The following is a 72,089-nucleotide window of genomic DNA, read 5'->3' on the forward strand; positions in this document are numbered from 1 at the left end:
GTTCTTCCATGTCCATGCAGTGGTCGTACTTCATACACAGGCATTGTCTCATCTTTCTGTGCAATGACTTCATGAACCGTGTCTTGCCAATACGAGTGCAGCTTGCCTGGTCTTCCGGGAGGGGTCACATTCCTGATGAGCACATGGTCCCCTGGTTGAAGTGGGGTACCCGTGGACCTCTTATTGTACCGCTCCTTCCCCCTTGCTGTGGCCCTGGTAGCGTTACGGGTAGCGATGTCATATTCTTCCTTCATCTGCTCCTGAAAGTGAGCCCGGAGCATTCGGCGCAAGCTAGGCAAAGTGAGCCCACCTTGACCTGCAAGGTAACTCCGAAGAGCTGTACCTGGAGTTACTGCCGGGATCATCGCCTCCACAAGTTCCTCGTCAGAGTAGCCTTTGTTGGTCCCCGCCATTATTTGATGAGCCAGACTGGAGAAGCTTAGTCTGTCCTTCTGTCCTGGCTCTCCTGTTTGGCCGGAGATCCAGAAATCTTTCTGGGGCAGCTGCATGAATTGTATCGTTGTTCAGCTCCCTTTGAAGGGAGCAGTACAGGCTTCTCGTTAATCTCCTCTACGCTTGGAGGTGATGGTACGGTCTTCTCCTCGAGAATGGGGGTTGACGTCTGGGCATCACCAAGGAGAGCAATGACCTTGGTGAGGACAGAAAGTCCTCCCTCATCTCTTCTCGCCAACCCTTCGGTTACCAGGTGCGAGGTTAGCTTCAACATGAGAGTAAGCCTGCTCCCTCTTCGATGTCCTTGACACCTGCAACCTTTAACTCCTCACAAGCCTTGCAGAGACCAGCTTCTCCAGCATCTGTTGCCAATTTGCTGGCCTCCTGGTATGCCTCGTTGAGTGTCGCAGCCATGGTAATTCCTCAGCACAACAGCTACTGGACTCCATGTACTGTTCTCGTTGCCTTCCTAAATCACAGTGTTGCCACTCACTAGGACCTCGGCCAAGCCAGTAAATCAAGCACACGTTGTCTCAGTCATAGGAGAGTCGTTGACACTGGATAAGCGAAGTTCATCCTATCTTGTTAACAGTATTAATGTCGCTTGTCCCTTTGTGGTCGCCAGTTTGTAACACCCATTCTGTGGTAAAAGGGGGGGGGGGATACATATTGCTCAATTTGTAAGCTGTAAGCAGTCAAGATGGATGCAGGGATGAAAGTGTGCTCAAAACCACATCCATCTGAGTGATTCCATTTTTCTCTGAATTTGAGGCAGTTTGGTCAGCTCCAACAACTTACGGCTTCCTGTCCTCCTTCACTCCGACCACAGCGTCGACAGAGAATACTGTGCATCTTTCAAGTCTCTTCAGTAGTACCCCCTTGTCAAACATCATCTCGCTCACTGTCTTCATGATCTGCTTTAAACGGCCAACCTGGATCTTAGCCAAGTCTCTCTCAGTCAAGGGTTTTCCCAGTGTCCCCGGTCTCCACGAGGTGTAGTCTTGTCCGCCGTGTCGGTGCCCTTCTGCCCCCGGCTTGCAGGAACATGACTTGGTTATTGTCTTTCCGGACTCTCCTCCCAGATCTTTTCTCCCTCATGATAAATCACTCACGAGGCTTCTTCTCCCATCTTTACCCGATGAATTTAGAGAAGGTCCGGGACAGGAAGCTCTTCTACAGGTTGATTTATCTGTATCAGCCGAATCTGCGGCTCCTTGGTGTCTCCCTTAGGCTCAGATGCTGGGCCTTCTGATTCCGACTCAGAACTTTACTGGCATCTGGCGGCCCCATCATGGTCATCATTCCCCGAGGTTTCCTGCATGCTGGTGGAGCCACGGGTACGGGGATGGACTGTTCCACCTCCTGTCGTGTCCCCTGTGAGAACTCTACTTCGATCTCTGCAGAAGGGCCAAGAATTTCAGGGATTGAAATGGCACTGCTTACATGCGTCGAGGAGGAGAATGCGACCTATGTTGGTTTCCAGGTTCTTCAATGCGGCTGTTGTTTGCAGCTGTGGTGTTTGCAGGAGTAGTCCTGTCTGCTTCTCCCCCTCTAGGTAAATACTCTCGTTAGCCCCTGTGCTGCCGCCTGTAATGGACCAAGAGGTTGTCCCTCCTGGAACTCCCTCCCACACCGCTTGCAGTCATGCTTTCGCTGATTCCGGTGTTCGTTCTCTATATGCCTGGTTAGGCTTCGATGATGGTTGAAGTAGTGGTAGCAGGTGTAGCACTTGTAGCCTTATCAGGTGATCAGGACATGTTAGGAGTGTGTTGTAGAAAGATAACAAATAAAGCAATTTCTACATTAGCTGTACTGTCAATATAACACTTGGTGTTACAGGTATCTAGCAACTTCGTTCATTATTTACATTACGTCGAATATGCATTCACTGCAATTCCTCGGCACTCCGTCAGACATTCATGTTTTGATTCACTATATTGCTGAGGCGTATTTTGCCTTCTTGGTGGATTGCATCGGAGTGGATTACTGGAAGAAACCAGGGTATTAGATTCGTCTTTGCCAGTCTGCGAATTGATAGGGGTATATTCTGGTAGAACGTTTGTAGCTTCATTGGGGACCTCATGAGGTGGTGCCTGGAGGACATGACAATCCGGCTCCTGCAAAGGAGCATCACTACCTCCACCAACCTCGATCCATGACTGCAATGGCTCACCAAGGTAGGGTCTCAGTCAGTCCATGTGAACAACCTTTTTTGCTGTTGTTTTTCTCCTGTACTTGACAGGTACAAGTATATCCAACAATTTTCCTACAACTAGAAAGGAACCTTGCCATCTCCATTGTTGTGATGTGTAACACTAGGATAGAGTAGTTAAGTCTATCAGTCTGATCTTGAAATCATGAATGTGTAGGCATAGCAGGCATTCGATTTTGAAGGCACTGCTGGCACTGCAGGCTCTACTGTTTCTTCTTAACAGGTGCTGCTCTTTCCTTCGGGTGCATACCTCTGCCTCTCAAACGCCACCTTTAACCGCATGATGAAGGAATTTCTCCACCGTCCTGACGTGTACCAATACAGAACTTGATTACTTAAAGGATGTGTACAGTTCTGGTCGAGGTGAGGATTTAGCTTTTAACGTTTTGCGAGATATTCAGAAACCACCCTATGAGATGTCAGAGAGCATGCAATTGTAAAGGGTATCAAAAGTTTATTTGATGAAAATCGGTTTTGAAATGGCTGAGATATCCAAAAACAAGGTAAAACAAAGAGATCCTAATAAAAAGCGTGGCTTGTTGCCTTTTATTATTATCACTTTTTTTTTATATCTCAGCCATTTGAAAACTAATTTTCATGAAATAAACATTGAATCCTTCTTAAAATTACATGCTCTTTTATATTTCATAAGAGGTTTCTCATTATCTCACTTGGGAATGTTCAAAACATGAATCCCCACCTCAACCAGTACTGTACAGTCCCTTTAAATACATCTGAAAGAGAGCAAATGAATGGAGTAATTAAGTCTACCAGACAGATGAACGTGCAGGCATAGCATTCCCTCTTCTTTCTGAAAAAGATAGGTCATGTGCTCTTTCATTATGCTAGAAAAATGAAAATATGTTGATTTTTTTTTAATTTTTTTATGTTGTTGTCCATAATGACATTATGAAGTGTAGTATTCTCCTTATCCATTGACTGCACCAGAACTTAAAAGAAAAATCATGTAACTTTTGAATTGACTTTCAAATTTTTCTCCAAATTTCATAGTGTGTTCTACTAATATTGCTGCTTTCACTCAATCCACATTCATATTTGGGCTTCAGTTTCCTTTAAGAGTGGTGGGAGGGGAGAGGGGAGGTGGGTCATAGTTTGCAGATCTGTCAGTAGAGATGCAGTAGATTTCACCCATTGTACAGGTTAGTTTAGAGGGAGAGGAGCATGTAAGCTGAGACAATGCACACAGACTTAACATTCCCTTGTGCGAAGCTGGTTGCAGTTGTTAAATTGTGTCAGTATTATTTATGATAATTTCATAATAATTGACAAGAGTGACAAAGGTATGTTTATGCTATTGCATATAGATAGCTGTGTCATTCTCCATGTATGCCATATGTATGCCATCTATGACATGTACATGTATTAACAATAAAAGCACATATATGAATAAGATTCCCCCCTGTTACAGCCATGAAAATGGACAGTTGTTATACACTGAGACATATATTTATATTTATTTATGATCCTATGATATTTTCCACATTTTACTTACAATTAACGGGAGGTTGTAAAGTTGCGTAATTTAAGCATTTTTAATGGCTCTTCAGCAGTGCTCTTTAATGTTATAAGAATAGGCACGCATGCTGTGGAACACAAAGCCCAGAAGTGTGATCTTCGTTTCTGAAAAATGTAGATTTAAGAAAAAAACAACAACAGGATTTTCAAGAAATTACATGAGAAATAACAATCTATGGATGTACAAATTGTTATTACAAAATTATATTGAGCACTGCAGTATTTCTGCAGATCTTGGCAAGGACATTTCTTTGTGAATAAGCTTAGCGGTATGTGCAAGCTTTAAAGTAGACACATACACAGGGAAACCCTGTTTTACGGAGGTCGTCAGGACTGCTGATACTACCTCACTACAACTGGTACCCTGTTGCAAACAAACTAAAATAGAGACCAGGTACAGTCAAGGAAAATTGGGAGCTGCCAAAGCCACCTCATTAAAAGTGGTACCTCATTGTAAGAGAGCTTGTTCTAACATGTTTTCCCTGTGAAACAAAACAATTCAGCAATGTTATGAAATAAAAGCTTATGTTGCTCTTCACTGCCTTTTTATCTTTGTGCCTTTTCTGGAGATTTATTGCTTTTGCAAACATCCGTCGGCAAATGCCCATATCCAACTTCTTTGTTGCCATTAATGTGTATGTCTGTATGTGTGTGCGTGTATTTGGAAAGGAGAGTTCTTATATTACACAACACATGAATTCTATTAAAGGTACATACACATAATATTGCAATGGCACTGGTAGTCTAGATTCAGGACTCTTTGTATCTGTATTCAAGCTGCTGAACCTGTAGGAGTCCAGACTGTTTGCTCTCTGCTTATGACTTTCCCTCAGAAATTGAGGAAGCGTACTTGTGACTTACAAGTGTGTGATCTTTTGACCTCTGTTGTCAGATGAGGGCAATTTTTGTGGGCCCTTTTTTTTTTTATAGTTCCTCCTTTTCTTGGGATCATGCCATCACTTAATTTGATGCATAAAGGTTAACAGCTTGAGTAAAGATATAAAAAGAGTCCAGAATCGAGACTATGGCACATGCTGAAATACTCTAAAGCCATCACTCCCATTCATGGTTTTATATTTTTACTCAACAGAACAATTCAGGCTAGAAAGATGCCTAAAGAATGACCACATATGGCATAAATAATCATTTAAGTACAGTTCGTGTGCTCTTCTTCAAGAACCTTACCCAAATCAATATCCTCTGTTACTGTAAAAGTGGTTTCTTTCGCGGTGGTTTTATTTTCGTGCTTTGAGGTTGAACTGCGAATTTAACATCACGCGAAAATGTTTTGTAAAGTCGCGCGAAACTAACCACGCAAGGAAATGTTTTGAACTCGCCGCTTGTTACAACGCTGTTGTGCACATGCACACACGAAGATTGCGCGCATTGAGTGTATTGATGGTCAACACACACACAGCAATACCGTGCAATGTAGATACAAGCATGTTAAGTACTCGAGAGACGGGATTTCAGGTAAGCCTGCATTTAATTTTAATTTCTATTTACATGTAATAAATAAAAGAATAATTGGATTATAGTTTGGGTTTTCATGTGCAAAATAAAACAGTTTTTGCCGACCGCGAATTTAAACACACGCGAAAAAGTCGGCACCGATGGAAACCGCGAAAGTATCTGTACGCGAAAGAAACCACTTTTACAGTACTTAAAGGGGATGACTAGTAACCGATCAGTGGGAATCAGTGGGAATGCTGAGGGATGATTGTTCCAATCCTTGTGGGATTCATTTAAGAGTACATTATATATCTACTGTTGTGTGAAAATTATTTGCTTCGGAACGGTCTCATATTCACGTAATGTGCAGATTAATGCCCCGTCACTGACCAGGGACGCTAACCTGGAAACATTAAACTGCACATTACGTGAATATGAGACCATTCTGAAGCAAATAATTTTCACACAACAATAGATATATAATGTACTCTTAAATGAATCCCACAAGGATTGGAACAATCATCCTCCAGCATTCCCACTGATTCCCACTGATCAGTTACTAGCCATCCCCTTTAAATCTTAGCATAGGATGCATAGAGTCAACAGTGCAGATGGATTGGACTTGTCCGAACTTGAATGTATGTGTTGTGTTTCCTGATTTTTCACAATTTTTCTTTTTTTCTGCTACAAGACTCAATCACTGAAGCACACACACATTCATTCACATTGAAGGCATTTCTTGACACTAACAAAGGTTTCTATCCGAGTGACGATCATAATGGCAATCTGACAATCTATAAAACAAACAAGAAATTGTGCAAATCCCATTCATCAAGTTAAACTTGTCTACGTGCTCCAATAAAATCATGTTATTTCTGGGCCCCACTTCATAAAAGATGCTAGGAAAGCAACTCCTGCTGGAATGGCAACTTCCCATAGCAATAGCCAATCAGGAAGGTGGATTATTATCATTACCATGACAATTACCATTCTAGCAAGAGTTGCTATCATATCAACTTTTTATGAAATGGGGCCCAGAACTAGTTGTCAGAGACCTGCTGGTTTTGAGGTTGCCGACGCTGGTATGTGGCAACACAGCTGCAAAAACCAACAGGCTGTATTCAAAGCATTTTAGATGTTGGGGTAGCTGCATTTATGCATTAATAAACATATTCATGCACAAAGTCTATCGATGGCACAAATAATCATATTCTCATACACTAATCAAGATTTTCTAAGATATACAATCAGGCGTGCTTCACAACATGAAGTCACAGTCAATAGAAAAGACACTTTCCACAATGTACAGTACATAATTTGAAAGGCAAAAATTTATTCAATTAATTCTTATTTATTCAACTTCTCTTTCAAAATAATGTGTGATGGCATATGTACATATTTGGCAAATACAATGTATGAAAAAAATACAGAATCTATGAATTTTTTTTTTCTTTCAATCTTCCTAACACTGTATTTTTCAAACTGTCTCTTACAATTTTTTTTTCTTTTTTTTGCTGGTTTTACAAAGGTACTTGTACAGAACCACGCAAACTACATGTAAACTGTACACAATTAATATGATTCAATTGAATCCAGAATCAAGTCTTCACTTTCCCATGGCCAGAGATGATTTGAATATAACAGAAAAAACACACACACACACATACAAGTAACAAAATTTACAAAAGGTCAGAAAGGGAACACAGACAGAGAAGATGAAAAGATAAACACAAAGGGGTATATACAATTGATTTTGATGGCACCGACTGCTTTTACTACGGCAATACAATTGCAAGGGCCAATGAGATGTGAGCATTTTAAATAGATACACTGGGGTACGAGGGGAACAAACTGAATGCCTCTACACGAATAGCTTAAGATATGTTTTAGTTTTTACCACTGTATCGTCTATTATACTTATTACATGGTCTTCTCTGCAATGCACTGAAAATTAAACAATATGTACATCTTCAATGTGAAATTTGCATACCATCTATTACAGACATCTCTACATGTCCCTGAATGACATGATTTAATGAAGTTACCAAAACATACCCAATTGTGTGACAAGAGTTCAAAATGGTTTAATGTCTTCTAAATTTTGCAAAAGAGCTGCTTCCAAACTTTGCCTTCTCTCCGACAATTAAAAAAACAAACCAACACAAACAACTACATACGTTGTACTAGTACTTGTGATCTCTGAGTAAGTAACAGTACAACATTGAGATATTACTATGTACACTCATAGTTACTGTTTCAACACAGAATGGAAATTCTTTCATGTGCCAGAGAAGAGTTTTAAGGTTTCTTCAAATGTTGGACAGGGCACCAACCATATTAGCAATAAATATGAAGAACATGAATGCTTTGTACATAGTGGGACTATTCCCTTTAATTGATGGTCAGTCACATTAGATTGATAATGATTGTATGCTGAATGCTTGCATGCACACACATTTAAATCTTCACACACAATTTTTCCTCAGCTTTGGGGCAACCTGTGTCCACTACACAAATCCTACTTCTCTGATTATGGGTCAAAAAGAAAGGTTGAGATGGATGGATTAAAGGCATATGCACATGTACTGAATTTCATCAGGACTACCCCATTGACAGACAAGAAAATAGCACTCAAGGTCATAAGAGTTTCAAGTACTTTTAAACAGTTTTAATGGTCAGCAAATACATTTGCTAATATTAGAAAAACACATGTTTCTAGTACAGAGATATTTTCCTTTTTTCCCCCTTTTTTTCTGTGGTTAAAACTTCACGCTTCATGCACAACTTGGGGCAAACCTTGCAAGTGTCAAAGTTGTCATACGTATTCTCTGTGAAAGAAATAATTATGCACAGAATCTGAATGCTGTAACCTGGGCGACTGAAAAAGCACAAAAGATCAAAGGGAACCAAGTGAGCCCTGCCGTGCATTTTATACATGTATATACACCCAGACAATAGAATATGCAAAATACTGTATACGATTCCATCACAAAGTTACCTCGAACCTGAAACAAATGAAGCTGATTCCATATCTTGGGACGTCAGCAAAGAGAGACAAAAAAAAAAAATCTCGATAAAATAGACCAAGGTCAGATGTCCATAGAAGAATCTACCAAGCAAGTTGCAATCATTAGCAAGCTGTCTTTCATGCTATTGATTAAGTCAATACATGTCCATTCCCAGCTACACGTTCATGCCTTCTATATTTAGTCAAACACAATAGGTCAATCAGATGTCCATAGAAGAATCTACCTAGCAAGTTGCAATCATAAGCAAGCTGTCTTTCATGCTATTGATTTAAGTCAATACATGCCCATTCCCAGCTTCACGTTCATGCCTTCTATATTCAGTCAAACACAACAGGTCAATCAAGTGTCACTCGTATGAGCTAAAAATAACTTAAATCCACATTTTCCACTGCTCCTTTTACATGGCAAAGTATCAGTATCCAGTTTCTTTTGACAAAACATGGTTTAACAAATCTATTTCATGAGTACTCATCTTCATCAGAATTACACCCTGATAGACTGGAAGATGTAAAAAAAACAAACAAACACAAACCAAACAAACATAATAAGGTCAACAGTGATTAAAGCAATACAACTCGGACATTAAGAGAGTGTTGAGAATTTGTGGATAATATGCCCCCGCTTTTTCTTCCATTCAACCAACCGATGTAATGGTAAAATGATCATCTAATATCAACACATTGACGTTGGACACAGAGAGTGAAATCTTTGGAGGAAGATAGAAGAAAAGCATAACAATTTTTGTTTTCTCCCTGAGAGAAAATTTCCTGCAGCATTTCTGTGATAATCAGACTGAAAATGTGGAAATCACGTAATTCTTTCTGTTTCTTCTCCACCAACATCAATAACTACCAAAACCCCATTTGCTATGACAAGACATAGTATCCGGAAGTGCAAGTTCATGTGACATTGATCCCCAAAAGTACACATTATAGTTGCTCCTTTGGTAGCAAAAATATAAAAAATAATCAAGAAATAATGGACAATTACAGAATCAATCATCACCACTTCTCAATGCGTAAACAGTTACACCTCAAGCACTAAAGCTAAGCATATGGAGCACCACTTATTGCATTGACAAGAATTCATCAAGTTCATTTTAATAAACGATTATGGCAAGTTGAGTGAGTATCATCTACTGTTGGAAGATGGGCATCACATTGCAGGCTTATTTCATCTACATGTTTATTACATGTTCAGTAAGTACATTCTCAGTATCAGTGGATTGAAACTCTAAAAATGACACTTAAAAAAACCAATAACAATAACAGGGAATGTTATGACCATGTCATTATGACAATTACTTATTTGCACAAATACCAATGGCAGAAACTTGTTTTATTTTTAAGCATAGCATCCATGACTAAGAGCTACATTCATCCACCCACCCAAAAAAAAAGGAAATAAAAAGAAAAAAAAATTGCTGCTTGCTACCAAAATAAATAATTAAGTGTATGAAAACAAATTATTAAGTAGAGCATTACAACATTGGCAATATCAGGCCATAAAAGGAATTATATTACCACTGAGAACTTTACGTACCTGTACATGCTGCATTCAGATACAGTAGCCAAAAAAAAAAAAAAAAAATTCTTACAAGTACTTCTGTCCTGTTACAAAGGTTCTGTGGGAAAGTTTGTTATGGGCACTACTCAGAAAGAAAATAAATATGCTGGTCACTGGAATTCTAAACTCAAGCAACAGCTACTAAAAAAAAAAAAATAAAAAAAACATGTTTGGCTATATTCCTGTTTAGTTCTGGAGACCTCGCATTCACTGAAGAAATGTCCAAACTCGGTTTGGAGAAAACTCAACTTGCTTCCCTACCAACTGACATTTATAACACTGTGAAATACATTTCTCCTGGTTTAAATCAGGAGTCTTATGGCTTCACTCGCTTGGAAACCCTCAAAACTACTTGAGGGAAATAACAACCCGCCATGCAAAACACAATCAGATGTTAGACCTGTGGTTTTAGCACATGAGGATGTAGCACTTTAATGCTTTCTTTATGTGTTGTCAGAAGGCACAAGGTCATAACCACTACGGATGGTGCAGCCTAGACATGAGAGTTTGCTATCCCTCCTCACACGTAAAAACAAACGGTGCATAAACCTGTACTGACGCATTTATTCTGCTCACCGGCCTGCTGAAAGAAGCTAGACCCTTTTAGCACGTTCCATGTCTGCAAGTTTAAAAAGCTTGCATAGTACTTCAGGAAACGGTCACACACATTTCAAGCACATGCAGTAGGATACGTTTCTTTTATTTGAAGTAGACCCTTTCTATTCATCAGGATTAATATCTCTTCCTCCGACGAAAGTCCTGCAAGTTCTTCCATCCAATATCGGTCCCATCCCAGGATTTTGTGCAAAATTAATTCCTTCTGCACAAACGGATGTGGCGATGTGGTGGCTATCGCTGCGTCATACCAGTGATTGCTCGCTTGCCCAATTTGTAGACAAGGTACGCTACAAGGCAGACGGCTGCTCCTTGTGCAAAGTGCCCCAGTGTGGTGACTGAGGCATAGAGAACAGTATCCTGGGAATAGAGAATGAGAGAAGATCGTATCACACTGTTCACATGACACAGAAATATTCTCGTAACTTTGTTGCTTACCTTTTATTTCTTGAATGGACTATTGATGGCCATTCCACAGAAGGGTATCTTTTTTGACACATGCAAATGTATTGGTTCACATGACACAGAAATCTAATATCTTAACTTTGTTGTGTAACTTTTATTTCTTGAATAGACTATTGATGGTCACTTCACAAAAAGTTATTTTTTTTCTTGACACATGCAAATGTTGGCTAATAGAATTTTGTGAAGATCTCATTGATTGAGCACTGAAAGATTAATCCTATTATACCATACAATGACATGGGTTTGACCATGTGGGATTACATATGACATTTTAATTCTTTTCACCTAATATTTTCGACTGAAGTTTATTTCCACAAACATAATCCAGAATGTCATTGTTGAAAGCTCTCAAATACTACTAAGTTAATCTTGAGTAATTTTCATCTTTCTTTCTGGGGTCTTTCTTCCCAATATGTACCAAAACTTAGAGGGGACAGATCCAATATTAGACAGCCAATGACTACAGCCCTCCCCTAGACTCACCCAGCCTCCATTGTCGGCCACCCAGTTGCAGACGTGGCGGCGGATGAACTGCAGGGCCCAGACCATGAATCGATGGAAGTACTCCACACTCTTCTGCCCCAGGGCGAAGATGGCCACGTCGCTGCAGAAGAAAAAGAGGACCACCACTCTTTCTCGCGTCACCTGGCCCTGGAAGAAGAGCTCGGAGAGCATATCCCAGAACATGGCTGCTGTGATGTTGTCGTCATCAATGGTCTGTGAAAGAATCGGTCACAAAATAGTTGGATAATTTAGTTTATCAAATATCTGAAACCCATCAACTTTACAATCTCTCATATCAGCAGAAGGTTAAAAAAAAATATCACAACTCCACAAGTTTGTCAAAGTCCGTCATTACATTAAAAAAAAAAAAAAAATGTAATGTAAATGGTTAAATCTCCAAATGCTTGAATGCCAAGACTTTTTTCTGTGTCAATATCACTACTCAGGTTCAATCCTTACCCTATAAATGACGTTACTAGAACCTTGCCGAATGTTTATCTCAAAATCTATATGTGCACAAATGATTTAGCAATAAATACATGTACTTTCCTTCCTTTTTTTTTTCAAACACATTTACAATTTCTATCACAAGATTTTATTTCTGTGTGTGTACATGTATTTCCATTTGTACCAAAAAAAGGAAATCTATTTTTGAGAAATGAGATTGTCATCTCAACTAACAGAAATACATGATGGTGACAAACATCTCTTTTTAAAACAATAGAACAATCTCATAGCTTACTCTAATTCCCTTGGTTCTTTATCTGAAGAAACTAGCACAGTTCTCTTAGTTTGGCTTTGATCTACAATGTAACTTCATACGCCTAAATCTCGGGAGGTTTCTATTATTGTGAATTTCGCGAGTCAGGTGCTATTCACTAATTTAAAGACACACAAATAAATTGACTCTGATTCTGACATGAATGTGATGTGCATACAGTTTTCCATTCATTACTGTACTTCACGATCGCGAATTTAATCACTCGCGTAATTGTTGGGAAGTCCTGATTCGTGAAAACTTAGACTCACTAAATATATGGCGTATACACTGAATACAGTATTCACTCTCAGTAAAGTCAATTTGAGCATTGAGCAACATTTCCCTACGACTCCACGAATATCACTCCCAGCAATGAGATAGATGTGTGCATGTACCTCGGATGCCTTCTCCCGTACTCTCTGCCTCTCTGGAGACCTGGCGAACTGGTCAGCAAGCTTCCGGAGGTCCCGCCCCTTTCGCGCCCACTTGGGATTCTGGTACTTGAGGAGGGATGGGGTAGCGCTGCCATTGCTTGCCACTGATGACCTGGTGGTCGTGTGATGGTCAGTAAACTTGAATTCAGAAACTGTGACCATTGGGGTCTCCTGTTTTGATTGTATGGTGGCACTGCAAATATACAGGGAAGAACAAAACAAGGGGAAATATGAGTGTCACTTAATTGTTTTTCATTGTCTAAATGTTCACAAATATCAAATATCAAGGTGGATGCATAAATACATTGTATGTTTGTTGAAAAAAGACAGAACATGCAAGTGTCATCATGAGAATCAGCATCTAGATTTCCTTGTTACAACAGAATTTCAGTCTATCAAAAATCAGTATATCATCACAATTTTGGGGAAAAAATGCCCAATCTTATTTGAACTTCACAAAGAAGAAGAAATCATCTTGCTGAATATCTCATACTCAACAAAGTACAAGATTTAATCAAAGGGTCAACTAAAGTGTCACTAAATTTTTTGTCAACCTATTGTATACATGTAAATAGAGCAATAAAATAGTTAAATATAGAAAACAGGAAAGCAGTAAAACAGAAACCAGATTACGGCATCACTAAACGCATGAACTTACCACAGGTAACTCAACCATCCTTTCACTCTTAATATACACCAAAAGCAGAGAAGCATTTTGAACTATCCAGTTTAATCAACTGCGATAATCTCAAAAATAAGAAATTTTCACTGTAACAAATCACGACCAAATTCTTGTCCTTAAAAAAGAAATTATCTCCAAAGAGTTTGTGGATCAGGTAATAGCTCGCTGATGAAGGTACACTACGTATCACAGAGTTAATGACTCGTGCTGAGTAATCAGCCTTGACAGAGAACCTAACACTTTGCTGTCTCGATGAAGACTGAGTGCTAAAATTACATCAGTGCTTATTATTCATGCAGAGACCAAGATGATGACAGAGCATGGAGTAAACAAGCCAGGGGAGGGGAGTCCCCATCCATGATTCATCAGCATGTCACAACACACTCTCACTGGCTCCTCCCACATGTTGTATTGATCTATTCATCCCAAAGGGCATTCCAGGACTGAATACTGTCAGTATTGTACCTTGTATACCATTTTAAACTCCTTCCTTGCATTGTAAAAGAGAGAGAGAGAATCTTTGGATCACAAAAGGGAGGTGGGAAGAGATCACCTCCCTGATCACAACAATAAGACATAACAATCAAGACCAGCTCAAGTTCAGTGGTTCTGATGCGCTGTAAACTTGGAACAAAGCCAAAGATTTTTTGGTGTGTTTCCTACAATTCTCTTTATTGTAATTCAGTTTCCTCATTAAAGATTCATCATGCCAATTCAAGCTGCAACATGTCTGGGAAGGGGCTTTTATGAGGTGCTTGCAATAACTTTGCATGTAACAGACACTATTACTGTATGTGTCAGTGATTCTTCATCTATTTTTCATCTTCTATTTTGGGCATCTCTGCCATAATAGAAGGCAAATCATCCCATTTATGTCGCACCCAGCACCTTTGGCTGTCTGCCAACATATTAAAGCAACAAAAAGGATGCAAACAGAGAGATGGATATTTTGTTTTCCTGTTTTGCAGGGTAAAATTAATAGCTGACATGCACTTGGTGGGAATTCTGTTACTCACAAAAGCTTGTACATGTACAATGTACATGAGTCCAACAAACCTTGCATCACTAGCTCACTGACTTCATTTTTGTGATTGTTTATACACTGTAGTTAGTCTAGATTCTAAATTACACCACCCCTTTTTAATAATTTCCACACATATGAAATAAAACACTATGCATGTACCTTCTTTAAATACAATTCAGAGGAAGAATGAGCAAGCAATACAGCAGTATCTGGCCAAACTGACATTACAAACTGTATGGTACTGATGAACAAGCAATTATGAAAAAAAAAATACACACACACCAAATAACGACACATAAAATGGTGGGGTATACATGCAGATAGCACATTACCGCTGTCTTTGTCCAAGAAAGTACAATGTGTAGGTACAACCAGTGTGTATACATTTATCAACTTACAAGTGCAGAAACATCACACATACAAGCTACATTGTACATGCAATCTTTCTCAAATTACCTCACTGAAGTAGTACAATAGTGCATCCGTATGGTCAAGAGCTATCACAGCAAACACCGTGACCCTGGTATCTGCCCACATCCTTTCCTATCTGTATTTCTATCACTATCAACAGGCTCTTCCCTCAACCCTGGATAACCATGCTAACTACTGTTCTGGAGACCTGATTGGGCCATTTTGGATCTGTGCCAGTTCAGTTTATTTTTGGAAGGATGATTAAATGATTTGTCATAAACTGATGCACAAATACATTTCTCATTCACTTGTCATGAATGGCATGATATACACAAAATTCAGTAAATACTGGCAAGTCTTGTTTGCCTATGTCGAAATTCAGAAATGACTTGATCTGAATAAACTGAGCTGTCACTTGCTGTCACAGTACATTGTACTTTCATTGATAAGCCAGTGTAACAAGAGTGAGTGTTGAATCCTCACCACCCTCTCTGTCAAAAGACGTATTCAAATTTCCAAATGCTAAGTTCTTATTTTGTTTTGTTTTATTCATTTTTTTTTCAAGTTTCATGTTGCTGTATGGGATCAAAATACCACAGCATAGGACAGGTGTAGAAATGCCGCAAAAAGAGTTTCCCTATAGGCCTATGTATTTACAAAAGACCAAAAATGATCAATGTTAATTACAAGTTACACGTAAAATGTGAAATACAATATGTACAAAAATAAAGTTTCATACCCGGTACTGCTACATTGTACAGTATGTGGAGACACAGTATACATGTACATGTATGTGTGTACATGAACAGTTGTGTATAACACCTGTACATAAGATGAATTTATGTACTGTATACAGTTGTATGATTGTAAACAGGGGCCAAAACAGACTACAAGGATTGTACGTGTAGGTTAAATGGCTTCTGTTATGACTGGAGAATAAGCACTTTGAAGAGGAAATTGTTGGGGAAAAAAAAAAGACTACTGTTGTACGGCACAATGTATGATTATAAAGCGGCTGCACATTGATTGAAACCTGATACAAAATGCATCCATTTCCCTGCACTCGTGGAGCTAGGAAATCATGACAGCATGACTGTTTTCCACTTTCACACAAGCTGACAGTTTCAATTGCAAAACAGCAAGACAATACCTCAAATTGGTGTACATTGCACAGAAACATAGGCCTACTCGTAAGGACAATAACATAGGTACCACGGTATGTAGGTATTACAACAGCTTGTACAGTACTTCAAGCACAGTACAAAAGTTCCTGAGCACATACATGTACAAACACAGAATATGATTTTCTAAGGACCTTACGGGAAAAAAAAAATCACTATCAGAACATGACAAGCCAGAACATGTCTTGTACATCACATTTGAAAACATCCAGAGCCATCTCCCTTGTACAGCTTGTATCTCTAACGGCTGGAGCTATATGAGACATTCACAATTATGTCGTATGCCAAAATCAGGTTCACCATCAGGAAAAGCTGACACACTCTGCACAAGACAGTAATGTTAGTCAAGTGTCAACATGTTTGGGTTTGAGAATGATGAGGAAAAGACGATTATCCCTTGACACACTCACACATGTACATTTGTACACAGAAACACACACACAAAAAAAGTGTGCAATCAAAGTGTGTAACCAGAGCTTAACAAAGCAATTTTTAAGCCTTGTACAAGGTACAATGCATTTTATCAGTTTTGTTGTCTTGCTTTTATGGGTAAAATAACAGCTGATTCACATATTCGGAAAGATTTCTTCTTATAATTTTTAGATTATGCTCTCAGTCTTGGTGGTTGTTTGTCTTACAAAATATAACTACAAATGCACACTGAACATGTCTGTTTACCATATCAAGATAAATAAGACAGCATAAAATTCCCAACAAGATCACAATATCAAATCATCAGTCTTCATCACTAACATAATCTTCTCCAGCTAAACATACAGCTTCATCTCCGATCAAGGTACTATGGCAGTTACTGTACATCTTGTAAATGAACTGTGACTGAACTGCAGCTTGAGATGACATGTGTTGATCACATTATTAGCAACTGCTGATTGTATACAATTGTACACTCTTATGCCAAAACAACATAACTACAGTTACTACAGAGCTATAAAAGAAAATCAACACAAACAAGCAATTCTCAAAATAGAACATTTGAATATCACAAAAAGCCATAATAAAAAAAAAAAAAATAGATCTGTCGTCTTTGGGAAACGATATATATATGGTATAAGTTTGACATTGATAGGCAATGCACTTTCTGAGCTAACCTCTGCACAACTTTTGAGGAGAAAGAAATAAAGAAGACTAAAGAAAGAATCCGTGCAGAAACAAAAGGTGATCCGAGAGGATACTCGGATCACCTAAATACAGTGACGGAACAAAAACCAACAAAAGAGAGAGAGAAAAAAAGAGGATAGAGGCCACCGCAGACAGAAAACATAGGGAGAAATATATTTAGGAACAATTAAAAATAATGCCTCCGCCGGTGACACTTCATGGCAAAGGCATACCAAAAAAAAAAAAAAAAAAAAAAAAATGCCTGTCACATGATGGTAAACAGTTTTCTGTGTTTTGTTTTGTTTTTGTTTTTTCTGTTTGCTTGTCTTGATGGCCTTGCACGTCTGACAATAGCATCATGTTTGACTAACAACCCACACACGATCCGGGCAGACGTTGAGCCAAGGGTGCCAAGATACAGTATGGTAGATGCATACTAGAGAATGGTACTCCTCTGTGATTGCACAACAAGTTTACACAAAGGTTATATCCCCATTTTGATACCTGGATTGATCAATTAAAGTTACACCCATTCATACAATGGCATCATGACACAATCAGAGTTTGTCTGGGTTTTTTTTTTTCCTTGTAATTCACTGTGTTCATGGATGTTGAATCTTTCTATTATCAACTTGTTACAAAGGAGTGCTGTGAAAAGAAGGCTAAAATTGAATAAGATTTCATTAAATTGTACATTAACTATAATTCAGTAGAGTATTTCATGTGGGTAGTGTGTTATGGTTGTCCTAATGACACAAGGGAAATGTGGTTATAAGTTCATGCCCTGTGTACTGTCAAGATGGAGATGCTGGAAACAGACCAAGATACACCTGGATTGCTCAATTAACAAAGGTCTGGTATTGCACCACCATCCCTAGAACACATACAAACAATGGGAGTGTACCAGGCTCTCTGATTGGTAACAAAGAGTAGGAAACCCATAACAAATGATGTCATATGTTAATCATGTACAATGTCAACAAAAGATGTGGGGGGTACTGTGAGACCATGATGATCCTGTGCTGTTTCAAGGAGGGGGCCACACCCATTTGTATACCAACAAAGGAAAATGGATTTTTTTTTTGTTGTTCTGCACATCACTGGTTTGTGTTTAGAATGACCAAGATGACTCATCACACCCAGTTGCTCATTTAACTGTCCCCTGTTTAATGTCACTGTTGTTGTGATGCAAGATCAAGCGAATAGCCTGGCTTCCAGACCCATCTGTTGAGACTTCATCAAAACCACAAGTGCTGCAAAGGACTGTCTAAAAATAGAGGATCTTTTAAAAAGCTGCAGAAAAAGTCCCAAAAATATCATCTCTGCATTTGACCCTAAAATAGTATGGGGTCAGAGTACAGGTTGTCATTTAGTTGCAAAAGGAGTGCTTCACACTCCTAGTGTGTTTGTCCCTCATCAGAAGAACTTAAATTCATCAGAAACTTCCACAATTACATGATGTACAATGTACATACACGAAAAAAAAAAAAAGGAAGAATGTATCAGGGGTGAGGCATAGTAACTTTAGGTACAGGTATTCATTAAAACTGTAATGAATCATTCCTTTGTATGATTCACATCCAGTGTTAATATTTGATTACCAGCCAACACATCAACATGTAATGTGCATTTGAAATTGAAAAGGGGAAATTTCTCTGTAATTGATTTTTCACTCCAGTTTCAGCACAACTTGGCCTCTTTTTTTTCTAATGAAATTTGCACATGAGCTACAATCGTGTATTTCTGCATGTGTTTCATATTTGCCCCCAAACCGTCACCCTTGTGCTAGATCAGTGCAGCGTGAATATGCATTGCAGGAAGTTTGTACTGTAACTCAAAGTACAATACACAGTTACTTTTGTTAAAACGCACTGTATAAACAATGTGTATGGAGGCTGGAGCAAGTTTGTACAAGGCTTTCAAACATAATCTCAATTGTGCATAATTTGTGAGGGATCGCAACTAATAACCCAATTGCAGCCATATTCGCTACCTGGTACCATGTCATAACTATATGACAGATTGTATCTGTAATATCAAAGCTATGATTATTCCTCTAATTCTGACTTTGTTTGGGGTATTTTTCTGAGAATAGTAAGCAAATAACCAACGTTGGTGAAGGTGATGGGACAAACTATCACTTCCGAGGCGATCTGGATGTAGCTATCTTTCCGAAGCGCAGCTGAGGAAAGATAGCTGAGGAAGTGATAGTTTGTCTCATTGGCTGAAACTAAAAGTTGATTACCGGTATTTGCTTTATATTCCACATCTAGGGTCCTAGAAATTTCCATTCTATTCCACATCTGAAACCGTTTTAGCTGTCTTTAGGTATCCTTACAGTCTGTAGGGCTTAGGCTACGTGTGCTCGTAGATGACAAAACAATGAATTTGCTGCACGCACCGCGCGGCACCGAAGTGAAAGTGCGTTGCACTGTGTACTATCAAGTGACCTAGGTCACATGATAGTCCACAGTGCAACGCACTTTTATTTCGCGCATACTCATCTTGCGTTAGGACTGTGTGGACTGTGTGGAGATCAGCGAAACAAAAGGGACTATCAACATAGAGTGTAACGAACTTTTCTTCTCAGGTGATCTGATGGGCAAAACTACTCTTCATCACGTGATGAGCTCTGGACCAATCCTATTGCAACATTCTTAGTATGTGGAATATAATATGGTAATAATACCAGTGACACCACAATTTATAAAGTGCACAATCTATGTACAATGTAGGCCTACATATACAATGTACTCTTCTGCACTGTGAGAGTTCCTGAGAGTGTTAAATAAAATTGATAAATATTTATAATGTACATGAAAAGATGTGTAGTATGTATTGATTTAAATAGTACAGATGGGGATTTTGTGGATTTTAATGGTACAGGTAGTTTATTTCATAGAAGTTTGGCAGCTGCGCAAGCAAATGCCAAGTCTCCTGTTATTTTTCTTTATACAGTGCACTCCCGTTATAACGAACACGGTTACAATTGTATGTCCCAATGAAATTCCGGTTACAACGCAGTAAAAATTTAGGCCGCAACATCTATTTTGTGTATTTTTCTAGTTTATTTGTTCTGTTATAACGAAATTTTGATATGACGAAAGAAAACTGCTGGTCCCGTAGGACTTCGTTATAATGGGAGTCCACTGTATTTATAGCTTTTCGGGATTTCAAAGATGGACACAAATCATGTACAAGATTTGTACAAGATGGTTTACGGTAGGACTTACCACTCTTTCTATTCACATTCTATCAAGAGTTTGTTTTTGATATGAGCATCACAAAGTCAGAAGGAAATCCTATGGAAACAAATCATGAAAAACATTGTGATGACATAACAGTGACCAAGTTTTGGACTGACATATTTGGGAATAAAGTCATATTGTATGTCAACATACATGTCTAGTTCACTGTACGATACTTAGGCCCTAATGTATTTGTGACTATACATCTTGAGGATTAATGACAAACATGATGAAATACATACATGTACAGATGGTGTAAATTCCAAGCAGAATGACATTTACACAACATGTACGTATGTATCCCTGCACACTGGCTCGTATTCAAAATCAACTGTTTTGTTTACCTTGTAACGGCATATTCCACGTTGGTGGTCTCTTGGATGCCCTGTCGTGAGAGCTCTTCCTCCACGAAGCAGTTGAACAAGTTGACGCCCTCCTCCTCCACCTCTTCCCTATCTGCCCCATCAATGGCATCCACTCCTCGTGGGGCTGGTTTCATCCGCAGAGGGGACAACAGCTGCGAGGACTTTCTCCTCTGGGCCAAACTCTCCTTGAACTCCTTGGATGTTGGCGACATCTCCGGTATCTGCTCCTCAGCGGGGCATTCCGGTGCAAGTCCCTCGGCCGGCACAGAAATGGAGGCCGGCTTGGTGCCATTCATTGTTGACATTGTCAAGTCCTCTCGCACCTAATGTTCCAGTCGTTGCATATGACAACAGTGACTAAATAGTACAAATCTGCCTCTGAAGGCTATGGCTTTGCTTCTCTCTTCTCCCTTGATTAACTTCAGTCTGTCGCTGACGACACAATCAAAAGCTGCAGCTTCACTCCTCTTGCTTTCAATCTATATACCTGCTGCTCCAAGTTCACAATCTTATGTGGCTTGAACCTGAAATACATGTAAGCAAAGAGGAATTGATGTCATTACAGATCAGATAGAAATATTTCTGATTAGTCAGTCAAGGTTTACATGCAGTCATTTCAGCACACAAGGCTAGGGAGGGGCACATGAAAGTCATCCCTTACTTTCACCTGCTGTAGGTGAGTCAACCTGATTTGGTCACGGCACCAGTGATGCAATTATGAAAAATCCTCACATTCTTGCCCCATGTCACCCAATCAATTCTCTTGTGTGCACAGAGACAAGTAGTCACCAAGCTGGTAGTCTTCACCTTAAGGCTTTCAGCACCCCCCCCCCCCAATTCATTTTCATAATCAAAGTAATGAATAAAACATTTCAATAATTGCTTTGTATCATATGCAAGTGAAAACATTTTTATCCAAAAATAGCATTGAGAAATTGTTTCAGTATTTTTCTACCTACATGTATGTATTCAAAGTTTACAGACATTTTATACGCACTGTATTTAACACTGTCCACTGAAGCACAGCATGCGGTCTATGTCCACAGACTACCAATGTTTCATTGGGGCAAAGGGCAGGTGTTTACGGATATCAACCCAGTCAGAGTTGTAATCGAGAGACGATTCACGATTGAGCGAATGCCCACAATGGTGCAAACTCAATTTACTTGAAATCATGGCAATGCAGAAAAGATTATTCTTGTAAGAATGCATCATGTACATTGTATAGATTATTATACATTGTACATGTACACTGTACCATGGATTTATTTTATACACATGTTCAAGTCATAACGAGATTTTGCAGTGCACACTCCATTTAGACCCGAGTCCTTTTTACATTTTGCATTTTCCCATACATTGCTTATCTACTAGTTCTGTAAAACGAGGAATGTTCGTGTGCATTTTAATTTTACGAGAGCCAAGTTTGGCAAAATTAAAATGCACATACAATGTGAAGTTCTTGTCTACACTTTATGCATTGAATGTTAGAGGCAACTCATGAAAATTTCAGGCCGCGAAAAAGGCTGTCAGCTCCAATTATGCGAAAATTTCATGCCACAAAAATATTGTGTTTTACAGTATACTACATTGTACAATCAACATCATACATTGACAAAGTTGCCAACCTCTGCAGATCAAAAACGTACTTCCAACTTGAGTATGATACAAAGGTATAGGTTGGTATTTGCAGACAAAGAAATGATAAATAAATTCTAAAATTCTTGTTAGAATGTAGGCCTACATTATACAATTTCTTTTTCGAAAGGGTCAATCTCACTGGAGGAGACGTCACCGTGATGGCAGTTAATACAGTGACTGGAAAGACGATAGACTGTACAATTGGCTTGCACCCTCACCAGTACCAAAGAGGGCGACTCCAGAGCGACGTCTGAGACGTCTCCAAATAACAATATGTGAAAAGGTGACAACTTATTTGCATGGAAGTCACAGGGACGTTGCCGCAAAAGTCCTCTCAGTCGTGGAGATTCATGTCTTCATGACGTCTCCACGTAATCATATAAATTTAGGTCGCCATGCCATGGGTCACTGCAAGTCTCAGGGACATCTCCGAGACATCACAGACAAAAATTAGTCTTGTGACTTGTCCACAGCAAAGACATCTCCGAGACCAGCTGGAGACTGGAAAAAGTCTCCAAAAATTGAACATGTCAGATTATCTTGCCACTCCCCAGAAACTAGATTAGCGAGTTTAACAAGTTATATTAATTCTAAGCTAGTTGCCACCAGGTCACTATTTATAGTCTTCAAGTCAACGAGATATAATGTACCCACTATACTCAGCATGCTAGTTAATGTAGCACTTTATTAACTAGACAAATTACTGTAAAACATGATATATTCGCGGCATGAAATTTTCGCGAACTGCCACTGGCATTCTATACATATAGTGTAGACAAGAACTTTCGCGTGCATTTTAATTTCGCGAATCTTGGCGCTCGCGAAATTCACGAAATTAAAATGCACGCGAAAATTCCTCGTTTTACAGTAATATAGATCTATCACGACTTATGGCCTACATGTATAAATCTGATAGCAAAATTGTTAAGTCACAGATATGACGATCATCTTAACAGTCACTAGAATAATAGTGGTACTACTTGGTACTTGCTACTCACAGTATCCCTATTACTGGACAGAACTGGTAATTCGCGACACGTACATCTCTGCTTATTTAATGACATTCAATACGAGTAGGACTTTGTAGACTAGCCTATAATACTCAGCATTGGGCCAAAATTGCCAAAAATGCGACACCAGAACGTGAGACCTTAAGAAAAAGATGCTGATTTATCACGAGATTTTATTGCATGAATTGTTCGAAATGTTTACATTAGACTGTAATACAAAATTAGACCATAATACAAATTTTGAACCTCATATACTGTTTTTCTCTTTATCTGCTTGATACGAATGTGTACGGTGAATCGTGGGTATATCGCAGTGATTCTGGTGCATTCAGTGAAAGATGTTGATTATTCTTATTATGGAAATCATGTCTGGAATTATGATTGCAATTTTGCACCCCTCTGAAAAAAAAAAAAATTTGTAGAGGTGTTAACTTAAAGTATATTTTCCCAAAATCGGAGTGAATAATTCACATAATACCACAAAACTGGCAATTTTCAGGACTTTGTAAACTAGCAAAAACTCAGAGTATGCAGACCTCCGCCAAGCCAACAACTCATTTCCACCCATACACTCATGAAATTTCCCAATATAGTCCGAGAAACTTTTTGTTACATAATCAGCCTTGCCGAAGCAGAGCATGCGCTATATTGCACTTTTGCATAAATTAACCCCTAGTACAGTAGTATACTAAATTATGTGCATCTGTGTGGAACTCCCATGTTCATTTTCAACCTTATACATGCCAAAGATAAAAAAATCCTTCAAATATACAAATTCCTGGATCACTACCAAAATTTAATCATCTGTTTTTTGTGTCATTGACTTTTCTGCATGTTTCATTCAAATCTGTTTCCATTCTTTTGAGTTATTTTGCAAACAGACGAACCAACGGCAACACCGATGATCACGATTAACCTACTCCTTCCTTGGCGGAGAAAATATCAATATTAATATAAATAATAAGTATCAATCATAGTGTAGCACTTGTTACTTTTGCTGAAAATTTCATCCTCTCACTCTCTAACTTCAGTCTAAGCTCTCATACACTCAGTCAGGAATTCGGAGAAACAAAAAATAAGCATCTGGTATCGCAGTAATACGATGCACTCTCCTAGTCCTACTGTACTGGTGGCGGGTTATTTCATAAATTCTTAGTCGGTAGGCCTACCGGTAGTAAAAAAAGAAAAAAAAAAGAATCCCAAGCCAAGCCAAGGAGAGTTTAAAGGGTGTGTACAGTTCTGGTCGAGGTGAGGATTTAGCATTTAACGTTTTGTGAGAAATTCAGAAACCACTCTCTGGGATGTCAAAGAGCATGCAATTCTAAGGGGTATCAAAAGTTTATTTGATGAGAATCGGTTTTGAAATGGCCGAGATATCAAAAAACAAGGTGAAACAAAGAGATCCTAAGGCGCGGCCTCTCACCTTTCATAAGGCTTTATCATTATCACTTTTTTGGATATCTCCGCCATTTCAAAACCGATTTTCATCAAATAAACGTTGAATCCTTCTTAAAATAATATGCTCTTTCATATTTCATAAGAGGTTTCTCATCAATTAACGTTACTAATTGTCGTTAAAAATGTTCAAAACATGAATCCCCATCTCAACCAGTATGGTTGGGTGTTCATAATACCGGCCACCTAACGTTTTTCTATCAATAGAAACGTGAAAAATCTCACAATTTGCCTGAAATTTTACTCATGTGTGGAGAAAATACTCCGGATTCACAAGCGCGCACTGAAAATGCGATCTGAGGTACGCGCTCTAGATGGCGGCTTCGAACGCGTGGGGTGTCATTTTTTCCGCACTCAGTTGCCCTGTTCATTTCAACCGACCACCCTGACAATACGTATATAAAGGGCACTTAAATGCGTTTTTTCGACAGGCCGCTGTTTTTTTCTAGCCGTCATTTTTTCCCCAATAATATTTGAATACATTTTGAATCCTTCGATATTACTTTTGAAGGACTGTTTGATGAATTTGAATCGATTTTCATTAGGAAACTTTTCATCGTAATTGAATAGATGAGTTGGTTTGTTTTTTCACATTCATTTCTCGTTTCTGCTTCAACTCGTACAGTCGTAGCGGGCGACAAAATATTATGTCATGTGTATGTGTAACGTGTGTGCACGATCGTACAAGCGGCGGTGACAATTTTGCGGTCAAAATCGTCAAATTTATTACGGAAGGATACTCTAACGTTACATCTAACAATGAGTCAGCAAAGGTAGGCCACTGCCGGCCTAGTTATAAGTCAAATCTTATTCGATTTAGCTAAATTTCGTTAATTTAGAGGGAATACTTATTTGTTTTCGCCTCATTTTACTCGGTAGCGTAGCCCAGTGAAGAATTGAACACCGTTGCGCGTAGTCCCATGCGTACATTTTCTTTCTGTACGCGCAATGCCATTATAGTACGCGGTCGGTCGATATGGACCCGGTCGGTGTGTTGAACACGTACCTACCAAGTACCATACTGTACAGTCCCTTGCCTGCCTTGGCTTTAATCTTAGAATTTCTAGAACCCCTAGTCTTTGAGTAGTGACCTTGTCTTACTTCCACAGATGCCAAATTGTAGTCAGCAGGTGATCAGGAAGTGTTATGTACCAAACTACCATGTTCACTGTCACTTATGTTCAACAGATTGCTTTATACTCACACACCGCTAAATACCGCAGCTGTAGACAACTCATGAACTGGTGCGGACTACACATGTTGATGTACATAGTAATAGGGCCTAGAAAACCTACGCGTGTTGACTGTTGAGTAGTATTCCAATGCCTGAAATCCTTTCGAGCCAGCCTGTGCCAAAACAAATCTGTTGCAGTTCAACAAGATTGCCCAGCAATGTATGTGACCATCCACCATAGGATACCAGAGGACAGCAGAGGAACAGAGTTGTAAACGTATGACGGCCCCGTATAATACGTGATTTAATACTGTCATACCAGCATGCATGCGAGCCGCGAATACGAAATTGGTGTTTGTTCAAGCAAAGATTGTATTCAATACCTACGATATTTGATCCAAGTTTCAAAGCAGACACTACGCCTACCTGAAACCGCTGTCTCGTTGCACTCTCGTGTCCTGACTGGCTGCCGCCGTATTGAGATGAGCTGTGTGATGTGTGTATGCTGTGGTATGACTGGTGCGCGCGTGGGCGATTCTGTAGTGAGCAGTCGCTGGTCTGGTAGAACGGGGAGTCAAGAAACGGAGGCACCACCGGATCAACGGGAGCAAAAGGAGGCCTGACGACTCTACCACGATTGTGACACACGATGATGTCACTGGAGGTCTTTATTGTTATTCCGGTCTTGGATTGTTTGGGGTTGAACTCACTGGACACTCGCAGCTGGTTTTTCCCAACAATGGGAATTCCCAGCTCGAGTGAGTGTTGTCTATGGCATGTTGGGACAAGCTCCCATACTAGCTGGGGGAGGGGGGAAGGAGAGGGGGAGGTTACCCCGCCCCCTCCTTTCACGTCAATCTATAGTATGAGTACATTAGCTTGGCATCTAGGGGCTTACATGAGCACAGCCCAAGCGTACAGTATTCTTTACTATGCTATAAAAAAACGCTCTTGCATAATTTAAAGGTAGAGTCCATCGACACTGTACTTACTTGAAGTAGGCTTCTCAGGAGGATCACTCAAAGTGTTGCATCATACTTTTATGATGATGCAGTTGGCCTGATCAAGTGCCAAATCAGACAGGCACTTAGTAGGCCTACTTTGGTGAAATAGCTGAATTTGGGGATGGCCCAATAATAACTTCTGAAATATGGAGCAAGTGGACATTATCATATAATTGAATATGATACGCCTATTGCATGCAGTGCGAGTTATCCATTAAAGGGGAATTCCGGACCTGTTTTGGTCTGATCTAAGAAAGAGTAACATTTTATAAAGCAAATTGACTGAAAATTGATTTTGATCAATATTAGATTTAAAAAAAAATCAGGAAAATTATGACATTTTGAAGTTCTAATTTCTGCAAAACATTTCACAAACAGTCATTTGTAAATATGCAAATGATGAGTGAGTTGATGATGTCATCCCCTTACAACTTGCCATAGGCCTATACCCTAGGACGTTGATACTTTACTTAAATTTCTTTTTTTTTTCAAATGCATAAATGATCGATGATACCAAAATCCTATTGAGCGATCTGACAAATAATATTTGATGTTACTCAGCCATAAGAATAACATTAAAATTTTACTTTTTTATAGCAGAAAATTCAATTTTCATATTTAGTCCAGGGAATCAATGCAAAATTATCACATTTACTAAATTAAATTAAACATTTCAGATCACTGAATATAAATGCATTCATTCGAACTGTTCCAGAACTGTTTGGCAAAGACAATACAGAGAAACTTTGATGACTTTAACAGCTTTTGTCACATTTTCTGACTGTTATGCTTGATATAATTTTTTCTTATCATTAACTTTTAATTGGGCTGGAATTCCCCATGGGAATTTCCTTTCAATCCAGCAGATTCTTATTCAGGTAAGACAAATCTAAAAGTAATCAGTGCAAGTTATAATTGTGATTATGACAGTTATGATTATGAATACAGGAAAAATGGCTAACCATTATTATGGTTATCTATAAATCTCACATTTAAAGGAAAAAAAAACTATGTGTAGTTCTCATATGCCTGCAGAAGGACAAGTCCTATTGAAGAGGAAATCCACATAAAAAATGAATAAACTCCAAAAGAAAGGGGAAAAACCCCAAGTAATGCCCTAACTCCAATGATGACGAAAATTGGGTAAGAAATCAGGAAGAAATGACATTTTGACATTTATTCTTTTTTTTTGGAAAACATTTTTCTTAATTTAAATGAGCGAATTGATGATGTCATGCCCTTGCAAATTTCCATGTTTTATATGTTACATAAACTTCGCTAAAATGGTGCTTTTTAGCTTATCACAGGTAAAGCCATATATATTCCTTATAAACCAAATTAGAGGTAACATTTGCTTCTTTTTTTTATTTCGGGCGGTTTTAAGGCAAGTTTATATTCATTTGCTCTTTTTTTTTTTATTTTGGGCGGTTTCAAGGCAAGTTTACAGCGGAAATGTGAGAATTTTTGTCATTTCTGTAGGCCTATATACCCGTATACGAAATGAATAACATTATTGTATGAAATCGCCATTGATCAGTCGCCGCCACTCACAGTGCGACTCGAGAGACCCCAAAGGTATACGCTCTCAGCAAGAAAGAGACGAACAAGTTGCAGGGGTATACTCCATAGCTTTTTGTCTCGCTGTGATGGCGCCATGTCAGTGCGAGGTGTCGCACTCGGCTGGGCTCTTTTTACTTGCCCCCATCAATATTTGCTCGTTTACCATACAGCAAAATTATAATTCATTCGTCCGGAAGTCGCGGAGATGTCACCATAACATTTCCGAGACATCTTCGCGACGTCTCCTTAGGGCGCCAATGCATGGGTCACCGCAAAGTCCTGGGAACCAGGGACACTCGAGTCAGGTCGCCAAGTATACTGTGAAAGTGGAAATTTTCGCGGTGTTCAAATTTTCGGGCACTTCGCGCAACCAGAAACTAGCGTGAAAATAGAGGCACACAAATATTTTTACTTGCCATACGTTGCAGTAGTTCATTCCGCCGAATTAAAAACACGCGAAACTCTTCTTGACCGGCCGAGCGCGAAAAATTAGTCGCGCGAAAATATCAACTTTTACAGTACTATAGTCCATGACCGGCGCCACGTTTTCAAAAGTACTGAGGTGTGTGTGTGTGTGTGTGTGTGGGGGGGGGGGGGGGGACTTTACACTTTTGGAGCCACTTCCGGGTTTCATCAGCTGACAAGGAAAAAAAAAAAAAGGTCTAAGGCGTATCTTTCATATTCCACTTCCGGGTTTCTTCCGCCGGCTGCTTCCGCCGGCCCTGTTATCACAAGTCCAGCGGAGTAAAAGTTTTATTCCCCGAGTCATCCAAATTACAATGTGCCTTCTTCTTTTGATCGGCTTCCTTGAACCCAAACTCATGCATTCTTTATGAGGCTGCCATGTCATCATCCTTGTTCATTGCAATTTGTTATACATTTTGAAAACATTCTTATTCCTCATCCCAATCACTGTTCAAATGTAAAAGTCTGACCCTGTATTATTTATTGTATTGTTGCTATACGCTTTGCTGTAGATTGTAATAAAGGCAATGTTGAAAAACACTTTGCAATAGGATTCTAAACTTACGCTTATGATGTCACCAACAATGATTGTACTAGTATACATAAAATATAATATGCCTGATTTCAGCCTGATTATGTCAAAACATCGTAATAATTTGTTTTTATGACTGTTTTCTTATACTTAGTAGGCTACTTTGAAGTGTAATAACACACAAAATTCTGTGCACGCAAAACAGGGGCGGATCCAGGAATTCCGTAGAGGGGGAGGCGTCTATGCAAAATTAAAGGGAGCGCACGCACTCCCCCCCCCCTTTTACTTTTTATTTCTTTTGTATTGACAAAAATAAAAAAATAAAAAGGGAACGCACGCCCGGTGCGCCCCCCTCCCCCCCCCCCCCCCCCTACCCTCTGGACCCGCCACTGCAAAAATAAAAGAAATATTATATGCAGCACTGAAGTATGAGGTGGTGACGATAAAAATCTGGTTGTGTACTGGAATACTAGTACCTCTTTGGCGACGAAGATAACACTGCGAAGATACGTCGCACGCGATGAGTACAGCCACGACGATAGAGGGCGTTACGACCGGGAAAAAAAAGCTCGAAATTGTATGTCGCGAAATCAATCAAGCATGATCACGACCCGACCGCGACCTCGTACCTGTACACACAGAAAGAGGAGGGAAGCACAAATTACAAACACACGTTTGAAACGAGCGTACCTGTACACGTACACACGCATATACAATGTACGTAGAAGTCTACCAGGGCCAAGGAGCTGGAAAAGCTGTGGGATTCCCCGCGCGCCGCCCTTGCCGCTGTCAAGTCTGTCTTTAAATACTGAGACGAGAGGAAACTTCTAAGTGCTAGTTGTACCAACATGCTATGGTTTAGTAGATTCTGCTGGTAGGAAAAGACACTCTACTACTAGTTAGTTAGTTACTTCTACGTGTCACCTGAACTTTTCTTGGTGAACTTTTCTTACCGGTGTGCAAGTATCCGGATCCAGACCCGCTGGACGGACGTCAACCTAACCCAGAGCTGATCAAGTCGTCAATCATGCGGCCAATCATGCAAGGTGAGTTTGAGTCTTGAAGTTGAGGTAGAGTCTATCATGGTTAGAAAGCAGGATGATGAAGAAGAAGAAGTAGGAAGAGGAGAAGGAGGAGGAGCAGAAGAAGAAGAAGGAGGAGGAAGAAGAAGAGGAGAAGAAGGAGAGGAGGAGGAAGAAGAAAAAGAAACAACAAACACACTTGATCATGATGTTCAGTGAGCTTTTGGGTGACCTTTCTTGTTGATGTTGTAGGCCTAGCCATCTAGATCTATATCTAACATAATATGTTAAAGTCTAACGTTACAAAGTACAGTATTGTTATGTTAGCCGGTACGTGGAGTAGACAGTTCTAAAATCACAGGTCAAAAGAAAAAGGACAATTTGTCTGTCACTTTCCATAGTTGCAATAAAGAAAAAAGATTGTTAGCATGTTCCGGTAACGCTAATGTTGTTAGATTAAATGTTAGATCAGTATCATTAGCGTACTATCATCAAGACAAGCATCAATAAACAATAAATGGCAATGCATGACCATGACAGTTATGCCAGCGGTTGAATTTTGTCACGGGAGATTGAACCTTGGTGCAGGTTTTTTACACTACATGTACCGATAGTATTGTCTACTGTGCACTCCCGTTATAACGAACACAACACGGTTATAACGAAATTGCCGGTCCCAAGGACTTCATTATAATGGGAGTCCACTCACTGCACTGTAGACCTACAGTAACTATACACAGCCCTGTCGCTGTACACAACTGGTAACAAGTGTAAGTCGCGACGGGGCTGTACCGTGTGGACACTACGTAATCTTATAATTCCGGGGCGCCGATTCTATTTTGAATTTACTGCACCATATTTGTTACTTTTTAAAGACTACATAAGATGAAAACTTTATCTATTCAGCTACCGTTTTCAGCTATTGATATTGACATACATATTTCACAACTTACCAAAAATGACACCTTTTTTAATCCTGTACCGTGTACGCTGCAGAAATCGTAGAAATCGCAGAAATGATTCGAAATGTCGGTGCAGCACTGGGCAAAAGAGGCACTGTCGACCGCGCGGGTGTACAAACTCTAGCAGCGCAATTTGCATCGTTCAAAGAATCCCAGTAGCACAGTTAGATGTGGTACACTTTGAAGACCTAGCCAAAGCCTTCGACACACTACCACACGACAGACTAATTGCATAGATTAAGGCCCACAGGATTAATGGAAAGATGTTAGACTGGATTAAGACATGGCTAGCTGGAAGGAATCAAGTCTCATGCCTCAGAGGTTTTTCTCCTGCTCACATACCTGACTAGCTTTTTCTTTTAATGCTTCACATGTACACAACCTCCCAATATAAAAAACAAACAAACAAACATTTTAAATAAATACACAAAATATGGATTTCCTACTTCCAGAAATGATTTGCATACGTAAGTGTACGTACATGCAGTACCTGCTGCTGTTAGGGATAAGAACCATCTCTGGCTATCAGGCAAAAGCTTTGTAATGTATAGTGGATGTGATTCCTGTTTACCTCTCAAGAGGCAGGTCCTGAGTTCAAATCCCACATAAGTATGTGGGACCATGATTTCTCATTATGGCTATTAGCTGGTATGTATTCAGACACTGATTATACACAGTAGGTGTTTAGCTTCGTTGACGAAGGGCAATTTGTCATTCAGTGACAACTACTATGAAACAAATCTTGATGCAAGAATGATTAATTGTGACCCTGCATCACAAAACCAACAAAAAGTCACCAGACATGGATTTGTAGTTAAGGGCAGATTCTGAAAGAGCAGACTTTAAGCTTTAAAATGGTGTATAACTCAATTCAAATGGGCTTCCCCTAACCTATCTACGTGTAAATACTGGAAAGAAAGCACACACTCTGGAAAAGTGTGAACCGAGAAAATCAACATATTTTCACTTTTCTCGCATAATAAGAGAATGCTTGACTTCCCTCTTTCAGAAGGAAGGGGGAATAATACTACCCTTAACATACGTCAGTGACAAGTCGAGGAGATGTGCACTTTTTTCAAAAAGAAACATTTTGTGAAATTCTCTTTACATTTTCCTTATACTGTTGTACGCATGTGACATCATCAGCTGTAGTAGCCTTCTCATCCCGCAGTGACTGAGCAGATACTTCAGAAATTCATAACTTTTCAACGGATTGTGCGATTTTCCTCGAACTCTCACTGATGTGTTCTACTAATATTGCTGCATTCACTCAATTCACATGTATATGAAGGTGGACTTGTCCTTTAATCTTATACCAAGCCGTGCGAGCTGGGTGATGAGAGGGACAAAACACAGGATGTAAACAACGGGAGTATCAACGAAGGGATTAACAGATTAAGCTGAAATTAAACATGCTCAATTAACACATTCTGTCCATAATTTATGCCAAGTTTCAAAGCAGTAGCACTATCTTTTATAACTTTTAGTTATTAGACTTGAAAGTGAAGAGTATGCAAAGGATTTCAAGAAATGAAAGGGGGACCTCTAAGACATAGCTGATCATTCTACTCTCCTCCAAAAAGGGTAGTAGAAACACTGCTCAAAACACACTTTCCCATTCATTTTATGATCCCAAATTTAAGAATAACAAAGAAGAAGGATAGCTCTTTCAGAAAAAAATGAAAAACTCAAGATTGACTCGGTTCACCCATTTCACCTTTTTTGAGACCTCATGTAAAATCAAGGGGTGTGACTTTTTGTTTGTTTTGTGATGCACGGTCACAATTTGAATAGATGCAGTACTAGCTGTTGGAAGGGATAAGAACTATAGTGGATATCAGGTTTGTGAAAGCTTAGTAGTCTAGTGAATATGATGCCTGTCCAGCAGTCAGGAGATTGTGGCTTCCAATCTTGACTGAGTATACAATCATGTACAAGTATGCCCATGAATTTTTATCATGACTATTACTCAGACACTGAATAAGCGGCATTTATAAATGTTGATGACGGCAACTTGGCAATCAGTTGCAAAAATAACAAAAAAACAAAAGTGTCTTGATGCAAGAATCATTTATATGCTTGAATTTGTCTTGAAGGTCATGTGAGCACCAAAGGCAAGTTCACAGGACTGTCCTTAACGAATAACTTTCTTTGCATTTTTTTTTTTTATTTCATTGATTGCAGGTTAATGGGTTCATAACATGCCTCTTTGAGTGGAAGAAACACAAATGGAATCATTTCATGACTCTGCTGACAGCCTGGATGACGATGACCCCATTGCTGTAGGACAACCTCCTCGGGGGCAGATCCATTCTGTGCCCATGCGTGATGCTACAGATGTGAAAGATTCCAGGAGTCGTCCTGATGTAGATGACAAGCAGTATCTGGAAACCACGCAAGACTGCCACCATGAACTACTTCCTTCGTATTTGCCAGTAGGAGGTAGTGGTGATTCGGTTGATGTCAGTCCCGAAGAAAAGCTGTCTTCTCTTGAATCATCTCCCAGAAAGGTTGAGGGGATGGAAGCCAGACTTGCCTGCATCAACTCCAGCGATGAAGAAGAGCTCGTAGTGGGTCACAAAAGAAATGGAGACGTGTCTCCCATGAAGGAATGGAATAAGACAAACAACAATATTGAGCAGACAGGTGTTAAGAGAAATGCTGCAACTGAGACGTCTACCATCTGCTCCGATGAGACAGTCGAACATGGGCATCCTGTACAGTGCTCGGCAGGTTATCCTGATAATGTGAGTGATTGTGCTGCATCTCTTGATAACTATAATAGTCTTCCTCATAAGCCAAACTTGAAAGAAAGCAGAGAGCATCCTGTTGATTTGACAATGAATGTAGGGAGTGAGACTGGCAATAAGGATAGAACAATCCTACCAAATGAGTCAGAAAGATGCAAAGACACAATCAATACTGCAGTGCCAGTTTCAAGCAGGAAATCTTCCCTTCGCTCAAGAAGGGGTCAGCGCGATAGAGCAGTGGTTGATGATAGTGGAAGTGTAGAAAAGAAAGTGGGGGACACATTTTCACTCAGCTTTGCAGATGGAGAAAATGTTGAGGCACCTACAACAAAAGTGACAAGGTCAAATTCTTTGCAACTCATACAGGATTTTAGTCAAAACGAAGAGCAGGATGCTTCAAAGCAAGGAGAAAAATCACCAAAACTTGTAGGAAACTCTGAAGCCTCGGAAGAGACAAACAAAGGGCCTGATTCTCCATCACACAATGGCAAGCCCAGCATAGGTCAGCCAATGAGAGGTGGAAGTGAAAATTTGCGGTTAGAACAATCAGGGGCAGAATCTCCTTTATTACAGTGTCCCTCGTTAACACACTCACATCCTATTGACTGCAAACAGGAAGGATTATCTGCAGGAAGTGAGTCTGAAAGTAATGCAGTGTCACAGCAAAGAGAAAAGGCTGCTGGCAAGCGTGGCAGAAAGGGCAACCGTCAACCCAAGAGAAAGGAGAATACTGCTGCTCTGGCAGCCAGCCCTGATGTTGCTTGCAGCACATCACCCGACGCTGGCTCTGGAAAAGATCGAGTGCAGCAGGACCAAAGGGATTGTCAAATTGCTCACTCCACGGGATGCGACGGGGGGCTGGCGAAAAAGGTGAAGCGGAAAATGCGGCCTTACACTAGGAGAAGAAAGAGGAAGTGTTCAGTGAAGACCAAAGTTGAGGCTAGAGCAAAGGAGGAGGAAGAAGAGGAGGAGGATGAGGATGAGGATCATTGGCCTCTTTCAAAACCAACAGGCTTTCCATCAGAGGCTAAATTAGGTAAAGACATGCAATACACAATTCTGTTTGTTTTGGTAAATATCTACCTGTTTGGATGCAGCACTTCTTTATGCAGTTGTCACTACGACTTTATTGATCGTATACTGACAATTCAAAATTAGGTTAATACTCATTTCACCAATTAACTTGTTGAGGACGCGTCGAGAGTATACTTGGGCAAGTTTCTAATATGGGAAATATGTGTTGTAGCAGTCCGTCCTCATCAGGTTAGTAAGTGGCATGATTTTGTCAATTACTCATTTCACCAATTTGTAAGTCAATGTACTTCTAAACCCTAGTGGTCAATTACTGTATACGCTGTACGCCATATATTTAGTGAGTCTAAATTTCGCGAATCGGGACTTCCCGAATATTTTGCAAGTGGTTAAATTCACGACCGTGGAGTACTGTACTGAATGGAGAAATGCATACATTGTACGTGTGCATCACATTCACATTATATTTGTGCAGAAACTGCAGTTTTTGAGACACAGACAGCGGCATGCATATGATATCCTTGTAACTAATATTACATCAGTGCTCTAGACACCCCCAGTAAATTGCAAGTTTGCTATAATATAGTAAGATGTACAAAAAATGATTCACATTTTGTATGCATTCCTGTAGCATTATTGACATTTCTTCCAACCTCCATTGTATTTCCTCCTTTTTTTCTAGATCAGCTTTATTACATATCAAAGCTTTAATTTCTTTCTCAGGAAATGCATCACCAGCACTGAACACAAGATTTAGCAGGTAAGTCAAACAATGTCATAGACCTACTTGCTGATAGAATCAAATTCAATAAAGGCGACTCACGTTATAACAAAGTCCTCGGGACCAGCAGTTTTCTTTCGTTGTATCAAAATTTTGTTACATACCAAATGGTAAGGTATATAAAGATTTTGATATCAATGATAATTTGTGGACCTGAATCTTTACTATGTTGCAATGAGAATTTTGATTGATTTCAACCATTTTTGTTATAATGGTAGTGCACTGTACTTGTGTTTATAAAGCAAAAATTGTTCCTTACCAACAGGAAGCTTGCACCTAACTTGCCCATGTGACAACAACTGATGTTCTGGAAAAGTATCAAAAAGATGTTCTGTAGAACAGATTCATTGAATTCTGTAGAACAGATTCATTGAATACAATTGTAGCATGTTACTGAGGCCCTATACAGTTATCCTTGGATTTTATTACATCAGTAACCTGATCTACAAATATAATACTGCTTTGTGAAATACAACAGTTGTATTTCATTGGCCAAGCTCTTTTTTTAAATCCCTAAAAAAAAACCAACAAAAAACAAAAACAAAACAAAACACACACACACCCACACAAAAGAAACCCAAACATCATAATGATCTTGTGTATAATAGATTTGATGGCATTTATGGGTATGACAATGTTTTGTAATTTTATAAGCAAATTTTACAGACAATGAATAAAGTCGGGATGTGATGGATATTTTATTTGATTTGATTTGTCTATTCTCTGTATGGCACATCATTACAATTCCTCCCCCCCCCCCCCCCCCAGCAATGCCATCAAACATATGATACTGCACACTATGGCTATTTTCTACAATTTCAATAGTGTTCATTACACATACATCTGTGACATAATTACATGTGTTATAAATAACCCCATATTGCTTATAAATGATGAGATTAGAGTATGATGACTGAAATTTCATGTTTTGGCTATTAAGAAAAAAGAAGATATGAGACTTTGAATATCAATATTGCATGAAGTGACATTCACAGTGTGATCATATACTGTAAAACGAGGAGTGTTCGTGTGCATGTTGATTTCGCGAATTTCGGGAGAGCCAAGATTTGCAAAATTAAAATGCACATGAAAGTTCCTGTCTACACTATACGCAGTGAATGTTAGAGGCAACTCGCAAAAATTTCATGCCGCAAAAAAGGCTGTCGGCTCCAATTCACGAAAATTTCATGCCGCGAAAATATCGTGTTTTACAGATAGGAAATCATAAATCAATTGCTCCTACAACTGTAGCAGCATTTATCATCATCAGTATTACCATATGCAAGGATCTACATACATGTGTGTGCATGTACTTTATGCCTCCCAGAATATTGGGCTGGTATCATGACTAGGGAATAAATTAGATTGAAGTGAAGCAAATTTTTTTGTTTTTGTCTGATTTGTAGCTTTTGTGATGATGATGACGACGATGACGAGGAGCTAGTTGATCCTGTCCTAACGCCAAATTCCAAAACCAGAGGTGAGCATATATTAAAGCCTTTCATGCTTGCATTAGTAATGATGATGCGGATATGTGATGATGATAATGATGTCTATATGATATTCACTTTTTTGCATAGCACCTCTCCACCACATTGTTATGTTACATTTAATTGTGGTGTGCAGAATCAAACTCTCACACATACACAATTTCTTATGTGTACCATTACTCTGCTCTCAATGAACTTTCCACCCTTGCAACTTTGTAGTTCACACAAATTAAGCATTCTGCTTCCTTCTAGGTCCCCTTTCAACACCTATGTTGGCAGGAGCATTGTGGATGAAGGGTCTTAGAAATCAGTTCTGTAGTACTGTAGCAGGGCTTGAACCTGTGGCATTCTTTTGAAAAGGCAGTGCACACCCCCATAGAGAATGACATATCCAAGATGATTACAATGATTTACGTTATGATGATGATGATGATCATTGTGGTGGTGATGGTAATATGCGGAAGCTCTTCCAAGGACTGTGCATTGTGATATGACAAACTTTTTTTTTTCAAATTACTGTCCCTGATTCTAGATTGTTTAATGGCATTCTTTGGTGATTATAGAGCTCAATCCTGGCTAGATGTTGGACAGCAGATCCATATGGTTCCTAAAGGAACAAATACCATAAGACTTTACCAATCTATATTCAACAAATTGGTTTTACACATATGAAACTTGACTTCAATATGTTGAATGACAAGAAAAAAGTGGACTGTTCCTTACATTTTTAAGGACTTTGAGTATTCAATTGCAAACAGACTCTGCAAAAAGTTTAGTTCCTTTAACCACTTTCAAGCCTTTTGAACAAGATGCATGGGAGCAGCCCCGCAGATTTTTTATATCCCAGTAGATACTTAAATGACTGAACTTGTATTGGAAGGAGTCATACTGTGATACTTCAGATCATAATTTGCTCTACATTCTCTCAAAATACAGACCTTCTTCCTGACATTGCCTTGGAAGATGTTGTGTGGGCTTTGAATCCAGGTGACCAAAGATACTGGCCTGCAGTGGTAAGCTGTATCGTATAATCAATGTCTGGTTTAATTTTTGTATTCAAGTGCCAGAAAATATCAGGATGCCCATGGGCAGTGGAACTGTTTGAAAAGGGTTAGGTTTGCATGCCAAAAGATAAGATGTGCTCTAACAAGCAGACATCTTTAGGGACAGAATTTCATTGCATCATTTTAAGTTGCTATTCTTGACAAGCAATTGAAAAGAAAATTGAGCAAACATGTAATCAAGGTATGCAAATCTTCTCTGAATAGGCTTCCTGTATGGTGAACAAAGTGTGACATTATATACTGTAGGAGCTGTCATTGCTGCTTTGGAAAGCCTCTTGCTCCAAACAAAACATCAGGAATACATTCTGAGTCTGTGAATCTCCTTTCCATGTGCATAGCAAATAAAATTGTTCAGGGCAGAGCCCAAGAATAAATGACTGATGGAACAACTGAAGAAAATGGAAATGAACCCCAGGGAACTTGTTTTGCATGAAATTATCATAATTTCCCAAAACTTCCTGTTTATCTCCAAATGGCACCTATCTGCTGATCTAATTCCCTATTACATTCCAAATTGATTTTCTCACTCTGTCTTTCTAAAGACTCTTCTGATTAATATTTAAGCATTTGGAATTAGTTATATAAAGATATCCAGATTTGACAGGAATGACTCTGTAGAGAATTTGCTTCAGAAAACTGTTTTAACCTATTGAAGGCGAGTCCTGACTATACTCGGGCAGGTGTCTATGGGAATTGCGTTTTGTAGCAAAATCAGCCCATCCTCAATGAGTGAAGTAGGTTTAAGTACCTTTAAATAGGGTGTATTTTACATGAAGAGGTCATTATGGATGTGATGTGTGTACACTCTAGTTTTAGCCCAGAAATATTTCACAATATATTTTGTACTTTTATTTATTGAAGGTAACAATGATTCCTGACAGTGACTCCAAGGTACAGATGTATCAGGTGGTCAGGACTACTGACGACATGCTGCAAGATGAAGGGTGAGGGAGTTTGGTATACATTTTGTACGAGTGTCTGTCTCTGTTTGCCCGTACAGTGCACACGCTTGTCAGTTTGTCTGTTAAGATGGGGACTGCTCCGCTCCAGTATGTCGTTCATGGTTTTATTTGTTGTTGTTAACACCATCTGCATCAGTGGTGGTTATAGAACCAACTTGAGATCGGTAATAAAAACCTCACTTCTGAATACCTCGAGTGTCTGGTTATATTTTCATTTAATGGTGCTGGTATAGAAGGAATTTTAGATGAGTGTGTGATCCTATCATGTATATGTGAGCATATACACGTATAGTGATAAATTGTCTTAACAAAAGAAATACAACAAAACAAAACAAAAACTTGTACTGGAGAAATGAAAATGAGAAAATGAGAGTGAAAAGTTGAAATAGAAATGTACTCAGTAAATGCTCAAATTTCAGGTTTTACTTGAAATCTCTTAGAATATTCATTTGCTATAGAATACTAATGAGTGCATGATATATGATGCTGCATAACCATAACTTGATGATTTTTAATACATAAATGTCTGATTGTGATTTGGGGCATAATGATTATATCAGGTATTGAGCAAATGCTTGTGTATCGTACATTTACAGGATTTGCAACTGTAACTACTTTTTACACAGTCGTCAGTTTTTTATTTGATAGTGTAGATGATTGGTGGTTAACCTATTTTTTTTTGGGGGGGGGGAGGAGGAAATGATTATCATTAATTCATCTATCATTTTTTCCTCTCTTTTTTTTATTAAACTGCACTTACTGAAATTGGGCCGGTTGCCATATGTATATTAATGCACACACTTGTTCATCTTTTTCAGGTTCCCATGCAGAGCAAGGAATGTGAGACTGTATAACTGCAGAGATAAAGCGAAATTCAAGGTAATATTTGTTAGGGATAAATGAGATATCTGGCTGTCGTGGACTCAATATCTATGTCAAGACTTTCTGTGCAATGAAACAAAACGAGTAAAGCATGAAGCAAAACGGATCGAATTAAAGCAAATATATATTTGAATGCAGCAACCATGGCAACAGCCACAGTCACCTGCTGTGGATTTGTATGTCACCATTATTAGAATCACATGGTTACTATTAAAATTTATGGCCATGTTATTTCTTTAGAGGTAAATTTGCTTGCAATATATCAAAGGGGTCTACCAGGACATTTATCAGTCTGACGTGATTTGCCAGGATGATAAGTTACCAGTCAAACCGCTGCACCCCATAATTCGCTCGTATTTATTCAACTCGTATGCAAGCCCGCTCGAGGCTTGCATACTAATGAGCTGAGTAATTGGATTTTGTCCTTTGGCTTTCGGCAACAAAAATACACCTTATTTTCACAAATTTGGTATCAAATTCAAAGAAATGTATGTAAACTATCTTCACATGTTACCCAAATTATTGTAAATGAAAAATATCATAGCGTAATTTGAGCTTGAAAATAATGAAAAAAGAAATTTGTGCAGTACACGTTCAAGACGTCAAAAGAATACCAAATTCACTTTGCATCTCAATGAAAATGCATTATTTAGTAGTCTATCTCTTAATCTTTCTGTCCATGTAAATATCTTAACAATTTGTTGCTTAAACCGGTCAGGAACCAGTAAAATATACATCGATGTCAGTGCTGATCAGCTTGAAAACATGCAATTTCAAGAGTAAGCTCTCTCATTGGACAGCACTTGCATTCAGCGCTTGCATTACATCATTACGCTGCTACATAATGGTTTGATGCCACTTGCGGTTTCTTGGCACGCGTGTAGTTCAAGCCAAGTTCAAGTGCTGGATGCAAGCGCTGTCCAATGAGAGAGCTCTTTCGCGCCACTGTACACTTTGTGTGGAGCTTACTTCCAGCTAAGGAGTGAATTTTACAGACATTTCAAAACGGAAAAACTAGTATAAATCATGTTTGCATCTCCTTGACTCCAATATATGATAAGTATCTAAGTTTCTTCTCTACGAAAAAGCCAAAATCAGAAACAACAGTTTCTTAAACCGGTCAGGAACCAAAAATGAACTTTAGACGACAAAATCTTCCGTGAAGAGCAGGTAAAATTTACGCAAATTCAACTGATTATATCGTCATGATAAGATCCGATACTATACGCAAATTTAGTATCAAAATAAAGATCAAAGTCTGCAGAACAATTTACCATGACTTGTAGCCACGACGAATGTATGCACAAGTCGCTACACTGTGAAAACCATAGCCCTGTCAAACTCTCGCAAAATCTCGCACGACGAGACACCTTTCGAACGCAAAGATCGTCAACGAGAGTGCTGAATAAATCTTGCCGAATTGGTTCATTAGCATACGTGCTGCGGTCTGACTGTTACTTTTTAGTATTTTGAGATCAAAAGTGTAGAGTGGTTTCGATCGTAGTAAAAAACTTTAATTCCTGAAGCGCCTTTTGCATTCAGTAGTAGATATGTAGAAACTTACTTGATAGATTGTGCCCTAGCAATATATTGTATACACCTGTGTATTTCCCAACAAGCTACATGCGATTTACTCTTGCTCAGAAGATCAGTGGATACTGCTGTGGCCCAATTTGGCAATAATCTCTAATCAATTATAAAACATTTCGTTGCAACCACAATTTGATATGTTCTCAAATTGCTGTGCTGCTGCGGAAGCTTTTTGGCTAGTAAATATTTTGCATGTTTGGCATTGCCCAACTGAAAATGTGTTATGACACCATTATTTCATACAGTTCAGGATAATGTTTGAGTACAGGTTGTCACTTTTTAGCACAAGATCCACCTCTAAACACTGGGTTGGGGGGGGGGGGGGCATTTCATGTTTTGTCACATTTTTTTTTCAGATAAACTGTTATAAGCTACTGAGATCTTTGTGTGTGATTGGCTGAGAGCAAATTTGTATGAGAAATTTGTCCATCAAAACGCTCCCTGAAATTCCCCCCAGGTTGTTGTGAGAGACTACTCTTTCTGCAGGAGTTCTGTGGATCTGTATTTTCTTTGCTGACGATATGTTCATTGGCATAATTATTACCTACATGAATGTATACCTTACCATATTTCTGACTAGCTGTGTGCATGTATTGTATCAGTGTAGAGTGTGTGTACCGGTATGTACATTTTTATGCATGTACGGTACGTACTTGTATACAATTTGTGTTTGTATGTATATGTATGTATGTAAACATTAATGTATTGTGTTCAATTATTTTTTTTTTTCCAGGAACAAGGAGAGAAAGATGTGGAATTCAGGAAAGCAGTGGAACTAGCTGATGACTTCCTCTTAAAACTAGGTGAGAAACTTTCTTAATGAAATCTTTGGAGGCTTCCGTGGTGATAGAATGTTGGATGGTAGAAGGCTTAAAGGGGACCTTCGGATGATTTTCAGACTTACATTTGAACAACTATAAATTAGTCAAACTGAGTACAGAGTTTTAGAATTTATAGTGATTGGGATAAGTAATGAGAATGTTTTCAAAATTTATTATGAATTGCAATGAACAAGGATGATGACATGGCAGAGTCACCATAAGAATGCATGAGTTGGGGCTCAAGGAAGCAGAACAAAAGAAGAAGGTATGCATGGATTTTTCACAGGTGAACTTGTTGGGCAAGCGGTATTGTAATGGAATTACACTGCTACATTTCTGAAATATATGAGGCTCTGATGTCATCAACACTGTTCAGTGTAATTTGTTAAAGATTTTCAATTTATTGGTTTCTCTGCTCGAGGACCACAATAAATTCCACGGATCTATACATGGAGCTGTTGATTTATGTACTACTGATGTGATATTATGAAAATCGTCCGGAATGCCCCTTTAACGTTGCACCTTTTCAGGGCCAAACACATACCCTGAAAGTCCCAGGGACTGGGTAGGCCCTTTTCAGGGCCCAAACACATACCCTAGAAAGTCCCAGGGACTGGATAGGCCCTTTTCAGGGCCCAAACACATACCCTAGAAAGTCTCAGGGACTGGATAGGCCCTTTTCAGGGCCAAATATATACCCTAGAGAGAATATGTGGTGCACCGTTAAGCATACTTTCTTAAATTGTTTGTGTGTTGTGTGCGTACATGTTCATTTTACTCACAGCACTCTGTTCTGTTAAAGATCATGAAATAATGAATACTTTTGTGCTAGAGGTAGAATGTGCATTGCTGTGGGCTTACATGTATTTTCCCTGATCTGTCAATCTCTGATCTTCTGAAGCATCCATATTGCATTTTCCAGCTGATCTGCAACTAAATATGTGACCATGCATCACAAAACCAACAAAAAATCGCACCTCTTTATAATTTTACGTGAGTACTCAAAAAAGTGAAACGGATCAACCAAATCAATCTTAAGTTTTTCATATTTTCTGAAATAGCTATTCTTCTGCATAATTCTTAAGTTTTTGATTATAAAATGAATGGGAAAGTGTTTTCAGCTGTTCTTCTATAATCTTTTTTTGTAGAGCAGTGTGATCAGGTATGTCTTAGAGGCCCCTTATAATTTCTTGAAAAGCCTTTGCACACTTATCACTTTCAACTTTACTAACTTTTTAAAGGATAATGCTACTGCTTTTAAAGTTGCCGTTAATCATGGACAGAATGTGTTAATAGAGCATGCTCAATTTCAGCTCAGTCTGATAGCCCCTTCATTGCTCTTCCTCCAGTGGTTTATATCCTGTTTTTTGTCCCAAAAAAGCACAGCTGGGCAAAGATGAAGCGCTTCAATAGCTGGGCAGAGATTAAGCACTTCAATAGATGCTGTACTTACGTAAGAGCCTCTTTTCTCAGTTCACACTTTTCTGGAGTGTGTGCTTTCTTTCCAATATCTAAATAGGTCAGTAAAGTTCATTTGAATTGAGTTATGCATCATTTTAAAGCTTGAGAGTATGCTCTTTTAGAATCTGCCCTTAGCTAAAAAATCCATATCTGGCAATGTTTGTTGGTTTTGTGATGCAGGGTAACATATGGAGATCTGTTACAGCAGTAGTTCTACTTCTTTATCTGTGACTGCACACTATAGCAGAGCTGCCTAGTCTCCCTGTTTCTGCAGGAGGCTTTCTGAAAATCAAGATGCCTCTTTATGTCCAGAAAACAGAATATGAAAAGATTCCTTTGACTCAGGACTTATATTGGTCAAATGAGATGGCTGTAAATTACATGTTTCTGCCTGATTGCTTTTTATAATCTCCCTGATAATGATGGATGAATGTTGGCAGCCCTGCTATGAGTGAGCTTGCTTCACAAAACCAACAAAAAGTAGCCAGACATTGATTTTTTTTTTAAATAGTTAATTGCAGATTCTGAAAGAGCAGACTCTAAGCTTTAAAATCACCTATACCCAATACAAATGGGCTTTCCTAACCCATGTTAATAATGGAAAGAAGGCACACCCTCTAGAAAGTGTTTACTGAGAAAAGAGGTTTTGAAGTTGAAAATCTATTCAAGTGTAATCTGACCAGATTGCGATCTGTGCAGTGAATGGGACAAAGAACAGGATGTGAAATTGCATAGCAACCACTCTGAAGGGATTATCAGATTAGGCTTAAATTTGTCACACTCATTCAGTGCATTTTATTCATGACTGATACAATCTGTCAAGGCAAAAGGCTGAACAAGTGTACTAGGTAAAAGGCAAAAAGAACTATTTCTTATTTGTTTTTTGGTCTGAAAGTTTGAGAGTATAAGAGAAGAATTGCTCTTTCAGAAAATATAAATAACTGGAGATTGACAAGGTCCGTCTCTGGTAGTTAATTTATTGCAATATTAAAAGCCTAACTTGTTTGTGCAGTTAATTTCATACTTGATCAGTTTCAAATGTAGACACTTCCATGTCTTGTGTTGTACTGGATGTGCAGCCCATGATCAGCAGAAATAACACTTTCATGGCCAGATACTTGCGTGCAGCATTTACTGAGATCACAAAGTTAATCAATGACAACATAGATGTTTGATCTTTTCCGCAAAAGGCATGTAGTAATGACTAAATCCAACTGCTTGTTCACTGTGTCATGTTCATACCATTCAATGTGTGTAGGTTAATTTTCTTATTGCATTTTATTCCCTATCTGTTCTAGGTCTTGGTAAAGTGAGCTCACATAAGGACTTCTTCCAGCAAAAATATGGTATGAATCATATGAAATTATCACTCTAGTCATCCAAGAAATGCCAGTAAACTCTGTAAACAATGGCATGAATCTAATAAAAAAATGATGCCCTGATGATACCTGTATAACAGCTGCATGTTCCATGTCTACATCCAACTGGCTAGTTCTAAAAACAACAAGCCATATTCACAAAGATAGTCTACATCAAATCTGTGGTTTAAGTATAGTCTATGGACTGTGTGTCTGTTTACCTTCATTACTAATGTCTGTTGGCATATTATGGTGTGTCACACACATTCATGCATTGCCAATCAGTATTTCCATGATCCATGGACTGATTTAAATTCTCTTTGTGAATTCTGGCCTCTAGCTACAAAGGCTGTACTTATACCAGGTGACAAGTATGCAGTATTGAAATATTTTCAAAGCGTGAACTGAATCCTGAATTTCAGAAATATGTTGAGAGCTTTGTGAAAGTAACCAAGTGTATCACACTTGTGAAAAGGGGGGGGGGGGGGGGTTCAGCTTGTAAAAAGGCCTTTTTTATCAGTTTAATGCATGATTATCCTTTGTATCATGTTGCAATGATCAATATTTTTCGTAATGAATGGAGATGAATAAGAGCTTCAATTCACATTTTGTGGGAGGTAGAATTTAACACATAAATGACAACCATTTTCCGTGAATGAGTACCCACATAGTCAGTCACCGTGTACGTAGTGTACGCGAAACCGATTGGTTGAAGTTGTTTACAAAAGTGAGTAACAAAAGTATGCGCGCTTGTAAGTGCACTTGTAATTGTTGAGTGCGCGCGGCAAACGTTTGTTTATTGTGACATCAGAGCCATGCAGTGGAACAAAAACTTAGAGTCAATTGTGAGTTTAACATGGGAGTCAGTGGAATTGGGCGTCGTCAGCCATGCGCTATCCATTTTTGCTCAAACAAAATTGCATGGCTGACAGCCACGGCGTGCGATGGAACTTTTAACTGAATGTGACGTGATAGGCAATCGACTGAACTGATAACTACATTCTTTCTGGGCGTTGTATAATTCTTGTTAATGCACACGAACCTGTGCAGCATTCCTGGACTCGCCGCCAAACTCCCCAACCTCTCCTGCTCTGATTGTGGGCCACTGCACCCCAGAGCTACTCACCACCTCCCAGGATGATGCCAGGACTCATGGTGTAGACACAGGAGAGATTGAAGGAGAAGAAGAGGAGGAGGAGGAGGAGGAGGAGGAGGAGGGGGAGGAGGAGATGAGAGACCTATCATGGGTAGAACAAGAATTAGATAGCCGCACATCAGCAAGTATAGAGAAAATGTAAGTATGCCCATGTGGGAGTAAGTGCCTTTGATAGCAGATTGGTGCAAAGACATTTTGTGTCTTGCCATAATAAAAAGGCTCTGATAGCCTAAAAATTTTGAGCTAGCAGATTGGTGTGAAGATATAGTTTGTGTTCTGCAATGACATAAGGAGCAGAAAGAGTGAAACATTTTTTGAGGAAAGATATGTTTTGGTGGCCTGATCAGACCACTAAATTTCATTGTCGGGCCACTAAAAGAAAAAGATGATGTCGAGCCTTGCTGTGGTTGTCTATGTCGTTTTTGTCACATTGCTGAGTACTTGGTCTCATAAGAGACAGACAAAGGTTATTTCTTCATGACCCGTCCGTCAGCCCATCATTTTTTCAGAGACAAGCCTTTCATTCCCTGATCTTTCTGTTCAAATGTAATTGTCACAAGCAAAAGCAATGAGAGTGCCCTTTAGTCTAACTTGTGGTCATGGATGCAAATGTTCAAAATCACAATACATGGTGTGAGATGGTGAAGGCAGCAAAAGAAATTGTAAAATGGTTGATGCACTACATTACATTTTTTTTCCAAACTGACAAAAAAAAAAATTGCACCTCATTCTGAAATAATTGTAATAGTAGCAAGATGGAGAGCAAGGAATATGTTTGATGAACAACGTCCTGGTGGAGTAAACTTGTGCAAATTAGCACACTTCAGCATCTTGCAGTGCTTCATGTATTAGGATCAGGCAACTATTGCAAGAATATTATGTATGTAGGCAGCTGCAATCACCATTCAAATGAAATGCACATGTGCAGACAAAGGGGCACTCTGATGTTGATGCATCTGTATATGCGTCATGGTCATTGATTGGTCGTTTGGTAGGCAACTGACTCCATGCCGTTATGAACATTATGGTGGTTGCAAGGGGACATACATGTGTACCTGCCGTTGTTTTAAATGGAAAGTCTTTCTGCTTGTCCTTAATTGTTTTCATAGTGATGGGAAATTGAAGATAGTGTTTTCAAAATTCTGATTCCAAATACCACCTTACATTTTTTTCATTTAATCCTCAATATCTCTGCAGTAGAGGGGAATTTTTTTGAATTGCGTCATGCAACAAAGTAAAACAAAAGTATAGGAAAAATGATATCATCTTGTCATTATTAGAGGTTTTAGCTCCTTTTGTTATGGCAGTCATATTTTCCCTCTGTTTGCTCGGTTTATAGACCTGGTGGTGTTTTTACAAAGACTTGAGGATGATAATAAAGCTGTTCAGCGTCTTGCTTGCAATGTGACATTGTGCAACATGTGATGCATACTGTCTTTGTTACTACTTTTTCATTTAATGCTATTGACCAATTCTGTGACGCGCTTTGTGTATTATCGGCATGGGCAGCGCCATTACTGCGGTGTCCCAGCCGACTCCCACTCCCCCACCCCTCTGATGCATGGTTGCTTTAGCCAATAGGCGTCTGGTACTGAGTGCGCGAATGCTTGCTTAGTGCGGGAACCTTTGTTACAAGTGCGCGATAAACATGTTGCCCGGGGGGTGGGGGAGAGGAGGGGGGGGGGGGGGTCGGCTGGGACACCGCAATTTGAGCTAATGGCTGCGCCCAGTGCCACAAAATGTCTGCTGCCCTCAACGAACCCGAATCGGTCAATATTTGTCTTTACACTCTCTATTCTGCACAATTCATGAGATGTTTCAGTATTGTGCCCGCAAATTGGCATGGCATTATTCCTTGTCAACCTATCATATCCATGTACCGGTATTTAACAAAAAAAATGTATGAGTATGATGGTCCCTGTATATTCCGTCAATGTACAGGAAGAAGAAATGGGCAAGGAGAGAAGATCTTATCATCAAACATATCAAGAGTGAGAAGACAAAGGTGAGGCAGTAAATTACCAGTATATAGTATGCCATATATTTCGCAGGGTTTTCATTGTCGCAAATTTCGGGAGTCAGGTGCGCTATTTGCAAATTTCACAACATGCAAAAATATTAACTGTGATCCCGACATGTATGCGATTTGCACGCATACATTTCTCTGTTCTTTACAGTACTTTGCAATCATGAATTTAACCACTTGCGAAGTTGTCAGGAAGTACTAGTAACAATTCGTGAAAAATTGGACTTATCTAGATTTGTGCACATATAGTGTGGTATAACTGTCAATATTGAACAGGTTCTAAACAGTACAATGTGTAGAGTCAATGCACATTCAGGTCACATAATTGTGCAATTAATGTTGTGCAACATGCACACCAACAGTGGACTCCCATTATAACGAAGTCCTCAGGACCGTCTTTTTTCTTTCGTTACATCAAAATTTCGTTATAACCGAACAAATCAACAGTAAAAAACATAGAGGGGATGATGTTGAGGCCTGAATTTTTACTTCGTTTTAACCGGAATTTCGTTATAACCGTGTGCATTATAACGGGAGTGCTCTGTACATGGTTGTTTGCAAGATGCTCACATGTTGATTGTTCGAGCACTTGATGCTGTGCATACTGCAGTGAAAGAATTGATAGCAGCATGATGCATTTTGTTCAACATTGTAAATGTGTCCTTCATGCAAGCCAGCTGTAGAACACACAAGAATGAGCAATGCTCGCTGGGCAGTGGTCAGTTGATGTCAACATTGACCTCTTTTCTTTTTCTTTTCTTTCTTTTTTTTTTTTTTTTTGGGGGGGGGGGGGTACCTGTACCTGTAACCTACATGTACTGTAAGCAATCTTAAAGAGTTTCTTGGAGTAGGTTGATGTACAATGTCATTTATACACTGGTCACATGCATTATATATTGGTCTCTAGCATAGCAGTTTTGATTGTGGACTGGTAAAGATTCTTCCCCCCCCCTTTTTTTCCTTCCGTGTGGCTCTGCAGGAACGCGTGATAAAGATAAGTCGTGGCGACGTCCGAAGTGAACGACACCAGCTCTACATCAGTAACAAGCCCAAGGAGAGGGCACAGCTGAAGCTGTCATCCCTGGGAGCTCTCCATACAGATGAGAAAGTAAGCCCCTTCTGGAGCAAAATCTTGTCATTTCTGGTTGGGGTTGATGCGCTCTGCATTACACATGGCAATAGATTGCAAAGAGTCACATGGCAGTTCACATGACCACAGGAAAAATTCATGTATGGCATCTTCCTAAATGACTAAAGGAAACCAAAGCCCTAGTACAAATGTAAATTGAGTGAAAGCTGCAATATTAGTAGAACACAACATTAAAGGTTCGAAGAAAATCAGATAATTAATTCAAAAGTTATGAATTTGTAAAGTCTTGGTGCTGTCATCGCTGGACAAGGAAGCTGCTACACTTCATGATGTCATTATGGACAATGTTATATAGAAAATACAAAGGGAATTCGACATTCCGGTAGTTTCACTTTTCCAGCGTAATGAATGAGCACTTGACTTGAATACAGTCTTATGAGTAAAAATTATTTGTATTAGACGTTAAGAATGACCAACTGTAGACTTGCAAAGAAAAATAAAAGCAATTTTCGGAATGGGGTTGAGGGATGTGGGGTGGGGTTAAAAATAACTTGAAGAACTTGATTTGCTGAGATGTTAAGTCAAGTCAAACACTAAATGAAAAGCATGAAGTCAATTCCTTCAGGAATAGCTTTGAGTTATTGCCACAAAAGCTTAAATATATGTCCAAGCTGGTCCTAATTTTCTTGCTGTTGGACTTTACGTTTGGAGGTTAGGAAGTAGCAGGAATAGTTGTTTAATAAACAAGTCCACATTTGTATGTGTGGATAGAGTAAATGCAGCAATATTAGTAGAACACATCAATAAAAGTGTGAGGACAATATTTTCATTAGTTATGAAGTTTTGAAATTTCGTTGCTGGATGAAAATGCTACTGCGGTTTGTGGTATCATGTGTATGTTGTAATCATGTCTTTATTGATAAGTAAAAACAAAGGACATGTTGACATATATACCAGGTCCATGGTCCTATTCTGAACACATGACAGATAATGACACACTTACAAATACTTACAATGAACAAATAACTATATAGCTAAATTTACAACAGATTTGTGAGGTTGACAACAATCACGTAAAACTGATTAATCAGTGTACACTTCCCCACGCAGTACACATACACTGTATTGCATTCCTGATCCCTGAAGTGCTAATCAACCGTAGTGCACTAATTTTCCTGGATATTCATTACATAATTTTGAGTCATTAGGTGTCGATAACCAATGACTCATTTCGTTATTTTGTCCAGGATGCTCCATCACATTTTCTAACTGATCAAATGAAATTTGAATAAATCATTATATTTGTCTGGGATACATGCATTTCCAAGTGTTTGCATGTCAATCTAATTTTATTAATTTATACACTTTTTTTTTTGATAAGTGCAAAATGTCATTCAAGTAAATCATGTAGAATATTATAAAGAAAAGGCAAAGAAAATTCAACATATTTTTACTTTTGTCACAAGAGCCCTCACCTGACTTGCCTCTTTCAGAAGGCAGTGGGAATAATAATGATAATACCCTGAATATATGTCAGTAACATGTCAAGGAAATGTGTACTTTTCATTAAAAAAATGAATTTTTGTGGAATTCTCTTCATATTTCCTTTATATTGTTCTACCCATGTGTCATTATACAAATAGTGCATGCTCTCCTATGCATTATTATACAAATGATGCACAGAATAATCCTGTGCATCATTTGTTTTATAAAATGGGTCGAAAACTAACAGCATTTTTCACGTACCTTTGTAAGATGTCCGAAGATGTTCGTCCCAAACATTTACGCATGTCGCACTCGGAAATCCCGCACATATAAGTACTGTACGTACGCCACACATGTTATGCACACAAGAAAGGCCGGCCGGCAGGCAGCCCGAACTAGTATACAAATGATGCACAGGATAGAGTGCTTTAGTGTAGGCGTAGTGCACTCGAGGGTATTTACAATTGTGAAACATGCACGAGGCGAAGCCGAGTGCATGTTGCACTACATTGTAAATACCCGAGAGTGAGCTACGCCTACACTGACGCCACGAAATAATCCTGTGCATCATTTGTTTTATAAAATGGGTCGAAAATTCGAAAACTAACATCATTTTTCAGCGTTTTTCACGTACCTTTGTGGGTCAAGACGTCCGAAGATGTTCGTCCCAAACTTTTACGCACGTCGCACTCGCGGAAGTCCCGCCCATACAGTATAAGTATAACGGGGGGTTGGGTTTCCGGACACCCGCATGAAAACTTACTTATTTTACATAGAATATGCACCCTTTACCTTAAAGACTTGATATAGACCCCTCATATAGGCCTACTAGACAACATACTCTGAAAACGGCGTGAGAATTAACCTGCTAAATCGTTGGATTTGCTCTTCAAAGTGACTCCATGTACGCGTCCGGTCCCATAACGCTTGGTCTACTGTACTGTACAAAGTGTACGTATAGTACGTACGTACGCCACATATGTTATGCACAAGGGAAGACAGGCCGGCCGGCCGGCCGGCAGCCCGAACTAGAAGTTGTTTACAGGATTGACAGCGCGTACGCGTATGCATGCAATTCATCGAAGGAGCCGCCGCGCGCACAGACGATCGGCAATCTACCATAGGATTACAGGCAGTGCAGTTGTACTGAAGTAAAGGAAGGAGGTGTGTCTCATTTCAGCGCTTCCTATTGGCTACATTCTTGAACCCATTTTATAAAAGTTGTTTACAGGATTGACAGCGCGTAATAGTAGCGCGCGACGCACTTGTAACAACTGATTGAGTGCGCACTGCTAGTGTAAACATTGTGACGTCAGGCCGTGGATGTTAGTGAGAAATTAACCCACGCACACGTGACTCATTTCAGCACTTCCAATAGGCTACATTCTTGAACCCATTTTATAAACTTGATTAGAGAATGTCAAACACTGAATTATCCCAAGTGTTCTTTTGTTTCACCGAGGCTGCAGGCCAAGGTGAATAGATGCTTCTGCTAATGATACTTAAAGCCAAAACATAGTTCTGGTAGGCATGCAAAAATTGTCAAATTTCGCTCACAAATGTACACGTATGCCTAAGAAATGTATGAAATAATGCTGTAATAACAAGATATTCACTGGGTAACAATGAAATTGCGAAATATGAACCAAATAGTTCTGCTGGAGTCAGGAGTCACAATCTCAGAACTTACCCAATCAGGGTCAGGCTATTAGTAAACTCGGACTCGGGGACAACTCGGCCTCGCTTTGACCGCTTTGTCTGAAATAGGGCCGAGTTGTCCCTTAGACTGAGTTAACCTGGATCCTTCTGGAATAAAAGTTGGTATACCAACCTTACTTTTGATCTCAAAATATTCCAAAACAACTCATCATCCAGGCAAATTATGTCAGCCAGGTAAGTTTCTCCGTAGATTCTTTCGATATATTACAAGCAAATATGAAATGGTGCCAGACAGGTTCTCAAACCCTAACCAAAACTATGTTTTCACTTTAACCCATTTAGCGATTAAATTCTTCATATGTTTAGCAAGATCTTCCCAAAGAAAGGTAACCTGATTTTCCAGAATATCCAGAAACGGAACAGTGTAGTCCTCCAGGAAATAAATTCAACCTAAGTGCAAATCATCTTCCGTCCGTATTATCCCTCACAGCTCAATAAACTAATGGACTACCTGATGGAAATCCTTAAGGACAGCAAATTTGGATCAAATCGGTTCTACTTAATGGATGTTGCATTTCCAGAGGTAAGCATATATGTCTGAATATGTGTGCTTTATTATATTGGTCAGCTGTGAATTGGATTCCAAAATACCCCTAGGCAGTTATCACAATTAAGAATTTATTCACTGTCTTTGCTATTGTTTGTTTGTTAATTCACAAGAGAACAATGATCACTTCTTATGGTTATATGCACATCTGGCCCTGATGTAAAACAGCGGAGAAGAATGCCTTTATATATGCAAGCTGTGTAGATTGTCAGTAGTCAAAGGATCAATGGCTAGATCAAATCTACTCCAAGTTCACTTAGAAATACTGTAAAAGTGGAAATTTTCGCAGTGTTGAAATTTTCGCACTTTTTGCATAACCAGAAGCTAGCGTGAAAATAAAAGGATGGTAAGACTTTCTTTTCAAAACTCTTCTTACCCGGCCAAGCGCAAAAAAAAAAAATTAGCCGCGCGAAAATATCCACTTTTACAGTAAGAAAAAAAAGTCCATTCATTTCAGATGTAAGTCTGAAAAAGTTTGTGTGTAAAGATTATGGGGGGGAAATATAATCTGTATTGTTATGGCTAATATTCCTGTGCACGAAACCATTGTTTTAACCTTAAAAGAAGCTGCAAGTTGTCTGCCTCATTCACGTACACCCATTGATAGTCTGGACCATTCCCTTGATAGCCAGGGATTATATGTGACCGTACATCACAAAACGAACAAAAAGTCGCACCCTTTGATTTTACATGAGGACTTTGAAATTGGTCAACCAAGTCAATCTTGAGTTGTTTATTTTTTCTGAAAGGGCTACATCATTCTGTAGTTTGGGATCATAATATGAACGGGAAAGTGTGTTTTCAGCAATTTTTCTACAACCCTTTTTTGGAGGAGAGTAGAATGATCAGGTATGTCTTAGAGGCCCCTTTTCATTCTTTGAAATCCTTTGCACACTCATACTCTTCACTTTCAAGTCTAAAACTTTAGAAAGGATTTTGCTACTGCTTTGAAAGTTGGCATTAATCATGGACAGAGTGTATTACTAGAGCATGCTCAATTCAGCTTAATCTCATAATCTCTTCATTGTTGTTGCTTTGGTGGTTTACATCCTGTGTTTTGTCCCTTTCATTTGAATAGACCCTGTACTTCAGAGACTCTTTTCTCAGTTCACATTTTTCCAGAGTGTGTGCTTTCTTGGCAGTATTTAGGTAGGTTCTGGGAGTCAATTTGAATTGATTTATACATTATTTTAAATCTTAAGAGTCTCTTCTTTCAGAATCTGCCCTTAAGTAAAAATCCATGTCTGGCGACTTTTTGTTGGTTTTGTGATGCAGGGTCACATATGCTGTGCAAGTAGAGTTCTTTTATGTGATGTGTACATTCTTGTGTTGTTATTCCTTCCCTATTCAATCTTGAAACCCATTCTGCAGGCCCTAAACTTTGCCTACACGAGGCTGAAGCATGTTAGTAAGGAGAAAGCCGATGAGATAATCCATCAAGATGGAAGGCAAGTTGTAGGTGATCTCGGCGTCAACGTGTAGCCACTGCTTGACTGTGAGAGTTTCCCATTAAGTTTGTGTCATCGTTCTGAAATATATTCACGGTACCATTTGTCTTCATATGTAACATGCAGTTCAGTTATTCCAGACCTGACCCAGTTTGTATACTGTGTACGCCATATATTTCGCTAGTCTACATTTTCGCAAATCAGGAATTCCCGACGATTTCGCGAGTGGTTAAATTCGTGATTGTGGAGTCCTGTTCACTGAACGGAGAAATGTACACGCATACGTCACATTCACATCGGGATCAGAGTCAATGTTTTCGTGTGTCTTTAATTTGGCGAATAGCACCTGACTCGCGAAATTCGCGAAAATAAAAACCTCGCAAAATATTCGGCTTATACTGTAATTCATCTGCCCTCTACGGCATGATATTGTGCATTAAAACAATAGAGATAAAGGGGAATAAGGAACTTTTACTCATGAGCAGTTTTTTTTTTCAGCCATCCATGCCGATTGACAAGCATAGTCTAGTAATGTTACAAGATTTAATAAGAGAATGTCTATATATCTGTATCTATGCCTCATAGTATATAGAAGCAATGAAATCAAATTTTTGTTGTCTCTGCCCTGATGGGTTCTAGAGATGTAGAGTACCAAAGTGTGATGTCATAGCCATTCATCGCCATGGAAACTGGTTCTAAACAACTTCACCTGGCTCGGTGGGTTGCTAACCATGCTTGCACCTGGTTCCAAGTACTTCCACCCAAGCTATAACAAAAAGCTGTGACATCATCACTTGAATACTCTGTTATGATGTCTTTTGTTTGTTTGCTGCTTGTTGTTTTGTTGTTCTCTGTGTACTGTAAAAGTGGATATTTTCGCGCAACTAATTTTTCGAGCTTGGACGGGTAAGAAGAGTTTCGCGTGTCTTTAATTCCGCAAAATCAAGACACAACATACAAGAACATACGGCAAGCAAAAATATTTGCATGCTTTTATTTTCGCGTTAGTTTCTGGTTGCGCGAAATGTGCGAAAATTTCAACACTGCGAAAATTTCCACTTTTACAGTATCTGTCTATACCTTGAAGTGGTCCAGATATCTTTGAGCTGATGTTATAAAAGCCCTCAGCTGGATTTGTTGAAATGTTGTCCAGCAGGTGTTCAACGAGATGCATGGATGTGCTGGTGACAGGGAAAATGTTAAAGATCACTCAAATTTGGCTAAAACTCGTTTTTGAATAAAAATGTCATACAGCCAGGAAAGTGTGGTGTTAATGTAATATCATGAGAAGAATAGAAATGAATTTGTGAAATATTTCCTTTATGCAGATGGGTTGAGAATGTACTGTAAAAGTGGAAATTTTCTCCTGGGTATTCTTTTTTTATTTTTATTTATTTATTTTTATTTATTTTGTTTTTTTGCTCAGCGGGGTAAGATGAATTTTGAGTGTTTGTAATTTTGTGGACAGTCACACTGACTGAGCAAGCACTTCGTACAACTCACTGGGCTTTGGCGGCACATATTGTATCACTGTGGATGGTAACTGGTCCACATTACGACAGCTAATTCACTCACACTACAGGACTTGCAAGTATGAAAAAAATACTACAAATAACATAGCAATTATACCTCTACAACCTACCTTGAAATCAAAGATATATAACAATGTTAATATAACAAGCCCCCAAATTGTACCCATTTATTTTCTGTGCTAACTTAATGCGGCACGGAATGCGCAAAAATGTCCACCCCCTTGAAAATTTCCACTTTTTACGGTATTTTGACACTTACAGGTCAAGATAAAAATTTCATGTAATCCTAAATGAAGGGCCATAGGAGGTGGAGGCATCCCAATTGACTGCATGCTGTAAGGAAATTATTCTAGTTTTAAAATGATCTTTTATGTTTGGCAATTGTGATGACATCAGTGTTTTTCATGTTTGTATCAACAAGAATTGCCATATTACTGTAGAGACCAGTGCTAACCAGATGGTTAGTGTTACACATATATGTATTTGATTTTTGTGTTGCTAATACCCCATTTTTACACAAAGTTGGGCCCAGGAATGCTCCTGAAGCACTTCTATATATTTATGCCTCTCTGAGTCTATTCATACAGAGAATCACTGCTCTCCTAGACCACACGTGAAGTGGCTGAGAGGGGCATAACAGTCACGGTGACCTTTGAGTGCCCAGGAACTTCTGACATATAGACTGTATGCACAGTGCGTTCTGCATACAACTTCCGGAGAGCTCTGAACATTGATGACTGTTTATATAGAGTGAAGAGCTCTTCAGGAGCGTTTCTGAACCCAGCTTTGAGAGGGGCATAGCTTTAGAACACTCTAGGGCCCAATTGTCTGTTCATACAGAGTTTAGATGGCTTCAGAAATGCTCCTGGAGCACTCTAAATGCCCTGTTTAAATGGGGTATAAAGCTGTCATGGACATATTATTTTGATGAAGAAGTTCTTGTTACTCAGAGAAGAAGCTTTTTGAACTGTTTTCATTTGATCCATCCTTGAAATTATTGCTACGCCTGCCACTTATTATTTGCCAAATGTATGGAATTGACAGCAGACTTTGATATTTTTTTCATTACTGATATATTATAGTTGTTTGTTTGTTATCACTTCATGAATGTGGTTGCATAGAGAGAAAAAAAAGTCAGTCTTTTAAAAAGAACTATTTTGAATAATTTTGATTCGTCCATCCTTGAAATTATTCTTATGCCTGCCAGATGATATTGGTCCATACAGTACATGCTGAATAGACATTGGACTTCAATGATATGTAACAATGAAGTGTCACCTATGTCAGAAGCTTGTTGGTGTTGGGAGGAAGCCATTGTCAAATTAAAAAGATGCCATTATTAGGTAATTTTGATTTAAGACCGTCCTTGAAATAGATTGTAGTAGTCCATATTGTCAGATATAGCAGTTATATACACAGAATGATCATTATAGCTTTCGTGGAGAATATTTGCATGTTGGCTTATTGCATAATGAGCCCTCACTTTCACCTGTTACATGTATTGTGATTATGTATTACGATTTGTTCATGTGGCCTTTGAGGAAGCAATGACTGCTTGTAAGCAAGCAACCAAGAGACTGACAGGATGGCGTCCCCTCCGAACGACTTGGCAATGAGAATAGAATACTTTTGCTAGGGGCATCAATGTTGCAGCTGGGAGACTCGAATCAGGGATCTAATGATTGATATTCCATGTTTTTATCCACAGAGCCACGACAGCTCTGTGAAAGACATCAAAGCAGGATTAGAAAGCAATAGTTAAAGCAATTTTCTTCCAAATTTAATTCTTACCAGGTGGAGGAAGAGTCTTCTAAGCTATAAAATTCAATCTGTATTTTTTTTTAATTCCTAATATTTGCCAGTCACATTGCTACTGCAGCTTATATTTACATGTTGTAATGCATCTTGAGTACATTTGTTTCTGATATATGTTTTCAGAGCTTTTATATTTTGTAGTGTGTTATATATGGGTCTGGCATACTTGTGTATTCAAAGGTTTCCTCACACTATCACAACTGGGTAGTGTGATGGACTTGCAAACTTCTGTTAGTGCACCAAAGCAACATTAGAAACATCCCAGTACTATTTTGTTCTGAGAAGATATGCAAATACATATTGATATATCCACAGATTGTTGCTCATATTATATATTTCCTACTTGACTAGGGATCTGTCCTAGATGTACATTGTTATGGAAAATCAATAAATATTCCACATGGTTTGATATACTGAGCAATAAGTTAGAAGGATATTCTAATGTAGGTATAGACTGTAGTTTGAATGAACAGCATTGAGATTTCCTGGCTCTCAGATAATATTTCTTGAATTCTGTGCTTTGTGAAATAGCAATTTTAGTAAATAGTTCTGTCACAGTGTGTCAATTTTTCTGTAAAAATGTAAAAATGTAAAGAGCATCACTGTGACACTTACTTGAAAATGTATGATATTACTGACTTTTATAGGCAAGTAAGATGTCTATATACCTTATCTATACTGCATATACAGGGGGGCATTTCATCAAGCATTTTGTCAGATATTTTTTTCTGACAAATTTGCACTCGGTCTATCAGATGCAAGGATTTCAGGGGCTTAAAACAGTTTGTCAGAAAAAAAAACCACTTGTATCAGACAAAATGCTTGATGAAATGCCTCCAGGTATCTCATTTGGACAGGAAAAGAACTGAGGAAGCAAAGCAGAGGGGAATGTGAAAATAAATACATGCCATACTCACTTTAATTTTTCGAAATAGAAATTTGTAAAGCACTTCCATGATAACTGTTTGTTATCAACATACAAGAGGAAGTAGTGTCTTTAGAGAAAATAGTTTTATTGAGTCGGGTGAAATCAGAGGAAGTGTTTCACTCTCACTTTTGGTGGAGTGTTTAGGCAAAATATTCAGCCAAAATTCAAAACAGATATATGAAGAGAAGTACAGAAAACTGAGTCTATGGGCCATTTAAATTATGTTTCATAAAATAGTAATGTGGATCTTAATCGAGTGATTGGCTGAGAGCAATCATGTGACCAGTCTTTCATGTTGCCTTACATGCCCGCTGGGCATAAGTTTTTGCTAATGACCGGTACTAATGAGTAACAACCACTCAGAAATATCATTGCTCAAATACTTGTTCATTCAGTTGTGCTTGAGGTAATCCCACTCTCTGACGTACGGTAGTGCTTTCACAACATGCACTCAATCTCTTTTTTACTGTAAACAAATTTTAACATCATGTTCAGTGTGTTTGGAACATTTCCTTGGACATCTTAGTTTTTGTAGCAAGTGTTGCATGTACCTGACTGGTATTTACCCTTAAAGGTAAATCGTTCATATAATATGTAGAACCATTTTATGAACCAGATCATGCACAGGTTTAAGTTCCTGACATTAGTGGAGGTACAACAGCACACACTCAGATATTCACAAGGTTGTAACATGCACGAGGTGCAGCCAAGTGCATGTTACAACATTCTAAATGCCCTCGAATGTGCCGCATGCACTCCCACCTACAATGTATGCATTATTCGTATATTTCGTCGGGTGCCCGTGCATTGGCCGTTAATGCAATACAATTTATATTGCGTTAACGGCCAATGCACGGGCACCTGACGATTTTATGTATGGAGACCTAAAAAGAAGCTCCTGTTCTTATAATGTCAAGATGACATTCCTTGTAGAAGAAATCCTCTTTTAAAGTTTGCTTGTTTGTTTTTTTGTTTTTTTCCCCATACACAAGACTGAAACTCATTTTTCTTTAATTCATGAGAATGAATCATTCTACTCTGTCCTGGAGCCTATATATTGATGTGGTATCCTTTATCAATTTTATACACTTGACAAAAGAGTGGTATTACTGTTATACAATTTACATGTATATTGACTTTGCCCAAGTCTTTTACTGATCTGTTACTTTTTTTCTTTTTTTTTTGCAACTGCCTTCATGCTTTGTACATACATTTGCATGTCTAATTTGTTCATTCTCATGTAAGATATTAATCATAGGTGTGCCTTTTAATGATAGTAATTTTAAAAGGACCAAATTTATTGTGACTGTGTTGAGGGCTTGTCTCCATCTTTTCTACCCAACCATGACTTTAACTGTTATCAACTGTGTGTTTTGAGATTCAAGTCTGACGACATTAGATATATGTATATTGTGAAGAAAAATTATGGAATTGTGAGAGTTCTTCTATGTGGCCAATATTTTATAGAATAAATGAAATATTTGAGTAAGTCCTTGATTGAGGTCTCTTGATTTAATTCCCCATGAATATAAGCCAGTGTACTTTAAGTACCTTTTTCTCTTGACTTGGCACATTTGTGTGGGGTGTGTAGTTGAAGCCAACATGTACATGTACTTGTACTTTATAAAAAGATTAATACATTTGCCTATAGATGTTGTAAAACATGTGCCAAATCCGTTCCAGCTTTAGTCTTCAAACACATTCTTTATTGGATACTAGACTGTGCAGGTTACTATGAGTGCAAAAATTATTCTTTGTAAAATAATAGATCATTGCAGGTTTGTAACAGATGCTGATGTGGTAATTAAGACAGTTGCCTTTCTTGAGTTATTATTCTGTTTAAATGTCTGGTAATGATTTTGACTGCACACCTGTTTCATAGTTCTGTATATAAACTTTTATGAGATAACAAGTTCCAAATGTGTGGATATTTCTCGTTATACATGATGTTATTTTGAATATCTAGGAAAACATTTTTTTTTGCACCAAATACTGAAAACTGACTTTTTTTAGTGCCTCCAATGCTGCAATGGAAGGGGGGGGGGGGTGATGAACCAAGAGATCAAATTGGTTGGAAGCAGGTGAAAAGTGATGAGCAGAATTTTGTGTGATATTCCTTAAAGTTAGATACATATAAGTATGATGAAAATCTCTGCATGTTTCTTGAAATTCTTTCATTACTGTGGCATCAAAAAAACTGTTGTAGCCGTCTTGCCAAGTGATGACAGCACATAGAGTAAACCAATACGGTACTTCAAAAATTTGTACCTTGTGAACAGATTGTCAAATTTTCCTCATTTGTGATGGTTCTGTTCTGCATGCATTGAATCTATGCAGTGTACATGTATGTACTGGTATATTGCTATTTGGTAGATTCCCCCTTTAAATGACAACCAATTTGCATATGGTTTAACATAAATCAAGCATTGATAAGCAGCAGAGAGCTTTGCATTGCAGATTGGTGCAGAGCTAGTCCTTGGAGTACAAAAAGTGGATAAAGAAGGCTTTTATGAGTTATTTGCTTTTGGCACACTGCTTAACAAATGTTAACAGCAGTTTATGTCTTAAAATGGCATCGTTTTGCATTCTTGGGTTGTAATGACACATAATGTGTAGTTTGTTTGGAATTGGAACAGAGGTACATTGTGATTTTTAAAAATATGGTTTTGCAAGACAATTGCAGGAAAACAGAATATTGCATGCTACATATACCATTTTTGCCCACTGGACAGCACAGCATTTTTTGAGATGTAGTGTAATGTTATTGCAACCTCCCAGGGTGAGAAATCATATGCAGTTACATTTTTAGCTTGGTGACAGCTTTCTGAAAATGGTCTTTTTGCTTGTAGACCTAGCTACGTAAAACATTGAATTCAGTTTGGTCCCATTGACCAGGTCCAAGTCCTACTGTTGTTCAGACAAAGGTCAGGAGGTAGTTTCACAACCTGATATGTATCCAGTTTCAGAAATCTGACCCTGGTTCCTACATTCACACAAGCAGCATGAGATTGCCAGTAATAGGAGACACTGATAAGTGAATTATTGCATAATTTATGAGCCCTTTGTTATGGGTGTGTTTTCCAAACTATGGACCCCTCTGTTTGAATAGAAAAGAAAAGAAAAAAAAATCAAAATAATGAAATGTTGAATAGTAATTGTGAACAGAAATAAAATTTCAAATAAAATTTGTATCATGTGTTTGTGTGTGTGTATGTGTATGTGTAAAATTTGATTAAAGATAAGCAATAAGATTCCAGAGTATTGTATTATCACATCACAAAGAGTCTCCTGCTCAGCTTTAAACCAAAGTTCAAGCAAATCACGCTGCCTCTCTGCTCTGCCTTTTTCTTTTGTGTTTGTCACCTGTTTTTACATGATATGATGTCCTATCTTTTCTCAGAGACATGTATTGGATGTTAACCAGTCATCTGTACCCAGACACACAGTCATGTGTGTATGTAATATCAAAATATGGTTTTCTGCTCTAAAAATGTAATGAATTTTCACCTATTTTGCCTCATAATGTACCAACTGTATATCTATCTTTCTCTCTCCATCTCTCTCTGCTCCTCTCCCCTCCTTTCCCTCCCTCTTCCTTTGTCTTTCTGTCTCTGTCTGTCTGTCTGTCTGTCTGTATGTATGTATGTGTGTCCTTCTCTCCTATACATACATATATGTACTATAGAACACTGAGAATTGCATTCCGTTCAACTTATGGACGAAGAAAAGTCAAATACATCAGAAACTGTAGGATTCATAATTCCAAACACAGTATTGCTCACACAAACATTCAACCTGCGCACAAGACTGTACTCTGCCTGTAATTAATAGGGAAAGCAAGCACACACACACAACACAACACAATACAATAAAAGAAAACCTTTACAGTTACCAAAGCAATAATCCAAACTGGATTGTTTGCATCCAAGCTTTTGCCAAGGCAGTTGTAAATTTTGGTAGTTGCAATTATTGATTACTTGATGCTCAATGTGAGCACTGCAGGAAGAAATACATGTACCGGTACCTGAATCTTAATGTGACACAGTGTAGATTCTCCATGTCACCACTTCCTTATACGGGTACTTGAAATAATCTATCATTAAAAACAATGAGTTCATAATTGTGATAATGCTGATAACAAACTTGTTGTTTTGCAGGGTTGCATTCATTGTGCAATGTAAATGCTGTAACATGTTTGAACTTCTTATCAACACTTTATTAGCTTGGAATGGTTTACTCACTTGTGTAGCATGTGTGAAATTTCCCAATACACATGTATAACCAGGTACCGGTATCATGTGAGTTCTGCTTCTTACAACTGCCTTAGATAAACCCTGTTGTGAGGAGAATCGCGAGGGTACATTGTATCTTCACAGGTATGTTATCAAGAATTGATACTGTTACAGATTGTGATTGGTTTGCAGGTGTGTATTGACTGACTGAATTGTGTACTCTGCAGTCCCCCTGTGGTGCAGTAGAATTTGATTTCAGTGGTAGGGCCTACAGTTTGATTCTGAATCATCTCATTCACCAATCTCCCCTCTCCTGCATGACTTCTAGCCCACTAATCTGTTTACTTGATGTAACCAGAAACACATCTCCAAGTTAGCATCATCCTTTTGAAGGGGATGCTGGTAGATTGTAAAGGATGATTTAAGAAATACCACCCAGCCGGCAAGCTAGAACACTATACCATCACATCAATAGAAAACCATCGAATGAGAAAACTCTGTTCATTGCCATGACCCTGATAAAAGTTTGTGGAATCATTAATAACTGCTACCATCATCACTATCAATTTCACTGATTGCCATTACCACTGGCAGCTGCCAAAATTAGCCATCATTATCACCACCACCTGAATAGCAGATTAGCCTTTTAAAGTGAGTTTGCCATAACTCGAATTATCACCACCAACATCTGATTCAGCAGCAGCATGCACTGTCATCACCACCTTTACTGCCATCACTACCACCAACACTATCATCCCTAGCACTGCCATCCAGTGCCGTATATAAAGAGAGTCTGGCCAACTGCTAATTTGGACGCCATGTCGTTGCCCAGCGTATTACGCGTTGCAGGGTTAGCGTGTACGCTCAGACGTAATGATGAAAACCTACCAAATAAGGAGTAGTGAACAATGGGTACTGCGTATGAGCGCACTTTGGTAACGACATGGCTCCACTTTTGACCAATCACAGGCTTCAAAACTCATAAGACGAAAACAGACTCTAGTGATATGGCCAGACTCTCTTTATATACGGCACTGCTGCCATTGTGCTACAATAAATAATAATCACCATTACTACCACCACTATCACCATCACTACCACCATCACCATCACCACATACACCATGTACCATCAATACCATGCCATCATCACTACCCCTACCACCACCATTGCTACCACCATTATTACTACCAACACCGTCACCACAATGCCACCATTACAAATACTACCACCACCATAGCCATCATAGGTACCATCATCACCATCACCATTCTGAAGTCACGACTCCACAATTGCCATCACAGTCATCAATGAAGTTGCGATCTGCATCATACAAAAGGACACTACCACAATCTTATCATTATCGTCATGAACTCGAAAATCACAACTACAATCCCCTCGTTAGCAACAGCAGCAACAAATTATGCTCTAAAATATCTGAGAGATGCACGACTAGAGATTACCCGACGTTGAAACTGAATTGAATAGAATTATGATTTGGTCTACATGATCACTCTTGCTAGCAAGCAGCCACATGACAAGCGGCTTTACATCTCCTTTAATTACTTATCCTTGTAACTTGGACACCCCCCCCCAAAAAAAAAAAAAAAATAATAATAATAATAAATGAAAAAAAAAATATATACTGTATATTTTTCTTGAGATAATCTCCCTCATATATTCTACCATCATGCCATGAACACAACTGTCTCAGCGACCACCTGTCTATAGCAGCCACCTGCGGTATATGACCACTAAAATTAATTCCCTCCCAAGAGAAAAAGCATGTTAACCCTAACTTACCTGGGGGGGGGGCCATAATGGCCCCCCCCCCTCGACGAATTCCGCGACCATTCCGCCACGCAAAATTTTTTGACCGCGCCGCTCGCTGACTTTTTACTTTCAAGTCTCGCGCAACTTTTGAGACCAAATTTATCGCCCCCGGGCATACTGTTCCGAAGCTACGCCCCTTCAAAAAATTTTCGTCAACCCCAAAATTGCTCAAAAACGTGATTTTGTGTACAAAGTCAATACAAATTGTGTTTTTTTGATTAATTCATATAAAAATTCATATTTTTAATTTCAATGGCTGAAATAAATTTATTTTAGTATAATTATGCTTTTAAAGATGTGTATGACAAATTCTGCTGAAAAAAACAACAAAAACAAAAGTTCGAAAAAACAAGGAAATACATTAAAAAATGATAAAACAATAAAAAACATAAGAAATTAATTTTGATACTGAATTTTTTTTACGCACAAATGTTCGGAATGTCACTAGGAATATTTGCACCAAAAATCAGCATTCCATAAGCTTTTATAAGCCAATTACAGACGAAAATGAGGTTCTTTGCATATATTTGCATAATTAATTAATTTAAAATAGAAAATGCAAATTTTTTGAAAATTTAACTGAACAGTCTTGTAGATTACATCCGGCTTTATGTTCATGCAAAATTTTGCGGCGATCGCGCGATCAACGGCCGAGATCTGAAGGGGGGGGGGGGCCATAATGCCCCCCCCCCCCCCAGGAATTCAAGCTTGCTAAATAGCCCAGGTAAGTTAGGGTTAAAGAACCTGTCTATAGGGACCACCTGTCCATAACAGCCACTTTCTTTGTCTCCCTGTGGTGGCCACTATAGACAGGTTCGACTGGAACCTGTCTCTATAAGGAAATAAATTGCCTAATTAATTTGAACAGGAATGCCACAGAGAGTCAGAGACAGTAATTGTGGTACATTAGTGTCAGAGTTATCTTTAATTAATAATATTCCTCACTTCAGTGACATGTGCAAATGGTTAAAGTTGGAGACATAACAAGTACAACATTACATAAGAAGATATATTCAGAATATCAGAAGTGTCTGGTTGTACATAACATTTGACATACAGCTGTGGAAGCATCAAGTACCTTACAATGTCCAGTATATTTGTTTGTATAATCACGCAGACTTCTCACAATATAAAGTGTACTTACATTGTATATGCAGGCACATATGAAGTGGTTTGCTATCTGTGTTCACGTTGATACACGTTCCTTTGGCACATAGCCATGGAAACTAACTTCACATTGACTTCCGCTTTCTGTCCTTGTGACATGTACATGTGACTTTTACGCAAAACAATATGTGAAACATCGCCACAACTGATCTTTCCTTGGTCAATTGCACTGAATAAGTTTTGAACAAGAACAGATGGTGCCTGATCTCAAACTCAGAATGCAAGTGATAAGATTACATTGTAAAGGCTTAAGGATACAGACTAGAGAAGTTGTCTGTCTTAGGATTGTCTCACATCCATGGGTACATTTTCTGAAGTAGTCTACAATTACAATGTATATTCAAGGTATAATTATTGTTGTTGCAATATTGTACAATGGTAACAATGACAACACCCATAACTGATTGCTCTCTGTATATGCCATACATTTTGCGAGTGTAAAACACCAACAGTACCAGGGAATTTGCAAGCGGTTCATTCACAATCAAGAACCACAATACCAAAATGAAAAATATGCACTAGCGCCATATTATCCCTTTTTTTTTTGGGGGGGGGGGGAGGGACAGAGGGGCAAGTATGCGTACATCTTGGAAGTGATATTGTACACTGCATTTGTGTTGTGGGTGGCAACATTTTTGCGAATTTAAGTTGACCTTGAAATATACCACAAACCCTGCAAAACATAGGAGGTTTCACATGCATTTTGTAATTCAATGACCTGCAAACCACCAACTGGACTTGTAAGGGTTGTACAGAATGGATTCCTGATGTGCTTTTAATGCATCACACGGCTCAAAGGTCCGAGTATGGTTTTGGTTTAGAAAAAAAAAAACCCCCACAGTGAGAGGTGTTTGTTTTATTTCAGAATTCACACAATTCAAATATATAAGGAAGTATTTTATAATTAGTACAGGCGTCACTTCCTCTTTACAAAAAGTAACATGTCAACGTTTTGCAGGATGAAATTATAGTACCATCATTGATAGCATATCTTGAACAGTTGTGAGCAAAACTGGTTCTTCAAAAGAATTGGGACATTTTCTAATAATACAGTACAAACATATCATTATAATTTCTCAAAATCAAATGGTATCAATGTATTCAGTATTCATTTGATATCCTAGATTTCTACTGACTTGTACACTTCACTCTTTTCCTACCCAAAATCTTTCTTGCCACAGTACATTTTCCCATAAACCATAAGTGCCTGTAACACCTGTGTAAAGAGACCACAATTGTATATATGGATTGGTGAATGAGGAACAACTGTACATGCCTTCAAAAAATTAGATATAAGCACAAGTCCCACATGACATTCCAGTGATGCAAATGTTTGAAATATGGGGGTCGTAGAAGGGATATTTAGGTCATTACAAGATACAAAATAAGATTACAAAAGGTAACGTACAAAAGCAAAGGAATGCATCATATCAACTACATGTTGTATGTGTGACCAACATCATACCAACAACTAAGGCAAACATACAATTGTACCAAACCCTCCCTTCCAAACAATGAAACAACAATGCACAATATAAACACCTTAAGCAACTACAGTACATTGAACAACTTTGTTATTAAAACTGGAATGAAATGTTACAGGGGACTACCATCACATGCAAAAAAAAAAAAAAAAAAAGTATTGTACACAGGACAAGAAGTATCATTGCATTACACCATGAAAGAAATAGTAAGTTAAAAAAAGACAGATTTCATGTGTACAGAGGCACGGTTTAGACAAGAGGACTACTACATGTACAAATGTAGTAATAGAAAGCCAAACCTTGGGCAGTACCAAGCTGTGTTCTCATGTCATGAATGGATATACCTTGTACACTACTGTTAACTGTGCTTTTTTGATAGTTGACGAGTACCGGTATTACCTGTACATCTGCAGGCTCCTTTTCCCCTTTAAACAAACCAACTGACATACTTGTCCTGAAACCACCCCTCAGATTATTGAGTAGCCAAATCTTAAACACAATGTAACATATAAAAGAAAACTGACTGAGTGTTGGTACGTGTACATGCTGTATATCATGTAACACACTAGTAACATCACGGATGGGCATCTGAATTGAATCAGCAGTTGTTTGCCTACTTGTATTAAAGCACCTAGGAATGAATCCTCCCTCCAAAGCAACTACCTGTACCTGGTTCATCATTACAACTTGAAAGAAGAGAGAGGAAAGCTACTACACTCTGTAGAAAGAGTTGTTCTTTTCTCCTATCTGATACCATCATTCATCATAATTCAGACACATATCAAGTAAGGCCTTCTTGGAAGCTTCCATCTTCTACTATAATCATTTTATTTTCACAGTAGCATTAACTGGATCACAAATTTATCCTGAAGTCACAATAGACTGTTGGGGCTCAATGAGTCTATTAAAAAAAATCAAATATTAATAAAAACAAAATGTGTTAAAAAACCAAGGAAAGAAACAGCTTTTTAAAATAATTTCAGGTTTATTAGTAAATGGTAGGTGCCAAGTAATGTTAACCAATTGAAGACTAGTCCCAGGTATATTCAGACAGCTGTCTCTGGGAAATGAGTGATAGAAGCAAAATCAGCTCGTCCTCAGTGGTTAATTCAAAATGTATCACATTAAAGATAAATTGGCAAAGTAACAAAGCACAGTAAAAAGCACTGAGACTATCAACAGTTTATGATTATGTAGCACAATGTATCACACATGACACTTAAGAATTGCTGTGTACCTTGACAAAACATGACAGTAACAACAACAACAACACAAAAAGGCAACTACTTGCTTTCAAAGTACAGTATTTACTTACATAACTCAAATCAAGCATCAACCCCAACAACGACAGATCATTAATATTAGTTACATGTTTGCAACAGATTTTTTTTTTGGTACACAAATGGAAGCATATATATTCATACACATATAAATTGCACAAATCAAAGTTTTTGATGAGAAAGAAAGAGCAAAAGAAAGCAGCTACTTTACATTACATGGTTGCAATCATGGTAGCATCTAGTCACTACCAATCTCACAAGAAGCAGAAGAGTACCAGCACAATGTGAAAACACTGAACCATTTCCAGTCTAGCTGTTTCTATCCACTTTTTCCTTTTTGAACACTTGTGTCTACTACACTACAGACTTCGTGAAAGATGGAAAGCTACAACAAAATTTACCTTCACCTCAATGTCTGAGCTGTCAAAGTTTGACTAACATCAGACAGGATTAAAATCTAGTTTTCAAACAAAAGTTTTCAAACAAAGGCAAGAACAGATAAGACCTTCTACCATGAATTTGTCAAGTGAGCTTCTTTGGGATACTTTTATCTGGAATGATCAAAGCATTACAATCATGGTTTGTACATGTCAATAAATGAAAAAAAAATGTTGCTCATAAATTCTAGAATACTGCAGTGTAGGAAAATGAAACTACAATGTATGCCTGTACACTGTAATGTAGGGTATGCATTCCTATCTGCTTCCCCATGATGGAAAGGTGACAGTGTCATGTTATTAATGCACTGCGTACACTACATTAAACGAAAATGCATGCAATTAATTTCAGAATCTCTATCTTCAAATTCAGCTCATGGTCATTGTGTCATATTTCATTGATAAGTACAGTGTACAGAGCTCTTTTAATCGAAGGAAAACTGGAAGACATCTTGAACATTCATTGAAAACAACACAATATTCAACAGAGAGATTTCTTCTCAGAGTTAATCTAGGGGTCAGGAGGAGGTGAAAATTTAAACATGTCATTCTGATAAACCAAAATAAACTACATAGAAAATCAAAAAGAGCAGCCTGCATGATATGATGACATAAATGGTATCCCAAGGTACCAAATAAAAATCAGCCATTTTGTTGAATTATTATTATTATTTTTTAAAGGTTGTACCCTGGGTGCCAAAATGTTGGGAAATCATTTTGGTGGTGGAGCTAGCGCGTGATAGCCACTGCACTGCACTGAGCACATGCTACATTGTATATAGCTAGCACAGCATACCATTTATGCATGGTATCACATGCAGTGGTACGGGAATGACTGTGGAGTGGAGTGGACGTGAGGTGGTGCTACACAACGCGTAATGCATCATATAGAGCTTCTATACCTTTAGATATTACGGGCTATGAGATGAGTCATGCATTGTATAGGGTATACCGGGTATACAGTATGCTTCTTGAATGATTACTTCATGCATCCAGCTCTAAACTTCCTAGAGCTTCAAATGATACTGCCCAATCTTGTAAGAAATTTACATTTACATGCAAGAAAACACAAGTTGAATGAACATTTAAGAAGAGAAACAGAACCTAACAACTGTTGCATAGAGACCTCATCAATGTGAATTTGGATGGGGATTCTCAGTACACTTGATTTGTTAACTAAACTATTTTACCTCTTTATTTTTTTTTCCTCTCTCTCATTTTTGATCAACCCATAAATACTGTAAGGCTGACCATCTTACGTTGCAATGACAAGCTGAAAATATCAAGAAAAGCTTTCTATAACTGCCTTACAGTGAGTTTTGGTTTACCACAGGAAAAACACAGATTATGTGTGTTGACAGTACACTGCAATGAAACACAACACATTTATGTGCCTGCATTGAAGATTTCCACGGTCCCATTTCATAAAATTCATTTCATGTTAGGATAGCAACTCTTGATGGAATGGAAACTCCCAATAGCAACAGCCAATCAGGAAATTGGATTCTTGTTGTTACCATGACAATTGCCATTCCAACCAGAGTTGCTTTCATTTTGACTTTTTGTGAAATGGGGCACACATGGCTGAGGTTACCAAGGCTGGACCATATTCGATATAATCCAAGACTCTGAAGAAATTTAGAAGAGGAATTTGGATTCGCAACTGCTATCATCATTTAGGAAAGAAAAATGATCACTGCATGCTTACAAATACGTATCTCACTCATACCACATATAAGAAAACTGCTTTTGATTACCAAGAAGTGCCACATTAGTAGTGCGTCAGATTTAAAATTCAAATGATGCAGAAATTCACATCGACACTGTGAGTGAAAAGA

General features: G+C 38.6%; 3 protein-coding genes and 1 long non-coding RNA gene across 4 annotated transcripts; 3 read left to right on the forward strand and 1 right to left on the reverse strand.

The window, feature by feature from the left end:
• Positions 1-1,647: 1,647 nt before the first annotated feature.
• LOC139723302 (uncharacterized) lies at positions 1,648-26,693 on the reverse strand. Its single transcript, XM_071634562.1, has 6 exons — positions 26,458-26,693; positions 21,036-21,580; positions 12,988-13,219; positions 11,812-12,045; positions 11,115-11,223; positions 1,648-1,850 (listed from the first exon to the last, which is right to left on the reverse strand). The coding sequence occupies exons 2-6, from the start codon at positions 21,359-21,361 to the stop codon at positions 1,648-1,650; spliced, it is 1,104 nt and encodes a 367-aa protein (XP_071490663.1). The 5' UTR covers positions 21,362-21,580; positions 26,458-26,693.
• A 3,935-nt stretch (positions 26,694-30,628) lies between these two features.
• LOC139723303 (uncharacterized) lies at positions 30,629-40,863 on the forward strand. Its single transcript, XM_071634563.1, has 7 exons — positions 30,629-30,943; positions 34,066-35,667; positions 36,387-36,423; positions 37,851-37,924; positions 38,871-38,947; positions 39,860-39,942; positions 40,779-40,863. The coding sequence occupies exons 2-7, from the start codon at positions 34,110-34,112 to the stop codon at positions 40,861-40,863; spliced, it is 1,914 nt and encodes a 637-aa protein (XP_071490664.1). The 5' UTR covers positions 30,629-30,943; positions 34,066-34,109.
• Positions 40,864-43,159: 2,296 nt separating this feature from the next.
• On the forward strand, positions 43,160-47,280 carry LOC139723293 (uncharacterized). Its single transcript, XR_011710336.1, has 3 exons — positions 43,160-43,235; positions 46,013-46,060; positions 47,123-47,280. It is a non-coding gene; the product is annotated as an uncharacterized lncRNA (long non-coding RNA).
• A 92-nt stretch (positions 47,281-47,372) lies between these two features.
• Positions 47,373-56,577, forward strand: LOC139723304 (uncharacterized). Its single transcript, XM_071634564.1, has 5 exons — positions 47,373-47,386; positions 49,170-49,233; positions 50,234-50,362; positions 53,979-54,071; positions 55,467-56,577. Exons 1-5 carry the CDS (start codon positions 47,373-47,375, stop codon positions 55,575-55,577), a joined length of 411 nt encoding a protein of 136 aa, XP_071490665.1. The 3' UTR covers positions 55,578-56,577.
• The last annotated feature ends 15,512 nt before the right edge of the window (positions 56,578-72,089 follow it).

The sequence above is a fragment of the Diadema antillarum genome, unplaced genomic scaffold (assembly GCF_040938485.1).
Source record: "Diadema antillarum isolate AM-2024a unplaced genomic scaffold, OU_Dant_1.0 scf00000185, whole genome shotgun sequence".
NCBI classification, from domain to species: domain Eukaryota; kingdom Metazoa; phylum Echinodermata; class Echinoidea; order Diadematoida; family Diadematidae; genus Diadema; species Diadema antillarum.

Coding starts and splice junctions, on each gene's coding strand:
- LOC139723302 (XM_071634562.1), bottom strand. CDS start 21,361: ATGTCAACAATGAATGGCACCAAGCCGGCCTCCATTTCTGTGCCGGCC. Junction 12,046..12,987: donor TACGGGAGAAGGCATCCGAG/GTACATGCACAC, acceptor ATTCTTTCACAG/ACCATTGATGACGACAACAT. Junction 1,851..11,114: donor GGGCAAGCGAGCAATCACTG/GTATGACGCAGC, acceptor GCCCTTCTGCAG/AGATCGAAGTAGAGTTCTCA.
- LOC139723303 (XM_071634563.1), top strand. CDS start 34,110: ATGGAATCATTTCATGACTCTGCTGACAGCCTGGATGACGATGACCCC. Junction 35,668..36,386: donor TCCATCAGAGGCTAAATTAG/GTAAAGACATGC, acceptor TTTCTTTCTCAG/GAAATGCATCACCAGCACTG. Junction 39,943..40,778: donor GACATGCTGCAAGATGAAGG/GTGAGGGAGTTT, acceptor CATCTTTTTCAG/GTTCCCATGCAGAGCAAGGA.
- LOC139723304 (XM_071634564.1), top strand. Junction 49,234..50,233: donor TCAAGAGTGAGAAGACAAAG/GTGAGGCAGTAA, acceptor GTGGCTCTGCAG/GAACGCGTGATAAAGATAAG. Junction 50,363..53,978: donor CTCTCCATACAGATGAGAAA/GTAAGCCCCTTC, acceptor TATCCCTCACAG/CTCAATAAACTAATGGACTA.